This window comes from Teleopsis dalmanni, chromosome 1, assembly GCF_002237135.1.
Source record: "Teleopsis dalmanni isolate 2A chromosome 1, ASM223713v2, whole genome shotgun sequence".
Taxonomy (NCBI): domain Eukaryota; kingdom Metazoa; phylum Arthropoda; class Insecta; order Diptera; family Diopsidae; genus Teleopsis; species Teleopsis dalmanni.
Genome location: NC_051846.1, coordinates 209,902,583 through 209,974,671, shown reverse-complemented (window position 1 = coordinate 209,974,671; position 72,089 = coordinate 209,902,583). Strand labels below are relative to the sequence as shown.

The 72,089-nt window shown below is 30.6% G+C and overlaps 4 protein-coding genes across 8 annotated transcripts; all 4 read right to left on the bottom strand.

Annotated features, from left to right (window-relative positions):
- Positions 1 to 6,977: 6,977 nt before the first annotated feature.
- LOC119675299 lies at positions 6,978 to 8,255 on the bottom strand. Of its 2 annotated transcripts, XM_038086500.1 has the most exons (3): positions 8,137 to 8,255; positions 7,085 to 8,072; positions 6,978 to 7,017 (listed from the first exon to the last, which is right to left on the bottom strand). In XM_038086500.1, the coding sequence occupies exons 1-2, from the start codon at positions 8,198 to 8,200 to the stop codon at positions 7,102 to 7,104; spliced, it is 1,035 nt and encodes a 344-aa protein (XP_037942428.1). In that variant the 5' UTR covers positions 8,201 to 8,255; the 3' UTR covers positions 6,978 to 7,017; positions 7,085 to 7,101. The 2 variants fall into 2 exon arrangements, with proteins under 2 accessions (XP_037942428.1, XP_037942423.1); XM_038086495.1 differs by lacking the exon at positions 6,978 to 7,017 and having other exon boundaries at positions 7,024 to 8,072.
- A 25,020-nt stretch (positions 8,256 to 33,275) lies between these two features.
- Positions 33,276 to 38,108, bottom strand: LOC119671681. 2 transcript variants are annotated; one of them, XM_038082427.1, is made up of 4 exons: positions 38,009 to 38,108; positions 34,910 to 35,042; positions 34,540 to 34,713; positions 33,276 to 33,738 (listed from the first exon to the last, which is right to left on the bottom strand). In XM_038082427.1, exons 2-4 carry the CDS (start codon positions 35,000 to 35,002, stop codon positions 33,451 to 33,453), a joined length of 555 nt encoding a protein of 184 aa, XP_037938355.1. In that variant the 5' UTR covers positions 35,003 to 35,042; positions 38,009 to 38,108; the 3' UTR covers positions 33,276 to 33,450. The 2 variants fall into 2 exon arrangements, with proteins under 2 accessions (XP_037938355.1, XP_037938356.1); XM_038082428.1 differs by lacking the exon at positions 38,009 to 38,108 and having other exon boundaries at positions 34,910 to 35,114.
- A 1,496-nt stretch (positions 38,109 to 39,604) lies between these two features.
- LOC119675281 (elongation of very long chain fatty acids protein 7) lies at positions 39,605 to 46,167 on the bottom strand. 3 transcript variants are annotated; one of them, XM_038086481.1, is made up of 6 exons: positions 46,097 to 46,167; positions 41,282 to 41,361; positions 41,025 to 41,215; positions 40,802 to 40,945; positions 40,142 to 40,247; positions 39,605 to 40,070 (listed from the first exon to the last, which is right to left on the bottom strand). In XM_038086481.1, exons 2-6 carry the CDS (start codon positions 41,340 to 41,342, stop codon positions 39,694 to 39,696), a joined length of 879 nt encoding a protein of 292 aa, XP_037942409.1. In that variant the 5' UTR covers positions 41,343 to 41,361; positions 46,097 to 46,167; the 3' UTR covers positions 39,605 to 39,693. The 3 variants fall into 3 exon arrangements, with proteins under 3 accessions (XP_037942409.1, XP_037942415.1, XP_037942403.1); XM_038086487.1 differs by having other exon boundaries at positions 46,101 to 46,161; XM_038086475.1 differs by lacking the exon at positions 46,097 to 46,167 and having other exon boundaries at positions 41,282 to 41,414.
- Positions 46,168 to 55,061: 8,894 nt separating this feature from the next.
- On the bottom strand, positions 55,062 to 58,484 carry LOC119671680. The gene is made up of 4 exons (XM_038082426.1): positions 58,227 to 58,484; positions 55,697 to 57,340; positions 55,435 to 55,638; positions 55,062 to 55,373 (listed from the first exon to the last, which is right to left on the bottom strand). The coding sequence occupies exons 2-4, from the start codon at positions 57,300 to 57,302 to the stop codon at positions 55,090 to 55,092; spliced, it is 2,094 nt and encodes a 697-aa protein (XP_037938354.1). The 5' UTR covers positions 57,303 to 57,340; positions 58,227 to 58,484; the 3' UTR covers positions 55,062 to 55,089.
- Positions 58,485 to 72,089: the final 13,605 nt, after the last annotated feature.

Below are 72,089 nucleotides of genomic sequence, written 5' to 3'. Positions count from 1 at the left end.
AATGGCCAACTAAGAAGAAGAAGAAGAATTTCCTCTATTCTAAATTTTTTCCCACTCTAAACCAAATTCTACTTTTACTCGCCATCATTGGAAAGTATTCCCATTTTATTTTTTTACCGTGATTTGTGGTAGTTCAATTTTTGCCAGCAACTTGTCCTTACAGTTCATGCATATTTTATGTTAAACAATTTATATCTTATCAATACAATCTGTCCCCAAGTCATTTCATGTTTTATTTTAAACAATTTTGCTCGATTTTCTTTTATTTCAATTTTCTCATAGTAAAATATTTGTTCCTTCGGTGCGATTTTGCCTCTAAAAAATTTTGACACTTTGCGTGATTTATGTCATCCTTTGGTTATGGAGCCCCGTACAGAGCTATGCACCTACTGCATATATGCCAGCAAAATTAAAAGAACAAAATTAAAGAAATAAAAAATTAAATAAAATACAGGCAGAAGAAGCACAGAAAAAAATAAATAAAAGATAAAAATAACTTTAAAAAAACGCCAAGTAATGACGCTGAAGAATAAGCAATGAATTGCAAAATCAGCACAAAAGCCGCCTGCGGTACAATGAACGCATAATACAAAATTCAACACTTTTTTATGCAACAGCAGGAACAACAACAGCCAGTTACAGTTACAACAACAACAACAACAACAACAACAACAACAGCAGCAATAGCAGCAGCAGCAGCAACAATAACAAGAGCAGCAGCAGCAGAAGTAATGGTGAAAACGACAACTTTCGCTGACACGCAGCAAAGGAGCCACTTGTATGTGAACAATTGTCCTTAAAAAAATTAACAAAAAACAAGAAAAAGAAGAAAAAGAAGAAGAAGTAGAAGAAAAAGGGAACTTAAGAATAAATCAAAAAAATTAAAATACCACCGGAAGCGTGCAGAAGTTAAATGATGATTTTCTCCTTCGTCGTTTTTTGTCCCATCTTTTTGTGTTCTAAGGACTTTTTGAAAATGCATCCTGTTTGCGTCGAAATAAAAAGAGGATGTAAGAAAAGTTCGCTGTAATGAAAGAGTAACAGTGCATGCACTCGCCTGTTAGTAACATATTTTGTTAATGTATTTTCTTGCCAAAAGGCATGCAATGAGTCCTTTCTCTTATTTCACTGGCTTATGGCTGTTGGCTGCTTGGTGCTTACTGCTCGTTGACTTGATGACGCGTGAACTTAATTTTAGTGTACGTCATTCATCGTCCTTTTACCCAATATTTTTTCCACTTTCATTTTGGTGAATTGTAAAATTTGGAGACTTTTTTTTTTAACTTCAATTACTTTTTGCGCGCTGCTCTTATGCCGCTTGATAAGCTTGAAACGCAGCGAAAAGGATATAACTTATTTTCAACATTTTATATTTTTATATTTTTTGTATATGAGAATTTCTTAAACGTCTTCGGAACGGATATGCTTTTCTTTCATAAGTGTTATTGTTGCTGTTGTCATATCATAAATTCTGCAATAAACTTTTTGCACTTTTTTTGCTTTATTTTTTGTACCAGCCAGGCTTTAGTGACATATATGTTAAGGATCAGAATTTGTTGAATTAAGCAAATTGCAATTACGTGACATTGTTATTTGGTGCTATTAAAAGCCTAGCGGGAAGTTTCAAACCGCTTGTATATACAATATAACTCCACCCTAAACTTACGTATTTGGCTTTGAAAATATGTCAGAATTTCAACTAAACAGCAACAAAGGACATATCAAAATTGTTCTGGAATACTAAAGCATGAATAATGAAATGCCATAAATATTCCCTAATCGGTTCGTCAAAGCAATGTTAAGTGTCTTTAATCTATTAATAATTATTTGGGAAAAAAACGCTAAAACAAAACAATCTGCAAATACCTCTGCAAAGTCATCTGTTTTTAAGTAAATAACTTGTCATATAAAATATCTTATTTTTGACCAACAAATTTTTGTTTGATTATTTAGATTAAAATCGCTAATTGTATAACATAATCAAATATCCGCTTACAGTAAAAAGGTTACAGCTCTTATTCTTAGTAATCTATATGTAATATTTCCTCGATAATAAACTGCAGCGAATAAATTTCATATTGACGATATCTAACAGCTTCTGTAGTAAAGGAACTTTTCGCATATCTTTAACACTTGTAAAAATATTCAGAAGTCAATAGTACTCGATCCTGAGTACTTGTATTAACATCACTTAAGTCAGGAAAATCAATCGCACATACGACTAATGAATAATTTCGTTGATATGCCCTATGTTGTAAAAAAGTTGTAAAGTTGGTTTGACTTCAGATTAAGTGTGGCTTCATTCTACGAGTGGCAGGACGTAAATGTCAAAGTAAAAGCTAAAAATGAATCTTTTCATGCAACGTTTCTTCCTCTTGTAACGTCCACATTTTTCTATTCGCTTTGGCCTATCAGAATTGCAAAGTGTATTTGATGTCGAAGATGGATTATTGTTACTTACAATTCCGATTCTCAGCTCCTTTCGTTAGTTGCGCCTGACTGCCTGCAAGCGCATAAATCAAACGCGCAACTGACCACAGCGTAACTTGGAATGGCACATGGACCGCAGTCGTCGCAAGCACTGAGAAATTTTAGGAATTTTCAGTTGCTTTTTTAACTGAATTTTAAGCATTCATTTCATTTCGTGTGCCGTCCTCGAAATTCTATGCCACATTATGTTGTGGGCGCGTTTCGTCTTTTGTAATTGCATATCCTAGGCGAGCACGGGCTGACACATTACTGCATCATATGCCTCTGGCGCACTCAAGCAAATTTTCATTAATTATGGCTTTTGAAAGTTTCCGTTTGTAATTTGTTTGGTTTGTTTATGACTTTCAGTCTTCCAATGTGAGGAATTGTCATAGAGTTGGGCGTTAGTGATAAATGAGCCACAAATTGTTTAAAAATTGCTTAAATTATGGCATTGCAAATGTTGCAGTTTGAGTGCGGCAGCAACAATTTCGAACAATAGCACAATTTAACTCAATTAAATAATTGCATTCTCAACAAAAAGGCAAGGAATCGTAACAATAAAAAGTGAGTTGCAAAAAATTAATTGCCTACTTTAAGGCGCTCTGCAACTAATTGCACAAATTTAGTAAATTACCTACCGCTTGCTGTTTGTGAATAAGGAATCAAGATGTTACCTTCAACTTGACGGTCAAACCAGTTAAGAACAGAAAAACAAAGCACTTAAGTGCTCTCAGTAAACATTAAAGCCAAATTAAATTTTGACGGAGGGGGGAGGCAAGAATAAGAGAAACTGAAAGTTGAGAAAAGTAATTTATTAAAAAATAATTTTAGAGATCTTTTAAAATATATTGCACTCTAAATATATTTACGTTAATGTTAAAAGTGTTTAATATGAATTAGTAACATTAATGACATGTAATATTTTTGATCTTATTAAATGCCATATTTAATATCAAAATAATATACAAGTCTACTAACATAGCTATAAATAATAAACCCCCGTCCATTAATTATTAAAACTGTTTGGAATACTATCACATATTATTGGAGTTGATTACAGAAAATAAGAATATGAATAAAATCTGTACTATGAATAATGCATAGTATGTGTAAAGATTATATATCCATCTATCTGGGTACATATCATGATAAGTACATGATACATGTACCATGATAAGCATTACTTAAGTGCTGCGCACGATCAAGCTCGCGTCGATGGGTACTGTATTCTATACAAATGAACCATACTGACAGTAGTCAACAATTACTGCAAGCGACTGTGGTTTAATCGTGTACTGTAAAACAGAAATTGTAAAGTTGGTTGGTTGGTTGCTGTGGAAGACCATTGCATAACTTCCATGTTACTCAGTCAGCTACTTTTCGCCGTTTTGCTTCCACATTCCGAGCAAGAACCCTTAGTATAAAAGCGTTGAGACTAAATCCATCCCGTCGAAGTCAGATAATTTAATTTCACCGATGAACAGTCTGACATAATGTCAAAGAAATATCTTCTTCAAAACCTATTTCTTCTGGACGTCGGGTATTCACAGAAAAAATGTATTATGGTTTGTTTTTCCTGCGGGTTTCCACACAACTTCTGCAGTGAGGATTATAAGGAATACATAGTTTCTCAGCGTGAGTTCCTATATAACAATGACCAATAACCTGGAAGTTGCACTTGACTTAATTGTTTTCCATCTGTTATTGACAAGTTAACGAAAGTTGAGGTAAGTACTTTTTTTAAAGGCCTCTAGTATAATATATACCGGTACGGTCGGATACGCATCCAAAAAAACGCCGGAGCAGGTTAAACTGTTAGCTTTTTCGTTTCCTTGGATGTTCTTATACGCAGAAACCTAGACAAGGGAGCCATTGTATAGTAGTATAATTGTGCGTTAGGGTTTAATTTGTTTTTAATAGTGCTGTGCTTAATAATTTTGAATTTTATACTCAAATATAAAAGTCGATCATATTTTTTAGATAATATTGATTATTTCTTGATTACTCAGATACTATTGAAATACTAAAGAATAATAATTTTTCTACAACTATTAACATTGCTTTTGATGGTCTTCTTCGGCTTATCCTTTACTTCAGTGAGGCCACTAGCTGGATGGTGCGCTGTCCCAACGTCCCTAAAACATATATAACATTACTTTTGTTACTTATCAATAAAAAATCGATTATAACAAAAATATATTTAAATTTATTTAAAAAGAAATCACAAATAAATGTAACCAAATTCAAATTTAGGACATTTTCTGAGGCAATTAATTGTGTATGACCCTGGTTAGAAAGTTTGCATTTTCTCTCCGTTTATTCGTTTGTTTTTTATTATTCTGTTCCTTTGTAGCTTTGGGGGCAAATGTGCAGAATTGTACGAGTATATGCTAAATACAATATCACGCTGTTTAATGTTATATATCATGAGATGAAAAATTCATCAAAAGTTTGCTTGTTTCCTGTGGCGCGTCGCTGTTTTTGATTCATATCCGGTAACGCTTGCACGTTCGTCCTTCGCATTAATGACAATACGCTGCTTCCGGTGTGCCGTGCATATAACATTTTCTTACTTCACAAACGAAATTGCGCTTAAAAGGATGTAGCGCAGCTGGGCCTCTTATGTAGCGCCTGCAATTTCAACGTTTCGTGTAAATAAGTCTATTTGCGGTAGGTGTCGGTGTTTTGATGTTAGCTTGGTAACATTCCATAACTTGTGTTCCCTAATATCCTGTTGAATATACATTACCTGACAATAACTGACAAAATATATAACGTGTTAAATAATTTGAGTCGGTTTTTTCCTCTTCGGTCCTTTCAAAATTTTTAAAATAAACAAGTAAATACATTTTAAGTTGATGGCGTGAGTGTATTACCTTGTAACCACCGCTTAGTGGTGTTGATGTCTGCCGAGAATTTGTTGGGTTGCGTTACGGATGTCATTTTTTATTTTTACCTACGAGTCATTTATGAAGAATGCCTTCGACGTTAAGAAATATTTTTGTAATATAAACATTCATAAAACGAAACACATTTCATTTTAATGCTACATGTCAAAATTGTATTTAATATTAATGTCTACTTATGTACTTATGTGTATTTGGAAGCAGGGGTGCATTTGTTAAAAATGCATATAAATATTATTTTAATAAGGATTTTCAGTTCTAAAGAGAAATGTTTTCTCCAAACCCTACAGTATTAACCAACAATAACGTTAAAGATATATTACATATGATTTTTAATTCTTGCATAAATTACTTAGCCGCTTTTTGGAACTGAATCACACAAATGTAATTTAAATTGGAATTTTTTTAAAATTATTAATAATTAAAATTTAAACAAATGGAACAAATGCAATTAAAATACAAAGGTATGACTCGAATTAATTGAAATCTATTAGGTTTCAGCGATTATACAACAAAATCATGTCCTTTCATATATTATATTTATATTTTATATTTTGTACACCTTTTTCTTCATTATCTATAAGATAAATATATCGGATAATCGCCGATCCACGTCGAAATAAACTCATCATTACTTTTCCTTTGTGTGCAGTCGAGCAACTAATCAGCAACAAAAACTGTGCAATTTACGCTGAACAGTTCTTGTCACTTATTGACAGTTGTTTTCCTTATTATTATTTTTTTAATATTATATATATATAATATATATATATATATATATACATATTTCTTGAGCCTTATAAACATGAGCACAATGCTGTGCGCTGCTCCTTGAGATTTATTACGAGCAGAACGAAGACATGGAAAGTTTCATATTTATTTTATGTTTATGAAAGACATTTGTACTTTATGTGTGCAACCGTGTGGAAAATTGATTTGTTAACAGTCGAATCCAGAATCCAGAATCCAGAGTACCTATTATTTAGGCAATTGAGAGTTTCAGTTGTGCTCGTTTCAGCTGCTGTGGCAGCTAGCAGCAGGACGAATAAGCGCAAACACAACAAAGGCATAATCAACAATACTTAGAATTCCTACAATAACAATATCAACGGGAACAATTGAATTCTCTGCAAACGATTTCATAGCTCCATGGAATGTCATCATGGTTTGTAAGTCCAGGTGTATGGTGAGTTATTGTTTTGACACTTTCAATACATTAAAACATTTAAGGATATTTTTAAAAATTTATTTACCTACATTGATTTAATATTTTGTTCAAAGAAATTAAACTTTATTGGCTTATGTGCTTTCAATATATTTTTTGAGTAAACAAATTAATGAAATAAATTTACTTTTATTTATAAAAATAAAATTATATTTTAATTGAATACATGAATCTTTGACGATAGGTATTGTAACTACAAAAATATATTTTCCTTAACCTAATATAAACTCCTGTGAATAAATAAAAATGGAAATCTAGTTGCTTTTAAATACTATTTTATTGTGAATTTTGTGTATTTGATGTCCTTCTCATATATTATATGCATGTTTTATTAATTATTGTGTTAAAAAATATTTATTTTTGTAAAACCAAGAGCAAGATATTAGTTGTCAATAAAAATACTGTCAACAAAATCTTAAAAAAAGAAATAAGACCCTGTATAAAATTATGTAATTATTAAAATTAGTTTTGAAAGACTAACCATTGTGTTATGGTTTCCTATTTCTCTTCCACTTTCTGTTGTAGAGTACTCTTGTGTAAATGAATGCCATCGTTCTCAGTTGCTAAAGCCATGGATATGTATCTCTCTGCCAACATATTATGCAAGTCTCTTAATTTATTGTGTTCCTCTGCCGTTTCATTTTTATTCATGTATATTTCCGAAACTTGCTTAAAAATCGTGGATATTTCAGCACAACGTTCCTTGAATGTTGAACCGTTAGGCTGAACTTGGGATTCGGTTGAATCTTCGTTTGTACTAGAAAAACTCATTGCATTCTTTAATAGGTCCTGCACCCTTTCGTTATGTTTCGTTCTGTCATTCATTTCACCTAGTGTTTCAAATGAAGTTGACGGCTGTTCGTTTATTTTTCTGAAGTCTCCTGTTAATTGTTCATTTTTACTGTATTCACCAATAATAGCCCCACCTTTACTGTAATTTGCAGTTACGGTTGAATTTTTTCTCGAGTCAACATTTTGCAGCGCATCTATTCCAGATTCATCAGTGATATTATTTACACTGGCAAAATATTCATCCTTACCACAACCTAGAGTTGAGGACTTAATTTTTCTGATATCCAAATTCATGAAACTATTTTTAAGGGTTTCTACAATTGAAGGCTTAGTCTTTTTAGGATCAACCGCCGCTATTTTGTCAGTGAGCGGTTTTGTATCAGTACTTAAAAATTTTGCTTTATTCTTTCTAGAGCTCACTGCTGATGGTTCATCGGTAGCATAATGTACAGACATTGGTCTTTTTTTAATGGTTTCCACAATTGATATTTTTTGTCTGTTACCATCTGCACTCGTAGTGCCAGAATCATTTGTTAAAACTTCTTTTTTTCTGGTTTCCGAATTTGTTGGCTTATTTCTACAAGGGATTGATGTCAATGATCTCATTCTCTGGCATTCCCTAGCTAACACGACTTCTTCATCATAATCAGTAGTTAAGACTTCCTTTTTTCTGCTTTCTGCAATTGAGAGTTTAGGGTTAATATGTTTTTAAAAGATTCAATAGTCTAGTCGTTGACTTACTTTTAGCAGATTCTGCTGACGATCGTGCGCCTGTTTTATCTTGCTCCTGTTTTTCAGAGGACATTTTGTAATTTTTTACTTTAAAGCCAAAATTATGCTAAAAATTTATAATTTGATTTATAAATTGATTTTGAAATTAAAAAATATATCAAAAAAATTTTTGTTAAATGAATATTATTCGTAAGCTTACTTTTCTTTATTCTTGAGTAGAACATGTAAACTCAAAAACATTATTTAAAAGTATTATAAAATAAAAATAAATATAAAACAGATAAATATAATATAAATCAAAATGTCGTCGTTCAATATTCCAGGTAGAAACCATACATTTAAAAAATATTATATATTACCTTGTGTTCTTCGGCAAGACAGTTGACCAAGTATAATAACTGCTATTATTATTTTACCTAATCAATGAGCATCCTTTTTTATACTATACGTCACCATATAAATTCCTGAATTAAGCTATATTATTCGTATTAAATTTTTTTTTAACCATTTATTTTATTACAATCTGTCAGATATGAATGACAATAAGTAATATATATTAACATTAATCATAATAATAATAGTTATTACGATATAAAAAAAAGAAAGGCACGTATGGACTATGTCAAGTGATATATCCATACATAATTAAAATAGAAGTGTATGACCTACATATACATATTTAAAACGTCTCTCGATGTTTTTCTTTTTTAGCCTTGTAAAAGTGTTGGAGGGGGAAATCAGGTATGTAACCAGCGGGTTTGGATACATATATATGCGATGAGCGTATATTCTTTGTAGTTCGAGATATTTCTTCTGTAGTTGTTTATGCAGCTGTTCATCCGTTAAATATCAAGGTGCATTTGTGATCATTCGTAGAGTTTTAGATTGAAAACGGTGGATAATTGTCAAATTTGAGTCTGCTACAGTACCCCATAACTGGGCTCCATAACTCCATTGTATTATATAACAAATCAAAATTTTTATATTAGTATTAATAAAAAATTTTTTAAGCAAAAGACGCATCGGTCCACAGTTTTGATGACTGCAGCTGTACTATATAAGTATATTCGGAATATATGAACATGAGTAAAAATATATGGAAATATAAATATACTTTACAGTAATTATTATTCATCCATTATAACGTTATCGTGGTAAAATAGTTTAAAATAAAAAAATATTTACTATGTCTAATTTTATTGTAATATAAATTTTGTTAAAAAAAATATCTTGGTACTTACAGTCTCAAAAAAAAAGTATAATTTATGAATAATTAAATTCCAAGTCCACAGATGATCTTTAATTGGTAGTGCTTGAGGCACCTATATGGTCAGCCAAAAATTCAATTAATAAAAATAATATAAAAATAATTTTTGTTGTTATAGTTCACTACTTTTCGAAACCTATCTGTAAAATATTATAATAATAATACTTCAGGCGTACAAAAATTGGTAGATGATTTTTTAAAGTAAATTTTCATGAAATGATTTCATGAAATTAAAATAGGTATATCGATAAAATCCTTAAAAAATAAACGCAATATTTAAGTCCTCAAAGGAATGTGACAGCAAATTAATTTATGAAAATCTCTTCAGAGACCTGTCAATATTTTAGCAGAAATCAAATTTCAAATTTAATCTCTTATCCTTTAAATTTTTTATTCAATTCCTTTTTCGTTCTTGCCGTTTCGATTTTATTATTTTTATATTTTTATTAGTGTTTTCCACATTATTTAGAATTGTTTTTCCTCGAAAAACACGCAAATTCATAGAAGCGAACTGTATGACATGAATTTTCAATTGTGACTTAAAATTCGTTTCCTACGATATATTTTATGAAACTGACAACTTAACACCTTTTCTGCTCATACAAGGATTTCATAATAAATCATTGTGTAAATAAAGCTTGTCAGTATGCTTGTTATTGTCCTTGCAGCATAGCCACATAGGCTTAGCGCTAAGATGTAATATATTGTGGTGTGCCGTTGACATGTTTTCAATACACCATCAACACTTTTTGTTTTTTAATATTCTTCCCGATTTGCGTTGGCTTTGAAATATGATAAACTCGACATGTACTTTTAGTTAAAATACTGAGCATATTTACTTAAACTTTACACGTTAACGCTTTCATTACGTTAAGTACCAAAATGTGCAGATTGCGATGAGACTGAGACTGAGACTGAGGCTGAGGCGGAGGGGTTGCTGTACCAGGTGAAAATGTCAAAGTAGTATCCTTAAATCTTTCACCTTTATACGGTGATGTTGTCTTTTAGTAAACTTAGCGAAATGGCGCTTTTGGTTTTACTTTAGCTATGAAATTACTTTATTGAATATGCAAAGCCACTTCAATTAAAATCACTCATACGCCGTGTTGCGCTGATGTATGTGCAATAATTTTTCGAAATTACTTGAACGCGCTGACATTTTTAAAACTTTTGGCTGTCATCAATATTTCATTTGTAACTTTAAAAAGAAAACATTATGAATACGAACAAAACAATTGTTAGGGCGTAGTTGAGTTTAAAGGCAGGGGTCTGCATATATGGTTTTCTATTAAAATTTGTTTAAAAATTGCTTGATCAAAAAAAAAAATTAATTCTTTAAAAATATACAAAAGTTGTATTTACATGATGAATTTATATGGATACTAATAAAGATTTAGGTGAATAAAATAGTTAAAACACAACAGAACATCTGCTTTAAATGAAATCGAGTCCAGTTAGTGTCTGCTTACTACAGAAAGATAAATAAAAGTTTTTTCAATCGTAGAAAGTTTAAATTGTCGGTTGTCATTTTACAGAAAGTCAATTACTGTTATTTCTTTTATCTATATGATAAAAAAAATATGTTGTAACAAGACCGATCGTTTTAAATGTTAGGTGTAATATAGTTTTCTCTCGTTTTACATAACGTACAATATACTCGCTCGATATTGAGTGAGTACTATCTGTAGATGCGCACTATCTGCAGAAAAAATCTTGACCATTTGGGAGAGCACCTTCTCTTTGAGTACAATACAGAATCCTTCAGATCATTGCTTCCTAACTGCACTACATCTAACCAAACAAAAGTTTATTTTCTCTATAGTTGTGACAACAAACGAGTAAATGAACCCAGAGAAACTCAAGTGAAGCATACTATAAAATAGCTTAAGAAGCTCAGCTTTAAATGTAACTTTCTGAAGAAACTGGCGTTGTAATTGAAATGCAAGTTTCAACGGTTTTTGAACATTACTTTAGTGTCAATTTCTTATGTTACTTCTGAGTATATTTATGGAATATAATGTGTTTATAAGAAATGATTTAAAATTTGTTGATATTAAAGAAAACTTAATCTAAGCATATTCCTGAAAAAGATCGCTATATAAAGATTACGTGCTGATGTTTATTATAACAAAACCAGTAACCTAAAACATGAAAAGGAACCTCCTGCTGTTTGAAACCTTGGCACTTTATTAAATAAACAAATTTCTATAAATTTTCATAGTTTTTCTTGCATATGTGAGTAGCGCCCAATGCATGTTATCACTGTTCTCATCACAATATGGTCACATGTTAGTCACATGAGCAAAGCTATACATTTATAGTACACTTTGATTAATTATTTACAAGTACATTGTGAACAAACTCTTGATCCTGCAAAAATTATGTGTCCTCGTTTGTTTATATTTCGCCTTAAATTATAAACTTTTTGTTTCATTGCTTTTTAAACCATTCCCCTACGATAATAAAAAAGACGCGTCATCATTGTTGTCAATGGCATGTCATGGCTTGGTTTTTGCCAAAATTAAACTTCACAAAAAAACCACAGCCATGCAAAAGCATAGGAGAAATTCTGCATATATATAGAGACAAAAATATTTATGCATTAAAAGTCGTATATACCATATGCTGAGACTTGCAACGTTATGTACGTAGAAAAAATGTTCACAAAAATTGCCTGCACTGGAAGAGAAACCATAATTAATGCGTGTAAGTCACAAAAACAAAAAGTGGAAAGTCCTTCTTAGCAATATTTTGCTCCTCTGTTGGTTAGTCTCCTTAAAACTGTTTCAATAAAAAACAGACAAAACGGCAGGCAGAATTAATGACGACAGCTATTGATATCGGCGCAAAGGTTTCTGTAACCATTTTTATTTATGTAAAAAGCCGCACCTCAAAGTATGCAATAAAGCAATTAAAATCGAGCAGAGAAGTATCAGCGACTTAAAATTTTCTCTCCCAACAATTTCTCCGATATATATTTAAACATACCTGCTTAAAATATTGCCGGGTTAAATGTCTTCTTTTTCACATATTGGACGCACAGATATAAATATAATAAATAAAGAGAAACGATATGTAAAATTTGGAAGATTACATGGACTTTTATTAAACTTATTTCCACTGATGTCATTTATTACGGAATTTAAATAATACTCTTGCAACGACTGAGCATCATGTAGGGAGCGTTGGTAATACTGGTTTCAATAAAATGGCGGTGCCTTAGCTCAATATAGTGTGTGTACCAAGATTAGTATTACTTCGTGAAGACTCTATGCAAAATAGCTCAATAAAATGTGTTATTCATATTTGGATAATGCACATTCAGTGTACATTATAAATAAACACTAAAGTGCGGAGAAAACATAACTAATTAAAGAAAAGACTTTATCAAAACACTATATACTCTATTTGATATACTTATATTACTTACTGGTTTTTAAATAATCAATAATTATTATCTATATACCTGCAAATAACCTCACTAAAAGCTTTTATTTCACTCAGTATTGTAAGATATAAATATTATATATGTAATAAAATAATACATAAAATATGTATGTATGAAAAGGTATAATTTGCAAATATTTCTTTGACACAATGTTGAAGAAATCAGTTTTTTCACAAAGGAGACAAAAGTAGCTAAGATACTTCTGAATATATTTTAATTTTTTTAAAAATTCATATTTTTTCTTTATTTAAAAATAATATCATGCCAGTTACCTTAATTTCACTTAACCCAATTTCCTGAAAGCATGTTATCGACATATTCCTATGTGCTCCTTTCATTTGTACCGAACAAAATAGTCGTTGCTTGCGAGATTGTTTGAGTTCCGCTTAATTGTCGTTGCCATCGAATTAATTAAAATTCCCCATAAATGCTTGCAACAATTGTTTGTTGTATTGCTTAAATTGCTGATGTTGTTGTTCTTATTGCTACTGATATCAGAAGCAATGGCTGGCATATCGCCATTGCACTTTTGACATGTTTGCGTAATTAATAAAGGGAATTGTATTGTTCACACTTCGAGGCACAGGTGATATGTAAATAATACATTTGTATTCATGTGCAATAGTTTATATAGTATTCCTGAGTGTATATAAAATGTATATAGTGATATTAAAATAACATTTATGATTATATCACAATTGTGGGAATATATTTGCCACTTTTTAATTTTCTTTAAACATTGACAGAATATTAATTTGTCTTACTATAATATTTTACTGTGATACTGCTTAATAGGTCAATAGTTTCACTTTTTAGTACAAATTTTGATATAATAAAGTAAAATAATGCGGTGTGGACATATATAAATGTCCTGCGAATGGAAGGAATTACTTCGGCTAAGAAGTTACCCATTCGTGAAAACTGTGACGCTCGCATATTCGGTGTGAAAGAACTAGGTAACCAACGATATAAAGGGATTTGATACTAACCACTGGCGACCACAAGCCACTAATCTGGCTGGCTGGCGGATGTTATGGGATGTGATCAACGACTACTCACATCTGCAATGCCCAACTAAACAAGCCAGAGACATTGCCTTAAGTCTGAAATCGAAGGTGATAGCTATAAAAAGCATAAAAGAAACCTACATATGTATGATAAACATAATGTTGTAATAATAAATAATATTTAAAAGCATTCATTTATTAAGAATACACTCTTTCAGTCTCTTTTGAACTAAGTTTCTAACTAGATTTTTAGTATGAAAATATCTTGTGTCTTTTTAAAAACTTATATAAACTTATATGTAAATAATTTAATTTCTTTAGTCTGTGATGGCTTTATATTTTATACTTATGTAAATCTATATGTGTTATTGTGAGTTACAAAGTTGGTTAAAGTATTCATAGTTCGTTAAAATAATAGTTGACAACAAAATAAATATAAACTTTATTTGATTCATTTGAAAACCGAAACTACTCTTACAACAAAATATTTTCAATAAAATTAAATTAATTAGTCCTAAAATCAACATAAATTTTATACTTTTGACTATGCATCACGCCTTCCATACGTTCATCAACAACCCAACAAATTCTAGGAGCAAAGCAACCTAACCCGTAAGTGCTAATGTGAGCCCATTTAAGCTTCATGCTGTACAGTGGCAAGAAGCAGAATACGACTATTCAACAGATAAGCTACACACTACCACAGAGTCTCGCAGCTTGTGAAGTTGTCAACATCTTTCAGCAAAACTTTTAAGTGCTGTTAATGAATCCTAAAGGACATTTTCCAACTGACTTTATAATGTTAATTGTCGAGCATATTGTGTCATATATGCAAGCATGCAGTTGCAAGCTATGAGTACGCAAGGCTTGAGGGGTTGAGGCTTCAAATGACATATGTATATACACGTTGCTTTTGTTATTATTAATTAACAAAACTCACTATTACGGCTATATTATAAATATGTTATATTAATATTATTTATTTACTTATTTAACTTTAATGAATTTACTAATACTTTGAGAGTTTGCTAAAATTGTATATTGAAATTAAATTAGCTTGCGCAAATGATCATGCAACTGCTTTTTGTTATGAAAGGATTCACTCGGTTTCGACTTTGTGATTTTAACTTTAATTAAATTTCTATCATTCTCACAACACTTGAATATTATCGTGTCATATGCAGTATAGCAACAACACGAACGGTTACGTTTCAGTGATAAGCGAAACCGTAATGACAGTTTGGAATACTACCTCTGGGGCTACTTCTGTCCTCAATTTTCATTATAAAAAAAATAAAGATAAATAAAAACTTCAGATAACAAATGTAAAAATCACTCAACCTTTTCTCAAGTTGTTCGTATTGTTACTGCTCCTGGAGCAGTTGTTGTGCGCCTCCACATGATTCAAAAGTGAGCGTACAATATTGAATAAAAATATCGTACTTATGCCAAAGAAAGTTAAGCTTCAAATCAACGTTTTATAATATGAAAAAGATAAATAAAGAGAATATAAAATAACAAAGAAAAACCGAAACAAGAAGGAAACCAAGAAAAAATTGAAATTCCTTGAGCGAAAAACGACTTTTCGAAGTCACATACACTCAGGACTGCCGCAAAAGTAATATTTCTGATAAGCGCACACTCATTCACTGGAACACTTATATTGAATCATAAGAAAAGGATATCGGTGGGATGAAAATAGTACATTTTTCATATCACACATGCCCACTTATGACACAAAAGCAATCGGCGGTGATGTTTCCTTTGCCCAAAACGACAAAAATTTTACTAAATTAATCCTTCGGGTGCAATTCTTGTACGGCAAATAAATACATATGTTAAAAACAACAACACATATCAACAGTTGCTGAGTTTAAATATAACAAACAAAAATGAATTATTTTATCGACGAAAACATAATTTAATAAACTTTTCATAATTTCTGTATTATGAAATTGATATGTTGATAAGCTGAGATATGCGATACTTTGTCGCACGCATCATCCAGCAACAACTTCACTTGGGAAGCAAAAACTTAGAGAAACTATACCAAATGAAACAACATACTCCCATCAACTTTCCTGAGTGCGTCCGTAGTAGAGCCAGCATAAACATAATGTGAAGTCAAAGTAAACAATATATGTTATAAAGCATATTTATATTGTATATTACAATGAGCTAAAAATAACTAAATGCCTTGCTTTATTCCAAAAAGTTACTAATATACCAACATTTATTTATTTTCATGCAAATTGTTAATAAAAATATCTCTTCACGTTAATAAATAACAGGAAAATTGCTCAGCTATAAAACAATATTCAACGCAAATAGCACGTAACGAGGCAACACTTTTCCTTGCGGACTTCGAGGGTTTTCCCCAAATGGCAATACCGCTTCGAATTTGTAGTTGAGTAGGCTCTAATAATATAACACAGAATTGCCACTCGAAAATTTCACAACTTTGCCACTTTACCATAATTTTATCTTATTGATGGTCGGAAGGATGTGTCGCACTGCGAACCGTTCGTATATCAGATTGTATAGGCCCTAGGACCTCTGCGTTGGGTTGTATTTCCACAACTTTTCTTTATATTGCATATTGCCCCACATCATTCACATAATTTGAATATTTTTACACGTCATTTATGTTTTTTTCATTTTGCTTATATATTTCTACACTTCTACATTTCTTCTATTATTCTTCTAACGAATACATAACCCACATTTCGCAATAAATTTCATTTCCGTTTCGTTTTTGTACCAAAGAACACCTTTGAGAAATTGAATTTATTTTCAAAGCAATCGGGCATGCAAAATACTTAACAACAATAGCAACAATAACAACAACAACAATAACTACAATAACAACAAAAGTCAAGTACATGAAGAAAAAAAATTTACTTTCAATACAATTTGTTTTATTTTTCCTTTCCGCACTTTTATTTATTTTCACGTTTAACATACACATATTTTTCTTTTATTTTTCCTTATCAAATGCACCAACGTGGTGAGCTTTGTGTATTTGTTTGTGTAATTGCGGTACACAAACTTAAATTGTTACACATTCGCCTAAGTGCCTCATAAAAATCATAATCACCCAATTATTCTCTTAACGATGCGACGTTCATGCACTTGTGCGAGTGAGAGTGTAAGGGCGAATGCGAATGTGGGGGGTTGTGAGGAGTGAGAAGAGCGACTATATAAGCGTGTGTGTCTGGCTGAGTTTATGCTTGTGCCAGGTCATTTCACGTTTGTGTATTTTTAAATGTAAATAAAACTTGTCAACATATTAAAACATAAATAAAAATATGCATTAAAAAATATTAAAATGACTTTTTGAAAAATGCGCAGAGTCGGAAATGGTCTCAAAAGGCGAAGGAAAAAATGTTGAAGAATTATTTAATTTTCTTGCTAATATTTCTCGAAACCTTTTAATATATGCCCCGGTGTTTTATATAAAAATTATGTTATTACTTTTCATATACGAACGCATGATTCATTGTATAAAGTAGAAGATTTGAAGGTAGTGAATTATTTCTAAATTATTTATATGGAAATAAATAATTTTTGCTTATAATAAAATTCATGAAATGCAAATAATTTATGTACAAATAAAATATATTTTGTAAATTATAAAAACTCTTTAAAAAAGTTTAATATATATCCCAGAATAAAAATGCCATGTAATTCTTTAAAGAAACGGTCAATCTACTTTGTATGAAAAAGCTTTCATGCTATTTTAAATCAACGCCAAATACACCCAATCATGGTATTTTTAATGACTTTTTTTTTTATTGTTTAGTTACTGTTAGTGGAAAGCCGCCTCACAGGAAGTGGCACTCTAGATTTTCAAAGTCGAAAGCGCTTTCGTTATCCTTAGCAAAATTAGTAAGTCGCTAGAATAAGTCCATAACCGGTTTACATTACTGCCTATAATGCAATATTCTGTCAATACGGTAATTATGTTGGTCAATATGGTAAAAGGCGAGACTAAATAGTTATTCTGTTTTCTGGATTTTATACATAAGTAATATCTTATTTAACTGAGAATGAAGGATGTCCAGATCTATTGAAACTATTAGCATAACCGTTCTGTTCTTGTTCTGATATATTTCTGAAATACCTCATTTAACTGAAACTGAAGGGAAGGCAACATCTAAAGAAATTATTGTTGAAGGAAATTTGGTTAGATATGCGTGCTCTTCGAATCGTCGTCGGGTTGCCATATCGATATATTTTATAAGTATAACATCTTTAACTAAAAATTACGCTATTATTATATTATTATTACGCAATTATTATCAGTAATAATTGAAACGAAGTGTTTAGTGCTATCAATATTGCAATAGACTGGTACCACTATCAAAGGTTAAAAAGTGGATATAACAAGTACTCCTTCTAAGCGACAGGATGTTCGCTTGATTATCACTAAAAATATAAATAAATATATATAATTTTTTAATTACTTAATTTTACTAGTCAACTAGCTGATATAAATACTACCCTTAATAGATTACGCTTAAATATCTAGTAGGAACTCAGAACAGTAACACCAACTTGGATAAAAATATTATGGGAGTATCTCCCACACTAGTTTTTCAAATTATGAACTTCGGATATGTTTTATACCGAATATAAATAAATATAAAGAAAACATTTATATAAATAATCATCTTCTCCTAGTCAACTACACTCTCCCCTTCGCCGTATGTAATGTATTTTATACATAATTTTACAGATACGATTTTAATTTAGCTTTTTATGCCAGGATGCTTTGAATTTGCAATTAAAATGAATAGTAAGTTACGCCTTATTAAATGTGAAGTGGATGACACTTGGAAGAGCAATACATTTGTACATAAAAAGCATATGAACTGCAAAAGTGTGCGAATATTTCCATGTAATTTAAATATACGTGGAATTTCTACGAAGTTCGTTTCTTGTACGCTTTTTTCCATCTTTGTATCCTTTATGGTTTTTAAATGTTTAATTATGCCAGAAATGCAAATGAGCTCTTGGCTAAGCTCTTCGTTTTGCTGGCATTTGCACGCTAACTCAGCCCTCTCTGAGGCCATTTACTAATGCGTTGGCTTTTTGCAATTATTTTAATTAAAGTTTATCTAAAGTATGCATATCTTTTAAAGCGATAAATAAAGAATGCAATCGTTCTACGAAATTGTGCACAGTAAATACTACATATCCTGTAAATCCGACTATATCCAACTCTTTTTTTGCACTATTACCTTTAAAAACTGCGTTTTAAATGAAAAGCGACAACTGGAATTCTGCATAAAAAGTCCTGATGTGAATATTAAATTCCTGTGTTAACTGTTAATGAATGAGTTGCAGTTTAATATACTTATAATGCATATTAAAACTATTAATAAATAATAAATTTAAACGTGCATACATAGTTTCATACACAATATAACATATTTCGAAATAATCAAAGAGCTGCTCACTTGTTAAAACTTTGCTGAAATATTAATATTGTAATTATGTAAAATGCAACTAAATTTTAATCAAATTTGTACAATATCCGGCAGTCATGTTGCTGTTAATTAAATATTATGAAATATTAAAATGTAGAACGGATACCAAATGGAATGCATTAAATAAGCTTCAGCGCTACGCTGGCGAAATGAAAATATAATATTTTAGTACGAAAAACTCGTAGGCATTGCATGCTTCCAAGAATTCGTATAAAAATATTAAACTCTAATATTTTAAACAATTTTGTTAGAATATTTCAATATTTTGCCTTTTATGTTCATGTTTTGGATTTTTATTTCTAATATGCATGACGCTCAAATAAACCCAAAAACCAGTGCAGAATTCAGAATTGCATGTTGCAATCCATATTCTCGTGTATCTTGCATACAATCTGGCCGTGGTGGCCTCGCGAGTTGCACTTTGTTTTGGGGATTTGTGTAAAAATGCTCGAATTTTGGACAAGAGAAAGTGGCTACGCAAAATTTACAAGGTGCACGCCCACTTCTTTTTATGTTTTACAAGCAACACTAACAGGCCCACAATACACCATGGCAACAACAACAACAGTTGTATTTTAAATTTATTTGCAAGACCAAAAATAGTTGTAGGTTGCACATGGATTTTTTTCCTTTCAATTACGCGAAACTATATTTTGAGTTGGCTTGTTTAGTTTTGTTAGGAATTATTGAGGTATTGCAGTAGTAACACAAAAATTTAACTTTTCTCATATAAAAAAGATTAACCGTCCCTTTAAATTTGTCTTAGAGAGCAAACGAAGACACGACATTTTATAATTATTTTCATCCTGGTAAGCAGACTGATATTGCACAAAGATTCTTCAATAATAAAATTATAATCTGCTTCGAGTTGATGGTACATATCGTCCATATATGTTCAAGAAACCACTCATATGAACAAAAATTTTAGTAGCTGAGATAGGACTAGAAAAAGTCATACTAAAAGAAAGTATATGACGCATCAGACAAATAGATGAAGTAAAGATTAATTCACTGTATGTAAAGTTTCTTTCAGAACTGTAAGTGAGTTGTGAGTATTTTAATATTCCATAATAGTAGTGAATGCTAAAGAACACACCTCAATAGACACCTCAAGTTTGAATAAATATATTTGGAATTTTTTTTTTAAATTATGTTCGTGAACCAATGCAAAATCTTGTGAAACATAGATGATCCATGCAGAAGACAGATGACTTGTTTCGATATAGCTATAATGGTAAGATGGAAAGAATAATAAAAAGCCAAAATGTATTAATTACGTCAAACCTTTTCCAGTGAGATGTATTCGGCACCTAATAAAATATACATCGATATTCTGAATATCCTATTTCATAAGCCGCTTAGTCTATTTAATAAAAATGCCTTTCAATGGATCAGAGAAACTAGTTTGGTTGGAATGTCAATCGATAGTCTCTGAACAGAGACCACTTGTTGGGTTAAAGTATGATGGACAACAGAGAGACAATAAAGACATGCGACAAATAGAGAGCGATAAAGAAAAGTGATGGAAGAAACACTATTTCAATCGAGCCGAAGAAACAAAATATGTAAAAATGTAGTTTAGTAATTAAGAAAACAGTCCTTGGTTGCCTAATTATAAGCTCAATTTTAATATAATATTATTCTTTATGATTTAAAACACTATGTATTATTTTTTATATTTACAACCTCATATTATGTTACTGTAGCAAATCAGTTCAACAACGTCTGGATTATGGTATTATAAGATATCATACATTTAAATAGTCTTGTGATATAGACCTCAATATCTCATATTTCGGAACGACCGTCTATAGAAATCACATGCGGAAATGTTTTCATAGCGTTGCACATATTCGCTTAATATGATTTGTTTTTATTGCTGGTGCCTTGTTATCGTTTGCACAATATATCGCTCCTGAAATTTCCACAAATTGCGCCAAAAATATTGGATAATATTTTGTGTTTGATGGCGTTGTATTCCATTTACGAGTAGAGCAATAGAAACGTAAGTTTGTTCAAAAATTTTAGAAAAAACTAGAAATAGACTAAAAAAATATTGAAAAAAAAACATTGTGAAAATATCGGAAAAATTACCAGAAATATTTAACAATTTAAACGTACATAAATTATTTATATGTGAATGTAAATCAATCAGAAAATATTTTGAGGCAATAAAAACGCATAATTTATTACAGATTTGTTTATGTTAAGAAGAAATATTTAAATGTAAATAAAAATCAAATTAAAGTTCAAACTAAAATCTAATTTTAAAGATATAAAAATAAAAAAGATACTAACAGTAGTGACACTACCTCAAACCACTAGTACAGTATGGCGAAAGGATCTAAAATCATTCAAAAAACAGTAACTATTGTATATCATATAGTAAAAAAAAATAATTTAACTTTGCTTTCATTCAAAACACATTTAGCTATAACAATCCGTCTAAGTACTCAGATCTGATACAACAGTGCTCTTCAGTTGTTTGACAAATCAAACTTAGTGGACTACAAGTATACGGTTGCACAAAAAGTGGGCTGTTATAGAGATAATGAAGCTTTGCTAGAATACTGAAATAAAATGAAACCGCTGTTCTTAAGCTTTGCTGCGGTAAAATTAAGCTATAAAGAAGGACATATATCATCAAACTTATTCCAAACATATATATATTTTAAGGGAAGTAAGATATTTATAGTAGATACTGTCCAAGTTAAACTGTTGTATACTGGAGTGTACTGTAAGATAGTGTAGTGAAGATGCTACATATTTTGATTTGTGCATATGTACTCAGATGTAATAATATTCGCAACAGAATTTAGATAATGTAAATCAAACTTAAATCATAGAGTTTCTTATAAAATTGATACATAAAATAGTTCCAGATTCTAATGTTGTCATTGAGGCATTAGAATCTTAGGAGCATGTTAAGGTTATCTCAAACTTCCATATGTTGATAAGTACAATCTTATGTCAAGTTGAGCTTTGAACAGTATATTCTGTTTTAATAAGTTAAGTAAAGTGCAAAAACAATATGATCTTTTATTTTATATATATAATATTTTTTATTTATTATATATGATATATACATTAATAATTAATTATTTTTAAACTCTATAAACATGTTGTTCATTAACCGAAATTCTTCTACAACACTTAATAAAATTATACTAGATTTCCATTGAAATGTTCAAGTTTTTCACACAAACAAAGAATCCTGAATTTTATTTTTATTTGTTTAATAGATTAAAAAAATCGAGTTCAAAACTGCAAGAATATAAATGCAGAAGCTGAATCATTAAAAAGTTGGACCAGAAAGGCTAAAAACCTGAAGCGGTACGCGTTCATGTTTACAAAAGCGCATTAAGTATTTTGAGAATTTATGCAAAATGCAGTAAAGTGGCATTTGTGTGGGTAAGGACGACTCCTGATATGTGTACCGCCAGTACTGCAACTTCGCTCGCATACAAGAGCTTTTAGATTTCCGTATGTTCAGCGCATCTGCATTTGAATTTAAATTGAAATGTGCTTCCTTTCCGACGAGAACTTCTTAAGTTGAAGCATTTAAATACGTATTTAAGTTTTAGTATTAAATTTACATATTATACTTATTATCTTCGTATTAAATTATTAAGCTACTAAGAAGATTATTCCACAATTATATAAATGTTAGATATTACATTCAGAAATTAGATAATGTGAGAAAACAAATGAACAGAAAATAAGCTACTGAACACATTAATAATTTAAACTTAACTACAATATGAAGGTTAATTCAAAAAAGGTGGCAATAATTTGTGGACTTAATTCAAATCATTTTATGAAGTCATAAGCTATGAATAATTTACATTCATCTTGCAAGAAAACCTCACAATTTAAAGATTCAATTCAAATCAATTATTAAAGATATCAAACTCTCGCGGTATATAAATTATTTTATTATTTAATTCGCAGAAGAAGTGAGTAAAATAATATAATGTGCTTGATACTTGTGAAATTCGTTCATTTCTTACCGGAAACCTTACCGATATTTTGTATATAGCTCATAAGTACTATCTAAAGGAAATAATGATTAAGTACGAATCATAGTGGCTGGTATAGTAATAATAATTTTAGATGTGTAGACTAGGCAAAATTTTCAGTCAGGAATATTTTACGTTTCAACAATACAAATTATTAGTCATTTTAAACAAAGACCAAAAACTAAGTATAAATAAATAAAATGAAAGAACTACAAATTACAAACTTTTACAGAACTGAAAACAGTAATATAAATGTGAAAAAAAAGTTAAAGAATCTAATCCGTGATTGTTTTGCTATCATTGTCTACACAAGTTCCACATTCTCGACCACATTCAAATTTCGTAGGCACAGTTTACTTAGGCTCATATGTTTACTTATGGTAGGCCCTAAAATGTGGGCCAACTATTATTGTAAGGAATACGAAAGACAAACACACTATCTAACTGTAGAAATTCTTTTTTTTATAAAAATAGTTTTGATCGAGAACAGTAATGTTCCTGATATGGAAAATGCATCCAAGAATGTTATTCTTATCTCTGCAAATTTTTCAGTAGTTTCACTGCTTTTATTCTTTATAACCTTCCAAACCCAAACTGATGGTAATGTCTTTAAAAAAGTTAAACAACCCACTAAAACCTAATAAAATTTCAGTGACTGTTTAGTCTTCAATTCAAATAGCTTCTTCTTGATTATTGCAATCACATATAAGATTTCAATTTACATACCTATCAATCGCGTATATTTCAGCTCAAAAGATGATATCGGGTTCTGCGAAGGAACCCGATAAGCAAATCTCATTGTCAGTTCTAATACTTAGCCGTGTTTTAATAACTATGAACCTAATTATAAAGTATAAATATTGTATGATAAATATCCTTTTTAAGCAACTTGTACAAGTTCAAAACATATTTATAAAATTAGTAAATAATTGTTTTTTTCTATTTTAACAAGTTTTTAATATAAATTTTTTGTAATTTTTCATTATAAATTTATTTAATTAATTTTTTAATTTTACGTTTTTCTATTAAATTTCATGGTCTTTCAATATAGTGCAAATTTATTATAAATTCACTCTAACAATCTTTTTCCCAAACAAACAACTTTTCATACCACTTATACAAGGCTAAAGTCTTTCCCATCTGGCTATGTAAACCACATTTTTCACCTGATCCAAGGATGTTGTTTCATTACAGCGAACTTCTTCAACCAAATGTTTTCCAATTGAAAAAGAAGTCAATGTTCGGTATCTTGCGGTTTACTTGATCAGCAGAAGCGTTGAATTTCGAAAACTAATAATCTTCACTTCCCTGCTTCATTTCTCACTTCAGTTTCCCTCAGCTTCAGTCAGTTTACATCAGTTAACTTTCACATAAATGAATAATCAGTACTTTACTACTTTTCCTCTTTTGTGTAACTTTTAACAAACAAAATCAACAACATGATTTGCATCAAAGCAGCAACCTCAGCCAACGGAAGATGAATGTATCTGAGGCCACATGCCTTTAACTTCGCTCAGTGCGGATGAGTAGTCAATTAAAATGCAAAAACTTTTTTAATTGCAATGCCGCTTATTCAACGAGTTCAACATTTTTGTATCTACGCTCCCCAACATATCTCAGTACACACACAGATACGCAGATACATGCAGATGTATCTGCACTCATGTTACTCATGTTTGCTTTCGATATTTACACAAAAGGAAAGCAAAAAATATCGCTGATTGTAGAGTGCAAAAAACAAAAAAGGATAAAAAACATTAATAATATTACAAAAAATACAAAAAATACAAAAAAATAAGCATAAAGAAAATACAGAGAAAATAATTCTCTTTTTCCTATATTTACATTTCGAATATGTTGATAATGCGAAAGGATATAGCAAAGGATTTTCAAAACAATTTTTAACTTTTATGCTGGTATTTGTGCAAGGACTAATACGTAGCACAAATAAAGGATTTCATCACAAAGTTTATCTAATGATTTGTAGAAAATTAAGTAAATTCATAAAGAAACATAAAAAGCAGAAAAAGCAGCAAAAGCAGAAAATTACATGAATTCAGCAAATAAAAATAAAAATTGATTTTGCCAAATCCTGTGATTTGTGCATTTCATTGCAGATACGAGTATGGAATAATGCAGATTTTAATCAAAGTTTTTAAAAGGATTGCAGTACTTCTACGAGTTACTACGAGTAGATTTGAAAGTTTTCGTTTATTAAAATGCTAAATAAATTCTTTTGTAAATATTTATTTGAGATGTTATATATTCTATATTAAATAAAAAAAATATTAAAGTATTCATAAAATGAATTGCATTATTTTAAAGTTTTCTAATAAAATAATATTATAGAAAATATAACTAACAAAAAAGTTTCAGGGTTACAATCAAAATATAATCCGATCAATGATATGTTGGCTTAGGTTTGTTCCAACTGACTGAAAAACCTCATACAAACTTCAACTGTAAAAACTAAGTCAGCACCATAGTACATTAGGACGAATGACATCTTCAGGGACCTCAAGATTGATCCGATCAAAAAATACATAATGGATAGAGCACTGAAATTATTTACAAAAACTGAAAGGCTTACCAACACCGCGTTATTGAATCTCAGAAAGGTTACAGGCTCCTCAGAGCGGTATGCAGATCTGAGGTCAATTATTGCTTAGTGTGATGAAGTGATAAACAATAATCCAGTCAAGGCGTAGAGAGGGGTTATGAAGAAACTTCACAGTTAATAGAGAGTAAAAGTGCTCAAGTGCACTGACAACTAGCCTCAACATAATAATAATAATAATGGTGTTGAACCATCCAAACAGCTTCAACTTAGAAATTGATCATAACATGATAGAGCAAATGACACAATTTCTATATTGGAACGATCGCAGTAACGCAGCAGAAGTTAAAGAGAGATTTCAGGATACTTGGGAAGTTTTGTTTGGTAAATTATGTATATAAACATACAGAATCAAATCTGTAAGTAAAAATAAATCTAAAAACTAGTATTCATATTGATTCATAGTCACAAATGATATGGTTGACAGAAATTCTTGACTAAGATTAATAACTTGTATATATAGTCTTATTTATATATTCGTAAGTAAAAACACTTAAAGAAAGAAAAAGATCCACTACTTCAACCAACTAAGATACTAAATGTCATATTCTCTTAATATAAATCTAATTAATACTAATTTTCATCATTTTTGCCATTAGTGACATTAATTATGATTTAAAAAACATTAGTTAAAGTCAAATATCAAGGATATTTCTGCATTGCTAAACTTTAATTAGTAATTTCCTACTCAAGTACAAAAAAAAAGCAAAATTCTTCTCATTTCGGTTTTATTGAAATGAAATTTGAAAACATTTCGAAAATTTATTGAAGCCACAGTGAACCCTAACGCTATTGCTATTGCGGATTCAATTAACAAAGTCACCGGTTCTGCGAAATGCGAACGTTTTCCATATTTCGACAAATATTTTGTACTAAAATTTTCATTTTGCTAAAGGGGGTTAAGCATTCGCAGGTATAGAAGCTGTCAGCAATATGGCAAATCTATTTTGATTGATTTTCACATATCAAATTTCAGTTGTGCATTTACTGCTGTTCGAGTGAAATTTTGCTGTTTCCGGGAATAAAAAATTGAACCGATGGAACCCATGAGGAGTTGCGTGAATATAACTGCATTTTAAACTGAATTTATTGCAGACCTACGACAAGTAAAATTAAATTTTTCACTTATATTTTATTTGAGTTTCGATAAAATTTTAAAGCTTGAACAAAAAAATCATTTGCTTCCGACCTAAATTAATATTAAATTAATAAATACAATACTTTAACAAATACTACTGATTGAAAATTCAAAAGAAAGGTTATAATAATGATTAATTATTAAAACTAAAACATTAATTGATATTTTCTATAATTGGCAAATAATTATACCATAAAAAAAATTGCAAATCTCTTTCGAGGAGTTAGTATTAGTGGCATGAAACACATAAGTGACATTATAAACTCTTCATGTATGCATGGATGGGGATTAACCCAGTAAACTGGTGGTTTGCAAATTAAACTGAATAAAACACAACAGAAAATAATTTATATTAAAATACAATTAAACTTCCATAATTCGAACTTCTATAACTCCAATTTTCTATAGGATTTTAGAGAGCATTTTGGTGTTAGGGGCAGTTTCTTTTTCCAAACCAAATGTTTAATTTTTTTTCTTGTATTGCTTCTTTGTGGAAATGCCAGTCGTTGGAAGCGTGATTTAAAGTAAAAATTATAACTTCCAATGCTACTCTTAACGATTATATTGAGCTTGACAACGAAATTTGTACATAAAGCTCTCCTACAGATGACGATATTATTGAGCATTACAGCTCCGAATTAATGGATTCGATTCTAAGCGGTACGGAAAGTAATGATGAGTTTTTGATGGATGAAATTGTTCATTAGTCTTTCAATAATAAAGTAGAAGACTCATTCAAAATTCTGAATTTTTATTTACCAACGAATGATAATCTTATTGATGATGCTTGGAATAAATTGGAATCTTTTTTACTGAAAATGAGAAAAAAAATTAAAACTCAAACCCTAATTTCTGATTCTGATTCACTTCACTATAACTTCTTTGCTGTCTTTAATTTCAAAGAATTAAATTAATGTCTTAGAATTTAATTCTAGTTTCTTTTAAAAATAAAAAAAAAATAAAAAACTTCTCTAACTTTATATTATATACTTTATATGTATTATTTACTATTACATATAATTATTTTAATTTTGTATAATTAAAGTTCTGCTAATTAATTGCAAAATAATTTTAACCATCAACAAAAAAAAACATAATGACGTCAACCTCATAAAACACGTTTGACTGCAATGCACCAAATGTGCGAAAATTATTCAAAAAATCTGTTTTAATCCTACGAATAAATTGTCAACTTAGAGCGCTTAAAATTTAATCCTTTAATAATATTAATTTTTTTTAAATATTTAGTGCGGATAGATGTACATGTAGACCACTACAAATCTCTAATTTTTATAAATTTTTAATGTCTTTTTAGTGATTTGGAGATTTTTGAATAAAAAATTATAAGACTCTTATGCTAATATTTTTATTGCAAATATTATCTCTTAATTGGATTAGGTCATACTTTTCTAATATGGGAGGCATATATTAAATATTGTGTACCGTCAAGCTTTTCAAAGTAAAATTGACAATAATACTCAAACATACTCTGTAACATGGAATATCACTTAGATAATTTATTTTAACTATTAAAAATATATCAAAAATCGATGAAATAATAGAATCTCATCAATAACAATTATGAACCTTGAATAAAAATAATCAAGCTATATCTAAACACCTTTAAAAAAATAATAACATCATTATATAAGTATTATTGAGTCCTTACACAAAGTTAAATTGATAGTCTATTGAATACTGACACCGGTTCTCAGTGAAGTAAGGCATCGCAATATATAATTTATATTACAACTAATCCCATCCAAAATAGTTCCTAGTAAAGCGAATCATTTTGAAAATAGTACATCTTTTATGCTTCTACTGACCCCTACCGAACGGTAGACATAAATAATGACTATTATTATTATTATTAGGTTTTGGGCATCCTCCATGGCCTTAGTACTTCCCCAATATATTATTGCATCAAACCTAATTTCATCTTCTTTGTTCCATTCAGTCTCAGTGGAGCATAGATTCTCTTGATTTCGTTCATTTCAAAACTATCGATGTTGTTAAAGCATCGGTTTGTTGCCTTCAAATCCGATGTGCCTGCTTCAATGTGTGCAGAGGTATTTCTTGAATATTGATTACCCTTTAGAAAAGTTGTTCCGCTTTCGTTTCACTCCATGCTGTAGTAGTATCGTTGGTCCGACGCACGAGTTTACATAAGCGGTAGATGATGGATCTGTGAACCAACGATATTCAGGCGTGATACACAATTATATAATGATCCACTTGCTACAAGTCCGACGACCGCTTTCAGCCACAGCTAACATGGTGAAGAGATGCTGAAATAGAGACACCATTAGAAACTTGGCGTCATTGACCATACTGTTGTTTATTAGTCCGAACGCCTTGAATTTTCCGCCTTTGCTTGATGACGAAATTTACTCCTCTGGCGTATTTGGTCCGCGGGAGATATTAGGATTCCCTCCTACCACCCATATCTGGTGGTATGAGGGAATCCTATCCGCCATATGGGCTCTCTGGCGATGTTAGGCTTCCTTTGGAGACTTTAAGTACCCCTATTTATTAATTTGATATATGATACCCTCTTATTTATCTCTTTCATTATTCGTGAATAAAGTAATAATTCGACTTATAGTGCCCTATTGGAATGTCTGTAATGATTCTTGATGTATTTCCATTTAATTTCACACAATTCTTAAATTAAATTTAGTTGAAGTTTTTAATAACATTTTAATTGTTATTAGATATAAAATCCCACCAAAATCAATTCGAGTAAATAAAATGTGTCTCTAAGGAAAGCATAAATATTATTTATATGCTTCAGTAAATAGATGATATAGATCAGTTAAGTTAAAATTATCAGTAAAAACATATTGGTACTTTATAATTCAGCTATAAATATTTGATAGTAACTTTAATCGATATATTTTTTGCGATCCTTTTATTAATCCATATGCCTTAATATATCGTACCATTACATTCCACAAACTATTTGGATTTCTCGAAGCATTAATAGACTGTTCATGAAATTTCTTAGCTGTGATCTCGGTGGGCATCTTACCAGCAATCACCTTAAGTGCATCATTTGAAGAAGTTTATACCGCATGTGGACATATTAGTATGTCATCAAATTTACATATAAATTTCATTAAATTTATAAATTTTTGTCTAAAATAATTTTATAATATTTATAAAAAATATATTGCACTAATAAATCAACCAATCTCAATGTATTATAAAACCTTCTAAAAAATATTTAATTGTCATAGGCGTTAATAATTACTGTACTAAAAGCGAAAGTCCTTTAACTAATAAAATACTTCCAAAATTGAAAGTTCATACGAAATTCCGATTATTTATCCAGTATTGAGCAATAATAATGCAATCAACGAAGGTCATTTCAGCTGTAAATATTTGAAACGCAATTCCCTGTAGTATTTCTGATTTTTCTGGGATATTTAAAATATTCAAATACATAAAAATATAATGAGACTCCTATTTGTAAACAAGAGAATAAAACAGCTGAAAAATGGCAACAATAGTCGGATTTTATGCACTGCAATAAATGCAGGACAAAGCAACTGTTAAATTTTTTATACAATTTGAAAGCGATTCGGAACAACGAAATTTATTTAAATTCAAAACAAAAGCGCACAACAATGCATTCAGGTTGTCCCTGAGCAGGACATAAATAAGCTGCAGTTGTGCTGTAAACGCTGCTGTGCATTTTCTGTCAGCGAAATTCAATTGCACAAAGGACGAATAAACAAGCTGCAGCACACGGACGAATGCTTTGCTTGAAGTGCAGCAGCAACAATGGCAGCATGGCAGCAGCAAAAATTCTTAGGAAAATAGTCCTTTGTCCTTTTTTCCTTTTCTGTGAAGCGTCGAGCAGATAAAACAAAGTAGGGATTGTGAAACAAAATCATTTTGTAAGTAAAAAATAATAAAATGAAATGTCTTGGTGAGTGGTGGTGTCTAAGCTTATTCATTGTTTACGTCATATTCCGAGAATATTTACCTTTATGCGTTGTTAGCGTTATTTGCGTTATATGCGTTATGTGCGTTATATACGTTATACGTGTGCTTTTTGTTGGCTTGTGTGTACTGTTGACTTGTCAAGTAAAACAAAATTTAATATAAATTTGCAAAATAATTAATTCGCAGCGCCAATTAAAATCAACTGAACTCGCAGATAATTTTAATTTTAGTTGGCATGAAGTGCCCAGCGGGCATGGCTTTGTCGTATTTGTATATTGACACCGAGCCAATGCTTGAGGCTTAAGTGTATTTCCGTTGTTTAGCAGCTTAGCAGCTGTGGCTTCCGACATGCACACATACAAAAAATATATTTTTATTAATATTGCTCCCATTTGACATTCCTTTTCGCATTTCCTCCAAGATATTTTGATGATCTAGTCAACGTAGTAAATTGTTAAACTGCGTTTCCGTTTCCGTTGCCGTTGCCGTTGCCATTTGCAATATTTGTGCTGCCAACTGTACGAAATGCGATAAGAAAAATATCGCAGCTACATTAAAACAAATTGTAACCAACAAACCAAATAAAGTAAGAGCAGTTCAAGTGCACAAAGCTCAGAAATTTGAGGATTTCGTTGCACGACACTGAAAGCGTACAGGAACAGCTCGGCTGAGGGAAATCCAAATGTACAGGATCTCAATTAGATACTTAAGCAAATAAACTGTTAAATATTAGGGGAGATGCTCATTTATTTTCGGAATGATATGCCATTTGCAATGTCAACAGAATTTTGTATAACTCAGTATATTGCCTTTTCGCGTTTGTTGGAGTGGCAAATTTTTACTATGTGCTGAAATGCTCCTTGGAATTTTTATATACACTTTGCAGTGCAATTTCGAAATAATTAGCAGAGACTTAAATTATTTTTTCGCTAATTTGTAGTGTAAGCATTTGTTAGAAATATATCACCTTTCTTCTATTTAGCGAACAAAACCAAAGTGAATGAGCTAAGCTGCAACTTTTAAAGTCCTAAATATAATTTATAGAATTATTCTCCAAACATAAACACAGGTCAGAGTCCTACTTACTCACAGTTAAGATCTAATTGCTGATAGCTAGAATTTGTGCCAAATATAGTTAAAATATTTATAAGACCATTTATTGTACTTTACAGAATTAATTATTTTATTTTGAATTAAACTCCGAAGTTTCGTCAAGTAAGATTAGAAAGATTTTGGATAAATTATTTGAGAAAGATAATAGCATAAGTTAAGTTCCTTCATTTCATATTTTACTATATATCATAGTATCGGTATTCATATAACATTTTTGATCAATAGTCGTATAAATATTGACTATTGATAATAATCTTTCAAGTATCTTGATTCTACTTATAATAATTCTTCAGTATTTCTGATTCTCTTCTTCTTATTTGGCACTACAGTCCAGTGCGAACCTTGGCCTCCTACGCAACCTGTCTCCATCTGCTTCGTTTTTGTGCAATTGTTTTCCAATTCAGAACTCCGAGCTTTCTAACGTCTTCGTACAAGTTTTCCTTCCATCTCAGTTTCGGTCTGTCTCTATGCCTTGTTGTCATCGGATTAGCATTTCTTTCAGGTCCAACTTCTGATAATTGTTATTAATAAAAAGGGAAAATATTTACTAAATCGCCACTTTGCAGATCTATTATCTTCTTAATGAATAAAATTTTTTGAGGTATACTCACATGGTTCTGTGGGTACTGACATCCAGATAATATGAACAGACAAAATGCACGAATATTTCACATTTTCCATGCAAGTACCTATTAATCTCAAACTTCGAAGATTAGCTGTACATGATCCTTAATGAATTAAAGATTTCTTAGACTGAACAATTTGTATTTTGTTTTGTGATTTTTCGTAATTTTATAAATAATTCACGTTATAATAAGTGTATATATCGTAGAAAGGTTTGAATGCTTCACTCATGAGTGAACTAAATATATCTTAATCCAAATTGATGTCCGCGTTCATTTTTTATTGTAAAATATTTTATGCTATATCTTTCATATATCTTTCTTTCCATCTCCGAGAGGATGGAGGAGAAAAATATCGTTGCCTGAACCATTATTTATAGAAGTTTTATTTTATTTTTCTAATTTTTAATCTTACCTTAGTCAACATACGTGTATATCTTAGTTTTAATAGTAAAGTTATAAAAACTAACTAATTATCGTTTCTATTGCAATGTGAATTTATTTATCAAACCTTGGTTTGTAATTTTATGGAGCACTTAAGTTTAAAATTGTTATAAAATATGGGTTTGATTGTTTTTGGATACTTTTTACAGCTTGGGTTGGATTTTTTATTTTTTAGTAGCTTTTAGTTGTAGAGTGTAGAACAACTCATTGAGGAGTATCTGGTTGTTGAGACTTACGAGATTTAGATCCTCGAGAATACTCACGGATGTCAGAGCTCGCAGGGGACTGAGGATACATAGGAGAATCAGAATCACCAGATGGGCATTGGCAATAAGAACGGTAGCTGTCACGTTGGGTGACACCTGGATCTTGAAAACCAGATTTAGTTTTAGTTAAAATGCCAACCGATCCTGCATTTACACCAACATGACCACTAGTTACCTCAGCTCCAATAGACACTGTGAGCGCATCAATGATCTCGTGTAGTGACATCTGTATGATGAGTATAAAGAAAAGAATTAAGTATTTAATTGATTATTCGTTTCTCTTACTAAGCTGTACAAAAATATATTTCAATAATCAAATTTCAACGTTTCAACGAATTTTTATCAAAAAAATAATGTCTATGTGTATAATAAATAACAATCGAGAAAAAACTGAGGTGGAGTAATTAAATTGAGAGGGTATTAACGGACCTTGATGTTGTTATATCTTCTATGAAATTTATTTAAGAAGGGTAACTTCCTTAATCCTCAGCAAGTTGGTAATGTGGGTATCCATATTAACCTTGGTTTAACTGTGTTAGTTTTATCACGATATTGACATCGTTCAGCCAATTAAAAGCCTGAGGCTTCTTAAACCGATCCTGTCGCAAATATAGAAATCGATGATCCAGCAAAAAGTCTTTGAAGACGCAGTTGCAGTAAAAAGACAGACGAAAATTGTGGTTTGGTGAAGGGACGATGGAAAGACGTGCTGTATCGGACTTAAAGCTCAAAACGGATTGCTAAAACCAATTAAGTAAATAAACAGCCAATCATTTTTCACAAAAATAAAGACTTGAAATATCAGATGAAAATAAGAATTGTATGGAGCTTGAAAAAATGAATTTCGGACAATTAAAAATCAAAATTATTAAAGTAGTTTAATATTATATGTCATCTCCGACATTTAAATTTTTTTTATTCTTTCATATACTGAAATTGTTCAATCCCTCAGAAAAATCAATTAACGTAGTAGCACTAGCAAGCGTAGTATATTTTATATTGTCTATATATAAATAGTGGTACTTACGTTCTCAGACAAAACCAGTTGCTTGATTAAATCGACGCATTCTTGCTTTCTTGCATTAGCAATTTTGACTTTCTCTGGTATGACCTCAGTTTTCTCTTCATCACTACTGTACATCATTGTGGATTCATCACCCTCAGGAGGAGTAAGAGCCTGAACCACCTGGTCAACGGTCATCTAAAAAAAAAAAAAATTTGGAACAAATAAAATTTTAATGTTTTTATATAAATTTTTGAATTATTTGTGTCAAAAAAATTATTTGACTTTATATATTCGACGCATAAAAGGTGGTTGTTTTTTTTTTTTCTTAATTTAAGCAAATTAAATAAGGATTGGTTTCCCATTAATTAATTGACAATATTTTTTTACTTACACCTTCAGCCTTTGCAATGTCCTTCATTATTTGCATATTTGTTCCGGCTTTGGTTTTGAGAAGGGCATTGAGGACGCGCTCACAGTGTTCCATGTTTGTTTCCACTTTTACAACCACAGTGTTCCGAAAGAATCTAAACTTATATATAATTTTGTTAGCAAATATATTATTTTAGAAAATTTGAAACTGTTCGTAACAGTTTTTAAATGAAACTGATTTCAGAATATTTTTTTTTGTAATCATAAATTTTTGAATAGTATTGTATTAAACTCAATAATCAAAGTCTACTATATTAAATTCGTACATGATTGCTTTGAATTTTCAGTAATAGGTACATATAGAATTTAATTCATATCGACCTGACAGTCATAGTCTTAATTAAAAATTGAAAAAATAGAGCAAGAGAGAAGTTATGATGAAACTATAGTCATTTCTACTCCGAGTATCGTTGATCAAAACATAGTATTTAACTAACAAATGTCTGAATTTATGATTTAAGGAATGTGGGTATACACATAGTTAGTAAGTTGTGGTGGAGGGAGGAACGAACCCTCCTCAATTAGCTAAGAAAGCCGTTTTGAATCTACAAAACCTCGTAATAGTGTGTAGTAGAGAGAAGGTCAAGTTGGAACCACTCAGACGCATTTATAAAGACAAGAATCTGGCCAATGCTAATTCTAGAGATATCGCCGATTAGGTTAATCTTAAGTCTAGTTCTGGCCAAACCTGGACATAGACACATAGGGTGTTCCAGTGTCCTTTCTTCGAGAGCTGGTAAAGACGCATTGCAGGAGATACCACAGGGTAGGGTCAAGTCTAGCTCCATGCTGTCCTATGGCCCTGTAAAGATAGATATTAACTCATATACCCATGCAAAAATTGTCACCTGTTAAACTTAAGCACAACTAAAAAGTGTATAAATTGTAGTTAAAGTACGAAATAGACAATTTGGATTTGATTTTCTGCATAACATGCCTTCATGAACATGATCGGAAAGAGCAATAACTACTACGACCATTTGTCATGTGAATGTCTGTATACAATACTTCAACATTTATGTGTAAATATTTTTTCTTTTAAACAAAAAACACAAAGTGAAGTTTATCTTTAATTGAAAAATGTTTAAAGAAGCCATAAGCTGCAGAATTGTGAAGTTTTTAATGTCGAAAACATAAAATCCATAAATAATATATTATATATCTATAGTCAATGTCTTTTGCTTCATTTGTATCTGTACGTATACAGATTCGACTTTAATTCAAAAGTCCAAAGAAAAATTTGTATTTATCTCAAATTTAAAGCAAACTGCGAAAGTTTTGGTTGTTTATTCCTGTGAAATCTTTCATTTTCTTGAGTTTGCGAAGTGTACCATACAAATGATTAATGATGCCTAAATTTCATCTAATTGCCAGACATCAAAAAGCGAGCCTCATTCGAACACGTGCAGTCAAAAAATGGTACAGCGGAACACAGAAATCCAAACATGAGAATTTACAATGTAACTTAAGCCGTGTGGAAAGCCTAAGGAAACCAAAAATTAAAGACAAAGCGGAAGCTATTTTGAAAGTAAAAGCAAAGCGCACGCCAGAAAGTGAAAAAAGAGTAAATAATTGGTAAAAGGTGCGGACCAACAGCGCCTCAAATTATGGAACTTTTCTTTTTTGATTTTCTCCAGCAACTTTTCAATACCTTGTCATAATAACCATCATCAGTGAGTTAATGATTCCTCAACCAACTAAGGGAGCTGAAGATGAAGGACAAGAAGAAGACACAGGGATGGGAAAAAATAAAAACAAAGCTTAACTTGTTCGTTACACAGAATACAATAAAACAAACAAAAAGTAACTGCAAAACTGAAAGAAGTTCTCAAAGTAAACAAAACATTTATAGATATGCCTTTGTGACTGGACAAACGCTAAATCAGGTCCTTTGTTTCCACTAAATTCAATTTAAAGCACTGAAACTTTTTGTTTCTCTTTTAACTTTCTGGTTTATCTTTGTTTCTTTATTAATAACATCATAAATCAGTTGCGACCGCAACTCTGACTGTTGAGTTTAAATTTAACGCTTCCATTTGCTGTATCAGCTTCATTGACGTCATCAGAGCCAAATAAAAACTAATTTAACGAATTTAGTTTGACACGACACAAATCAAAAAACGACTTTACACTATAATATATGAAATAAAAATGTGTGTTGGTATACCCGAAACGGTTAATATATCTTGGTATCGGCACAACTTTACAAAAGAAAAGAAGAGAAGTATAAAATTTGAAGAGGTGTTCCAGAGTTAACATAAATTTTAAGATTATATATTTGTAGTATGATTACCCCTATTAGGAATCTATGACGCCAGATATATCTGATCTTGAACAGTATATCTACTATTCAAAAAGTTTTTGCAGAACCGGTTTTAAATAATCACTGATAATGTGACAAAAAGACTATTAATATCGCTTACCTTTAAATAGCTAATTATAGACGAAAGAGTCGTGCATCATTTAAAACGCGGTGCAGACTATCATTTTTGAATGTCATTCAAGTTGCGCTCTCTTTTGTTCAAATTTATTCTAGCAACCGAACTTAAACATGCTCACATGCAAGAGTTATCATTCAAGCAAATTTTTTAAAGAATAAGGGTGTTTACGCATGCTGTACTAAAATTTTGGTGAGCAGACCAACATGTTGGTTGCATGCCATTGAAAGGTGCAGGCTATCATTTTTGAGTGTTTTTGAGTAGTAACCAAACACAAGCGAAGAAAACAACTAATAATTTTTTTTTGTGAATGCGCTGTCTTTTGGAAACAAAAAAAAATAACCAATTCAGGTATGTCGCTTTTTAATAACTACGACGTCCTATCGGTGTTCATCACTAATAAACCAAGCTGTCTATACAAATAACCAATCAAACAGTTTGTAACAAGGATGTCGGTAAGAGTATTAAAGTGCTAATTTAACTCACAGATTCAGTATTTGATTATGACATCAATTGCAATAATTGTGGTATAAAGTGGATTGCAGTTCCAAGATTCTTTAAAAATTCCAGAAGCCAAACAAAACAATTCAAAAAATAAAGACATAGAGTGGCAAAGTACTTACCTATTACTTTTTATGATAAAACCGTTTGTAGAAATAATTTCAGACGTCTTCAGTAATACATAATTTTGGGCTTAATAAAAACTTTAAAAAACAATTTTTTTTTCAAAAAAAAATATATAATTGTAGTTTTAGAGAAAATAAAAATATATAAATAAATCTGCATGATAACTAGATTAAAATTATTCAAGTCTTTTAACATATTTATATATTACACTTTTAAGGTCAGCCCTGTTACAGGAATGATACCTATCTGGAATTAATGAGACTCTCTAGTCACACTTTTTATGATTATCTGGTTGTGGTTTAAGGCAGGAAGGAAATAATATACCATCTATTGTCAGGAACTTCTTAGTAACAGAAATTCTGATCTTTAAATGTTCAATATCTTGTGTTCTGACCAGATCAGTTGTTAACACACGCTTAACTAGAACTTCAGAAATCTACCACTTATCACTTTTCTATACTATTGAATGATGGCAATTCATTCAAATTATGTATTATCTTACAAATCTTAATACTTTTAATAATGTATTATTTTTAAAATGTGGACCTATAAATCTGCCAGCTATTTTACTATTGCATCGTATAATCTTTGGTCACTATAGTTTGTCACTTCCAAAAAGGTTATTATTCGTATTTGCTGTCAATTTTGTAAGGGGAAATTACACGAAAGAACTTATCTGAGAAGTATTTATCTCGTAGAAAAGTTTCTACTAACTGTTGAAAATATTGATATGCTTGTACTATTTCTATAAAGTATAGAAAAATCATAGCTTCGATATTCTTTTATTAGATGGAATAGAATAATAGAAAGGTATTACTTTTATGTACTAGAGAGTTATATATATTTCACATATTAAACTTATGAAGACTGTTGATTATGAAGAACGCAAATAATATTTAATAAAAGATGTTAGAAATGATTAGCAGCGCATTTTTAACATATTATTTATATTCTAAAATAATGTTTTATATATCTTAAATATATATGTATTAATATAAAATTCGGAATATTGAACAGACATGTCATTAAAATGACTTTCTGTCGAAGTTATTTAATAATTCATAGGTTTCGTTAAATTTTTGAACCTCAATAAACTTTAGTGTTTTTTAGATATTATACAACTAAAAAGTTTTCAATTTTTTTCCAAAAATTATTTCAGAATTTATGTATTTCAAGTTGAAATCCAACTATAATAAAATTCATTTAAAAAAGCAAATTTAAATAAGTGAACTTTGATTCAAATTCGTATGCACTTAGATTGTCGGTGCTTACGACTACTTTAGTATGCAATTACGGACTTAAGTTTAGAATTTATGTAAATTTACTTTCGATTAATGAGCACATAACAAATATTTGCATATACAGATACACACGGCCACAAACCCACAAGGGCCAGCGTGCAACAAAGCTAAATTGGAAACCAAGCCGACCCAAGCCAAGCCACACCAGCCCCAGCTGGTGCATTACATATGCAGTGAACACAAAGCACTACACGGTTCAATAGGTAAATCCATTTGGGGCCACTTAAGAGGCTTGATTTTATTATATACAAATAAAATGCAATTCATGTGAAAAAATTATATCGCAAATCGTACATAGCAAGGCAATTCAAGTGACATTTTATTAAGTAAATTTATGATTGTTGTACACTTAAGTAAAGTTAATTAAAATAAAGCTAACGCTACTGAGTTTTCAAAGATTCGCTGTTCGTACTGGCGCTGCTCTCTTCTTTCGCACAACTTTCTACTTTCGGCTTCGAACTCGAAAACTGTTTCTTCAAATAGGTCTTGAAATAGAATTCGAAGAAAAGCGCAAACATAAAGAGATTCTGCATGAAAGCAACCATGGACACTGGAAGTGGTATTTCACAAGACTTGCGTAATATAGCCTGCAAGTATAACACCATCAGAAAACCAAACTGCAATAATTGCAATTCTGTGATATGGCGCTTCCACCACAGAGCCTCTTTGATAGGTTGTAGCGACGTTGCCAGATAGTACGAGTACATAACTGTATGTATCACAAGATTGACCATACCCAACATTGTTGAAAGACTTCCTGTAAAGTTATATGTCCTTTAATTTTAGTGTTCCATTTATAATGATCTTTTGCACCATCGATCTACTCACCTGCCATAAACGTCATGTGAATGTGACAGCCAAAAACCATGCCCGCGTGGTGATAAACATGCAAGAATGTTATTTGCCTATTTTTTTTACGTAATACGAAAAAAATCTGAAAAGTAATAGAAAATAATTTATTATATATTCTTGTATATCAAAATAACGCAATGTTTTTAAAAACAGCGACATAATCTGATTGGTACATATAAAATAAAATTTTACTGTATTAAATACATTTTTTTTCGTATATGTAATTAGAAAAAAATTTTTCAAATTATTTGTTGAAAATGGTATTTACTCCTATATATTTTCAGTAGAAATAAGTCAATTTAATGGAAATTAAATTGACCTTTATCTCTGATTGTCCGTACGTATAAATAATTAAAGACTAATATCAATATGCTGACCAATGCAACAGAAAAAGTTCAAAATTTATAATTATTAATTATAGAATAATTTCAATATTTAATTATTATGAATTAAATTAATAGTCTCAATTTTGAATATTATATATTTTCATTCTTTGGAGACCTTATCTGACGCGTCCGAAAAATAAAAATAAACCAATAAAACTAAGATAGCTAGGTTCTTTACAGGAAAATCAATTTTTGATATTAATATTATATATATGTATCTATACAAATATATGTATAAAAATATAATTACCGTATCAAATAAATCCAAATACTTTGTTAAATAATAACAATAAGATGCATTAAGAAGTTTTAACATCCATGGCTTTGTATTGTCGTTGTCAATAGGTTGACAAAGTAAACTGTATTCCTTGTGCAACGCAGAACATCTTATACCCTAAGAAGAGTAAACATAAGCTTAATATCATCATTTAATATCACAATAAATTTATTATATACCATCAATAAACACTTACAATTATAAAGATTATTATATTCGCCACCACTTGAATAGCATTGTATATTCGCATGACATTTTTCAATTCATAAGGTTTTCGGTTCTCCATCCACTTAGGTCCATAGTGCAGCACAAATAATAGGTACACAGCTATAATTGCTAAAGGAGGAAAAGGTGACCCAACCAGAAGAAAATGTTGTACTCGTGGATCTAATTTGTTTTTAAGTTCAAAGTTATTTCTTTTTCATTACAGATATTCCCATAACATTAGCTCACCTCTGTGCTTCTCATACACTTCATTTAGCAAGAATGCTAAGTATTTCACTACACCAAACATTTTACTTGTTTATTAATTTCTTAAATATTTACAATAATTATTAAGATATTACTTAAAATTTATATTACAAAATTAAAAGCATTGATAAACTATTTTAATTACTTATTAAAATTCATATATTTAGTTTAAACTAAGTGAATTTAGTAGTGAGCCGTTCGAAGTCATTCTAAGAAATGAGCACAAAAATTTATTAAAAGGTTCGGAGACTGTATTTTTAAATTTTACTTTGGTTCAAAATTATATTACACTCACATTTTTTAATTCAACATATATAAACTAAATAGTCGATAACACAATATTCAGAAGTACTTGACCGACCTATGCAAATTAAGGGCATGCATACATTAAAGTTCAGAATTACGTTCAAAATTCATATGGAACAATGAATGTACAAGTGATTATCTTATCATAATTTACTTTGCTGTCTTATTGGATATTTTTCTCTTTCTCTCTCTCTCTCTTCACTTTCTATATTTCATTTTGTCGGTCTTTCTTCGTTAGTTTTGTAGTCTTAATGCGAAATAGAGTAGACATAAGAGGTATCGGAATTCCTTCTCTTTCAATATCCAAGACATTGCATAGCAAATGAATTCTTTTCAACGCAATAAAAAGGTTGGTTCGGTAACCTTTTTTAATTTAAAGCTTAAAATAAATAAGAAATTGCAAGAGAATATATTAAAAACTGCAATTCTTGGACTGCAAATATTCCAATTAAATGCATTTTGTTTAAAGCACACACATTCATTTGATATTATTTTTCAAGTTCACCGATCGCGTATATTGAAAATAGATATAGATAAGGAATATGACAATAGATTATCATATAGAATGATATTAACTGCTTGTATCATCTTTAAGCCATTAGTATTCGATATATGACCATGGTTAGAACTATTCATACAAAGATAATATATCTATTAAATCATAACTATGTGCAGTAAAGCGGTTCGTAGTACAATGAATATAATTTGCTACACATTCGTCTTATGATATATGATATATATCTTATAACATATGATTTCGACCTCATCGATGCTGTAGATATTTTAATATCTAGATGGCATAAAGTTTTCAAACAATTATTGTGCCTTTTTTACTTGGACTGACGGGCACTAAGCACTATCAGTGTAGTGATAGTATAATGAATAGTCTAAAGGTCTTGTTCATACTAACATACTGCTATATAATATTATTCTTATTGTATTTAGAGTTCAAAATGCACCACTCCTATCATCAAGTGAACGCGAATGATGTATTCACAAAAATATAGACTACATATGTTGCCATAAAACTACTAAAAACAATTCTATGAATTCTTTCAAACTATTAAAGGACACCTGGTTGGTTGGTTGATTGGAGTGGCGGCCTTGTATCACAAAAAGCCCACTTAAGCACAAATAATAGCCCATTGTGGAACCACAGGAGTTACGTTGATTTGTATAAAGATCGTAATCAGTATACATTCAACGTCGAAAGAAAAGTAACGACTCCCCTATTAGGTAAAGGAAAACCAACTTGACAGTTCTATGAACTTGGCTAGGTCCTAAAGGACACATAGATGATATAAAAATAATAACCAAGCCATGGCGATTGCAAATAAAGTTGTTCCCGAAAAAGGGATTGTATAATCTATGAGCAATTAACAATAATCTTAATCAAGCAAATGCAAATACTGATAGATAGATGTCAGCATTATTAAACGTAAGTATCTTATGCAAAAATATGGTGTTACTATTAACACAAAAGCCAAGATACGTTGTGAAATAGATTTAAATAATGAATTCTGTATAAAACCTTCTCATGTAGTGGTTTGCTTCGCAGAAGTTTACAAATTTTCTTATATCGCACAGTCGTGGTACTATTTATAATATAAGCAAGCGAAACTTAACCCTAAATCAGTATAAATATAAACGAAACCAACAAAAATAAATGGAAGCTGGAAATAACAATATAACCATGAACTGAAGGATTCTAGATACATCCTAAGATTTTGACAACACTAAAAACAAATAAGCTTAGTGGGGTAGAATACATATCCACAGTCGATGCTATCTTCAAAACTGCAACATATTTGTACTTTAGGATAGAAGCCAAAACAGATGTCTCACCTAAAAGTGAGATGAGTACCAGAATTTGACCACAGTATAGTAGATTTAAACATAAGATAATAAAGATACGCAAGATGGAGACTTAGACTTATGAAATAAAAAAATATTAATTTTAAACACTCGAACAATGTTACCAACCGATTGATGTTGATGATATCTAAATGGGGACTCTAGGAAAAAGTTTGTCTAGATTTTCTTTTTCATATTAATTTCTTATTTAAATGACAACAATAAAATTTTATTATTTTATTAATTAATTGAATTTTTGGCTGTTTCGAAGATTGGCAAATACTTATCATAAGTGGTCTTGGAATTATTTCTTATATTTAATTCTTTCTAAATAATTTTTTGAGACTGCAAGTACCTATTGCATCTATTGAAATCTATTTATTGTATCTATTGAAAATAATAGTTCATATTGAGTATTTAGTTTCTTTCGTCAAAACGGACGTTAAAATTCGATATCTTACTTATTATATCTTCAAAGGTGATACATCTGACATCAGTAACTTCTCTTGATACTAAAATATTTAGGGATGGCAAGTGGAGCATGTATTCGCAACAGCGAAAAGACAGAGTTTATTTGTTGCGATATTAAATAAAGCAGTTTAACCTACATTTCTTCGTAAAAAATAGTATAAAACCCAGAAGTTAAATAAAATAGTTAAACATAAATGAGAGCTTAAACTGCGTTTAATTACTTTGTGACATTTGCAATTAGGAAGTCAGGATGGAGCAGTGCATAAAAAGTGCTGCATTTCGCAAAATAACTACACAGTTTCGGAATAAATGCAATGGACAAATATTGGACAAAAACACAAAGTTTTTATTTAAACGAAAACTTTAAAAGCTAAAATGCCAACAATAATAATTAATGCAGCAAAAATTACAATTGCTATGAAAAATTAAACAAACCGAAATTACTTGCCAAAATAATTGGAAGAAGTAAAACTGTGCAAACTAATCAGAAATTTAAATGTTATTAAATATTTATATTGAAAAATTATAAAAAAAGGTTAACAATATATACGAAATCAACTTTACTTATAGTATAAAAAGTTTATTTTAATTGTGTGTCTTACTTAATGAAGCTAATAGGTTAAATTCAACGAGTAAACACTAAAACAACTTTTAATTTAATTTGTTTTATGAAATAGTATTATTTAAAAAATTTATGTTTCTGAAAACAGTTAAAAGGTATTTAAAATATAATATTTAAATATTTGAGATACAGTAGTTCGAGTGAAAATAAAATTAAGTAACAACTTCACTAATTTCGTTATTCTGAAATAAGGAAAATTGAAATTTACCAATTTTACACAATTTTACACAATTTACACAATTTACAAAATTTACAAAATTTACAAAATTTACTGAATTTACAGAATTTACGGTAAATACAAAATTTCCAATTTGTAATTTCCTCAACCTAAATTTCAAAATTAACAATTTAACGCCAGCAGAAAGCAATTTCCATAAGCGCCTTTAATTCGTTCGTTAAGCTTAAACGTTGCCTAAAACTAGGCAACACTTTTGCGCTTCCGCACTATGAGTATCTGCTCGATGTCTACCAGGCTTTGCTCATTGGCGAACACGAACAAATTCATATATTGTAAATTATTGATCAACTACTAATTAACTAAAAAGCAATTTTGATAGCAGCAACTAACTAAACTAACTCGTAATCAGCAACACTATGGCAATAAGGTGATTAGGCAAATAGGCTGGGCCGCCTTCGCTTGGGCCCACCAGGCATTAGAGCGAAGCCTTTGCCGGTATATTGGCAAGCAGTCATTTCCGTTTTGCATGCCTAATAGAGTTTTTAAAAAATGTGTGCTTATCTACACATATATACAACAATTTCCACTCTCACTCACATTCCATGCAAGGCAAACTTTGCTACTTTATTGCTCATCGACTGGAGAATTTTTCGTTATTATTTGGTTTAAGGCGCTTAAACACTTTTACGCATTTTTCCACTCAAATGTGTGTGTCGATAAGCAAACCTCATATACTTTATTCCAAACATATACAATACATAAGAAATTTTTGAATTTTTTAACAACACTGACATTATCAATATTACTAGTGTTCGATTTTCTGTTGATTGTGTACATGTGATGTTCATAAGATGTCTTAAGGCATTTCCACCTGCTGATGCCATCTTAGGGTAAATATTCGCGTTCGCTTAATATAAATTTGTGTGATTTTATCTGATTAGGCTTTTGATCTCCAATATCCTTTAGGTAAGTACACAATTTTTCAGTTCAAATAACATAAAGATTGCCTTTTTGCTTCCAATACACATACTCATTTCAACCTTTTCATATTTAAAAATAGAAACTGCGAGATGCTTAGAAAGACTTTCTTAAGGTTTATTATTATTAATATATTTATTTTAAAATTTTCAAAATTGTATAAATACAAAAAATAAATTAAACTGTATTAAAAAGTAACTTATATATTGAAAATACGGAGTAGATTTATTATATTCTATAATTTTTGAAACATTTAAAGTAATTGACTAACAAGAGTACATATTAGAGTTCAATAAAATTTAAGGAAAATTAGATTTTTATTCGGCAATGCAAGCAAATGCTGCACACATTTGTGTTACAGATCGACGTATATATGTAATTTACTTACTTACTTAGTTGGCCATTACAGACGTGAGTCTTCCTCTTCCTCGTCCTCGTCTTATAGGTAATTAAGATTTTTATAAAATATTTTTTTCAAATAAAACAAAAAAAAATAAAAACATTTTTAATTGTAATGTTTTACTTCAAATGAATAAATATTTAGTAAAATAGCATTTTAAAATCATTTAAAATATTCTAGGCAACAACACCTACTGCTGCATTTGAGAAATATGAATGTATAAATTGAAAATAGAATATTAAAGATATTTTACTTAGAAAATTTATTGAAATATTTTAGCATTACAAAAACTATTTATAAACAAATGTAGAAAAATAAATTAAAATATAATAAATTTAAAAAAAAAAAACTGGCAAAGAAATCTGTGAATGCTTTAATGAATAATTCCATCTAGTCAGTATATCACTGAAAACGTATATAAAAAAATATATTAGTTAGTGTAATATTGAATAAAAGTCACTTTATAATTAAATCTTATTGACATGTTGATTTAATTAAATAAAAACTATTTATTATTTAAAAACTCTTGCAAAAAGTTAAAAGCAACAACAGTAATTCATTTATTTTCAGTATGGAACTATCTCACAGATGCATAAAAATACTCTTCCTTTCACGCTAACTTAAGTATGAGCAATGAAAAAAAGTTTGATAGATTCAATGAAGCTCTGGAATAAAAGAAAGTAGCACCAACAAATGCATTTAATTTCAAAGAAACAGTAAATTTTATGCAAACTAATTAACTGTTTTCATTATTATCTTCATTATTATATTTAACAACAACCACACAGTCTGTATAGCCACAAAAGCGGTATGTTTACATAATTAAATAAATACAATTTACGTAAGTACTGACGAAAAACAAACTAAAATGCATATTAAAGAAATTTATTTCAATATTTGACTTTGCTTATATTTACTTTTGGAAAACCAATTTTCATACATGAAAAAATCCTGAAACTACAACCTGAGCCGTAACACTCAAATCTCAAATCATCTACCACAGAAGTGGCTCATACGCCCGGAAGCCACTCTCAATGCCACAAAATTTAATTTCAAATGAATTTTTCCACATTAAAAGCACATATCAGAAATGATGAAGTTTGTTAGATTCATTTACCTGCGCGCTTTTTAATATTTTAATGTAGTTCATTATAATTTTGTTATTTTTTCTTCATTTTCTGAATCTGAATTTAATATAATTTTGTAGCTCAGAGCCAAGCCGATGGCTCCATACGTCAATATTAGTAATACTTGTTTTGTTACTGCATTGTTGAATATACAAACGATAAGTTAATTAAATTGGATTTTCAATATTAATTCATATATAACGATATGTTGTACATATATAAGTGGTATAATTAAGTAATGCATTTCAAGGGCAATCAAAAGATATTTTTTTCCTTTTTAAATCATTTTTACTTCATTCCAATATATGCTGCTGTAGTAGTTTCACTGTTAAAATAGAATAGAACTCCCAATGGAGCAGAGAACTGCGACCATAGTTGATCTTTTGTGCTGTAACAGACCCTAACCGAACAGAAGACATTCCGCTTTCCGAATGACAGATAGAATGTCAGCCATTAGAAGGTCTAATGTCAGAATGGAGAATAGTTCTCGACCCAGTGACCTCCTCCTGGCATAGATCAAGACTGGGCAGTCACAAAGTATATGACTAGAAGTCTCATCTGCTTCTAAGCAGAGTCGACAATCTATATCTTCTGACAGATCCATTTTCTTAAGGTGATAACACACTCCATGGTATCCCGTTAAATATCCCACCAGCAATATGAACTTTGTTCTACTAAAGTAGGATACCTTACCATATGTATAGGGATGCACCAGCTCTTTAGCCTGACGGTTACCTGGAATGTCGTGTCACTAGCGACATTTATCAATCAGAGACTTAGTTCTAGATCAATTTAATCCACAATATGGCTCCAGTTCACAGAGTTGAATAGCAGATCCTGACCTCGCAAGACTGTTTGTAGACTCATTACCATTGATTCCTTGTGATCACGCACCCAGCAAAGTATGCCTTTGTTTTCGCTTGCCAGCTGCTGCAGCGTGTCATAGCAGTCTAGCAAAAGCTTTGAGGTTAAGTTTCTCTGCTATGAGATGTATCTGTTGTTAAAACTTCATAAAATAATTTGCTTAATTTTATTGTTTCTTGGGCTTCTGCAAGTTTTTGGCGAAATATAAATAATATGAAAATTTTCAAAATGAAAGTTAAAACTTTATCGCTAATCATAAATTAATAATGAGCTTTGTGATAGCATGAGAATAATTTTAACTTAAATGTAAGATGAAAAAAATTATAATTGACTACAGCTGCATTTTATTTCAAATTTAATTAAATCAGAAAACAAAAACCGCACACAAACACAAATGCAACTAAGTCCATACATAAAAATACGTATAGGCAAAAGGGAAAAAACAGTCCTACTCAGTCGCTGCAGTCCTGCAGCAGATTAAATTGCATTTTTACCGCAAAAGCATTGCTTAGCGGTTTGGTAACATGTGCAACTTACTCGCAACTGACTAGAAACTTACTTGCATTAGAATAGCTCTCAGCAAAGCTAGAACGGTACAAAAAGACTAGTCATGCCACTGCTACACCCCACAGCGAGTGATCAGCTTACTTATGCTAGCCAGCACAGTATCTCACCCAATCCGACATCCTTTCTCACAAATGTTGAAACTAAGTCGAAAAATGTCCTTGCATAAAATTACTTAAAATTAATGAAATTCTCAACATATCTTTACACTGCAACTAAGTCGGAACTCGGTACAAGCCTTACCATGTTGCATGCGGCACATAAATTTGTACATTCATATGCCGGCAAGGATGACACAGAAAAAGGAATATGAAGGAAGTAAAGAAAAAGTAGCACAATGAAATTGTTTTATAATTAAAAAAATTATGTCCGAATGAAAGTTGTAACTGAATTCCGTAACTGCCTACTTCTGAAGCAAATGTCTGCTCATTTCAGAATGTGGCTTGCAAAAGTTCTACATAAACCCAAAATAAGGATTTGTTTATTATTTTCCTTTAATTTACTTGTATCTTAGTTAACATAAAGAAAGCAACACTTAAGTATTAGGGCACAACTGTATATTAAATAATTTTAATACCAAAAGTGCTACAAAACCTTTCTAAAAGAAATCTTATAGACATGGGTCACTATTGTGTTATAAGAAAAGTAAGATACTACTTAAAATTAAAGGTTGTCTTTCAGAGTTTGAAGATTATTATTAAGTTTTGAGATTACCATCCGATAATTAAACCTCATCTATTTTTATAGCCGCGGACTATATATTTCTCTTTAACATTCGTCTCGAATAACTTTCGTGGTAGTTCTATATTCTTTTCCCCGATGCAACTGAATAAACAGAGTAACTATTAAACTTGTCGATAATAGACAATTTTTAGTAAAACATAATATATATGGTATTAAATAATAATAATACATAATATGGTACATAAGTATAAAATATTATGATAGTTAAAGAAATAAAAACAGAGTTATTGCATCTCAAGCGATAGATAATGACATTGTAAAATGCAAAACGTTCTTTCAGTGAAGAATATACTTTTTCAAAGGAATACCAAAATCAATTAGAAAGTCATTAGACAATTTTTCGTCATTAGTCAACTTACGGTCAAAGTTGGAAAAATTATAACAAGTCCTCTTAAAAGCCAACGTATTTTTACAGTTCGAAATTGCGCGGATATAAGAGATACTAATCATAGATCATAAAATGAGAACCAATATCACTACTATATCCGCCAAGCTATACGTCTGGGAACGAATAAGTCCATAACGACCTCTTACCAACTAAAACAAATCAAATAAAATCTAATTACCCTAAGTATATCGTATAATTTTTCTTTTACCTAAATCTAGATTAATAATAATAATCAAAAAAATTACGCTATGGTAAAAATTTTTGTGGAAACATCGCATCGCTAAATGAGGTGTCTAAAACAAACGCCTTTATTAGTGGAATATATACAGTATAGCATGAAAATTGATTGGGTCTTTATTTTCCGAACATAACAAACATTACTATTGGTAAGCAAAACACGAAGAAATGTCTCTGGACTAACTGCAGTAATTTTTTCTTTTGCCGTATTGGCAAACAGGTGGCCAGAATGCGCATAAATAACGGTATTAGAATGTAATAGACGCCACATGAAAGGAATGCTTTTTCATAACATCTATATAGAATCCACCATTTGGTAGTACAGATCAATCGTATTAGGGGAAACATCTCTTTATCAGTCTTAGACTGCGGCATATACAGATTATTAAGCTCTGTGGATGTTCAAGTCACATGAGCTGAGTCGAACTGGGTGAACGGTTAAAAAAACGAAGACATGGTATTGATGCAATTACTATAGCAACTCAAAGTACATCAACAAAAAAAGCTATTAACGTTTAGATGCAAATTAGTTTTAAATTGAAAAACATCGCTAAATGTAACCAACTACTGCAATATAATTACAGTATTTTTTTTACTTTTCAATGAACATTGAGAAACCTCCATAAAACAGCTGAAACAATATCCATTCCAATCATTTTCTTATACTCAAAATCTAATATTTATTTGGGTATATAAAAAATAAATTTATTCAGTTAAAGGTCATTCAAATATTTTCCTAATTTGCTAATCGAAGTGTGAATGTGAGCGGCATTAAATTAAGCAATTTTCCTTTTATATGTAAAATAACAAATTATGTTGAAAGCGGTATAAGCTTTTCTTTTCTCTGCTGTCTGGCTTCGTGTAACTCCGCCAATTCCCTTGCTATATTGCACCGCGCAACTAAACTGATTTAGTTTTAATTTTTCGGCATAAAACCCATATGAACGCAGCGGTCAACGGAGGCACTGCATTTGGCATACATTACACAAGGCACAAGCTCAATTACACAAACAGACAAGAACACAAAAATCTTCTACAAAATCTAGCAGTACCAAGCTGAAGACACACACTCACTTACACACTCCCTGTCCTCGCCTATGCTGTGCTTGTCATTTGTAGCACTTAAATTAGTTTCAGTTACAGACGTTGTGGCAGGCAGCTCTGCACACACATATGGAAAAGCCACAACTTCAGCTTGTGTGAGAGCATGCTGTTCTATGTAATATAGTGTAGTATTAGTGTTGGACATACATTAGACATTAGAATTATATTACACACATATTTGGTAGTCCTGACATGTTTGCTCGGCCCGAAAGTGCTACCAATTGGGATTATGGCAACATGCACAAACAAAAGAAAGGGGAAAACCAAGCGAACGCCAAATACCAGGCACGTCGACCAAGATGCGAGCAACTAACACAAATAATATATTAAAAAATTTCTGAAATGATTCTGTGGAGGGAGGAGGATGAACTATCCAAAAGAATTACAAATTTCAGTCATTGTGCAGATTTTCGTTTCTTTACACATTTCGTATTTGCAACCGGGTTAGGTTAAGCGGGCAAACATTTTGAATAATTAAAAGACAATCTTCTAATGTTGGCATGTCGGACCTAAATTCTACTTTAGATTAGCTCTAGAAATTAATATAAGCATCCCTAGCACGTGCACCGACAAAATGCAAATGAGCACTTTTTAATTTCAACCTTTGCTTGAAATTAATTTTTAAATATTTTATTATTTCAATTTGAATTAAAAAAATTGCAAATTAATTACTTTTACTGTGAAATTAAAGTGAGAAACTTTTAAAGAATTTAAACAATTTAAGTATTTCTAGTTAAAACTCTTGCAGTTAATTTAAGTTGCAACTGAGAAACCTGATTCTTAACTCAAATGATATGGTTGGTAATATTTAGGCTTCTAAAGTCAGATCAGATCTTCTCAAATACTTTCGATTTGGTATTTCAGGGTATTTCTTATTCTCGTTGGTAGTTCTTATTTACTCGCACTAGTAGTTTGGCACTTATGAACAGAGTTAAAGGGGTATCCTCCATCTCAGAGTGGCAGTTATTACATTCCTAATGCTCAAATATCTAGACAAGTATTACTTCATAATTATATAGCTAAAACGTACAAAAGCACAACTCTAAACTAAAAGATACTTTCTCAACTTATAAAGCACAACAAAAAAGCCACGCTGTTTTCTAATTGCTCTAGTTTAGAGTTCTGTGCAGCTTTTGAATCTTAGGGTTATGCTGAGACTTAGTTCGTTGGTGCTGGATCGTTGGCTCTGGAAACTCGAACACACTAACAAATTTCGGTACTCTAGTTAAAAGTAGATTATATTACGTAGCTATCAAGTCACCAGAATCAGATATAAAATTAAAAATTATAAAAATTTGTTGAATATATATGTAATCAAATAATATAGATACTTTTTTGTTCATTAAGTAGAATCGCATATTCTTTAATTTAAGTTTTAATAGATCTAACCTACTCATGACTTTGTGTGTGTTGTGGATTTCAACAATGTTTTATATCATCTTAGTATAAGGTTTTTGCTAAAAACACCTTTTATTTCCATAACAAATAATTTGATAAAATAATATTCAATGAAAGGATATTATGAAATAGTGACAAGCACAAATCATTTTTTTCTTACATGATTAAAACATCGACCTGGAAATAAGCAACATTTAAGCCGCCGTGAACATAAATCATTTTTTATTTTACTTTTAGGTCAACTCAAATATTGCAAAGTGTTTGCTTGTAAAGACCACAGGACTTGATTATTCCTTTTAGCTTTGCCGTTATTGTTATGAGATACATTTGGTTGTCGCCAATTTTTTGTATGCTACAAAATAAAAGTCTGTTTTTTAAATATACGACCAGTGAGGTTCCACACACTCCTTAGCTGCACTAAAAGAAGCATTTATCACTAAAATCGCGTGATTTATTTCCAAAGAGTTTTCGAATATATATTCCATTGTCAACGAAGTGCATTGCTATACAAAACTGCACTAGGACACGATTAAAACAATATTTTTTAGGAATATTTTTTTTATAAATTAAGAAAAGAAACACAAAATTAAATCTAATTAAGTGGCTTATATAAATGTAAGAGCAAACAGCATTTAATATTTGTAAAATACTTTATTTAAATTAATAAAACCCTTTCTTTACTTAAAAGAAATTCCATTCAATACGAGTATATCTTCAGAAATGCATGTCAAAATTATTTAATTACAAAGACCTATTTAATTGCTTAACAACTCCACTGCAAAATTGACCGGTAAGTAAAAATAGGTGAAACATATATGAAAATTATTGAAGAGCATAAAATCAAATTATACGATTGAAAGCACTCAATTTTTAAAAACAACCATTCAAGCAATACTAATTGAATTAAGACTTCCTCACTGGTGGCGTCTTGTACACTTGTAGATAAACGACTTGCAATAAGGGCAGTAGCAACTCTTCAATAAATATCCTTTAAAATTCATATTCGAATTGAAATTCATTGACCTTATTATGATAATTATTATGTTCTTTTAATTTGCATAATTTAAATTCAAGACCTTTTGTACACGTCCCCTTTAGCGGAGCAGACTGAATACAGCTTGTTGTAGTCTGACTTATTATTTCCTTTTAAATATTTTTCATCTCCTTATGCCACGATGATAGTAAACTTAAGAAGCACTGGAAAATTTTGTAAAATTCCCCCAACTTTCTGAGCAATAATTGACTTTCATCTTTGCATAATTTTGGCGCATTTCTCAGTTCTACTTACAAGAAGTAGCACGTTGAAATGGCAAACTTTTAACCCAACTCCCCGAACTAATAAAGGAAACTGAAAATATATTTTTAATCGGATTAAATGAGTTTCTATTTTTTTAAGGAAATTCGCACTCATTTCGCAATATTTTATATTTAATATCGTGCAATTGCCAGCGAATTCCCGCAATGATTTCAAACTACTCGTAAGTATTTGTTTAAATTAATCCATAATACATCGTAGTGCAGTGGAAATAAATGGTATTTACAATTTGCTTAATAAATCTATGTAGCTTTGATCAAAGCAAAAAGATTTGTATCAAACACTTTGAGAAGTCAGCAGTGTAACGTTTTCTTACGAGTCTTATATGTGAAAATAATTTTTACAACTTAATATAACTAACCCAATGGTTATGTAGTTTCCATGCAATATAGAGCCAAAGAATTTTCAGGAATATCCACTAACTTACCCAATTTACCATGGTGTGAAAAATAATCACCTACAGCAGTAGCGCGGTCTGGATGCAGGTCACATCGATGGAAGATTTGAATGACTAATTAGGACACTACCTCGAAGTAATACTAGCATAGACCCGGGGTAGGACAAGCTCTCTAGGAATGAGGGGGAGCGGTTAAATCCGCTCGAGTTCGGCACTCATTTTCCGTAGCGCCGGACTGTGGTCAATGCGTAGGCATTCGACTCCTCCTCAATGTAATGAAATTCAATCAAATTGCGGGGTAGCACAATATGCAACTAAATTTAATCTGTAAGAGAATTCTGGAACTTCTTCACATTGGTTTGGCGATGTTATAAATCATAAAAGCATATACCTTTTATCTCCAGCACAACGACAAATTGTTATATGATATCTATCACATCTCGACATTACCTGCTCTAACGTCTCGACTTATATTATTGATTTTCACCAATAAATTCAATAAACATGTAAATACTATATAATAACTAATATAAAACACAATGGTAAAGGTAAATTAGCAGAGAATAAGCTTTAAAATTTCTAGTGTGTACAATGGATGAATATATTAGGTGCACAATGTGTTAGTATTTCATGATTCACAAATCAGATCCCATACTTTGTGTACGTATTTACCGAACTACCCCATACATCGTCTTTCTTTTATTATAATCCTTCAAAAGCAAAATTTATGTACTTGCTTATTTTAAGTAATGATTCATAATTAAAACTAAAATAAAATATATAATATATATATATAAAGAGAATATTTTTATTGGTAACAATTCTATTTTAAATAATATATTTTTATGTGTCCTTCCTGGTTGGATCAATATGTAATGAATCATTTGAAGATAAAATAGCTTTGCTTTGTTTTTGCTCCTTAATGGCAAGATCCTTATTTATACCACGATTTTCTTTGTTTTCCACAGCAAAAAGATTGGGGACTATTGGGCTTGCATTTAACGTATCTGAAAATTTGTCTTTATCGATTGCAGTTTTTTTAGAACCAACCATGTCAACTGTTTGGGAATGTTTAGTTTGCACTTGCTTGACACTTGTTGCTGGATTGTCGAAAATTGTTAAATTATCTGTAATTATTAACAAATTAAACTTCAGTAAACATTATACATATCGTAAATTAATGCATACTATCTTTGACTTGTGAAGAACTTAAAGGTATAGTAATCCCACTCTTTTGCTTTGCTAACTCTTCAAAGAATACTGCGTTCTTAGTAATGCTTGTATTGTCTGCAACACTACCAATCTTAGGAATGGTGGTTTGGCCAATAGATTTGACATCGAACAACTCAGGATTTGTTTCAGCTCCTGGCACACATATGAATGGTGCTTCATCTATAAAATATGCACAAAATATGTATTCTTTGAAGTAATACAATAAATAAATTATTACCATCAATTATTTCAGTATCCTGGCGTAAGCCTGCTATAACTTTCATCTTAAACTCTTTTGATGTTGGTCTATCACCTAAATCATCGAAATAGCTCCAATTAGGTGGTTTAGATTCCTCGTAGCTCAAGTCATTAATTACACTACTTCCCTCATCATACATGCACAGGCGAGCCTTCTTAAAATCAGATTCAATTTTAGGATAACAATATTCGTAGTAACCAAATCTTATATTTTTTGAATGTTCCAGAGTTGTGTCTTGCACTACTTGCACATAAAAGTCACATCTTTTGCAGTTCTCAATCTTAAGACGTTTACATGCAAGAAACAATGTACATTTGTAACAATCTTTAACAAAAGCAGACTTTACGGTTGGGCCGCACAGAAACACAGTGTTCGTACAATCTCTAATATAAAGCGTTTGAGATATACCTTGTATTTCCACTAAACAATCTATAAGATTAGCTAATTCAATCATGGTCTTTTGAAGGTCATCCTCACGTAAAATAATATGCGTTTTTTCACGATGTACTTGAGTCCAATTTTTACGCTCAAAGTCTTTCTCGTTAGAAGTTAGATATACCTTTAGCTTATCAGTTAGCTTAATGTTACTTTTTGTGAGGACTCTTTTGCGTAACAGCAGATTTAAACTAAAATATTCATCCAACATTACTTTAAAGTTTTTAAATTTACTTTCAGAAATTATATCACGGGCTTTGAGTAGATAATTGTAAAATGATTTCGCACTGAAATCAAAGAAGCGGCATGAATTTATAAACTTGTCTTCATCAAAACGATCGCGTCCAGAAACTATTTCCTTCATTTCGTTAAAATCATCCATTACTATTGATAATCGATTATATAAACAACGTACATACAACATTTCAGCAGTGGTTTCTGTTATATCGATATCACTGGTTGAAGATGAACTGGAATCGTTGGAGACGATATTTTTGACTGTTGAAACTTCAACTTTTGAGTTTTTAACTTTGACGCCAAAATTAGTTTTCGGGATTGCGCCGTGTTCTACACCTGATCTTATACCTGGTTTAGCAGTAGCGGCTGGGGTGGTCAATTCAATTTCTTCTATCAGTAACGGCTTTACTTTCAAAACCTCATCGCTATTGACTACTTTTTGAGCTTCTGGATAAGTTGAGCCTTTCGCGTCAACATTGACCAACTGCTGCTCAGACTGATCTTCTAACTTCATGTTGTTAATTTCTAAGACAACTTTCTTTTCTACACGAGGATTAACAGCTACAGAAACCTTGACTTTTGAGTCATTAACTTTGACGCCAAGATTGGTTTTTGGAATTATGCCATGTTCTGCACCTGGTTTCATATCAGTGACTGGGGTGGTCAATTCAATTTCAGCACCTACTAACGGCTTTACTTCTGAAACCTTGTCACTATTGACTACTACTTGAGATATTCCTGGATCGTCTACGCCTTTAACATCAACAACATTGACCAACTGCTGCTCAGGCTGTTTCTTCAACTCCACATTATTAATTTCTGAGCTAATTTTCTTCTTGGAATGAAGATTAATAGCTACATTATCTAATGATTTAAAAAAATCATCCACAATTTCCTTCTCAAAATTGGACATAATGCAACAATTTTATTATTACTGTTGTCAGGAAAAGTCTACATAAAATCAATACAAATGCAATTACAAAAAGTTACCTTATTGTTAGGGCCATGTTCTGTAGTGTCTCGGGCACGGCATGAGTAAAATTGTTTATGATTTCAATGCTAATTATAAAATTGAGAGAGAGAGACAAGAGAAAGAGAGAGAGAGACAATATGTTGTTTAATAGAAAAAATGGCAGTTAGCAACAAAGCTTTAAGGAAAAGCGTATAATTTTGTAAGTACTGTTAACAGTTATACAGTCTCTATAAGTTTTTTCTTGTTAGATATATTTGTTGGTACATTGAAAGTGAGCATATCTACATTTCCTTTCAAGTTTAGGTACAACCAAAAAGTACCAAAATATTGTAAAAATATGAAATTGGCAATACTGATGTGATGTCTGCATAATATGCATTTTCGGCATAGCCCGAGAGAGCCATTTTTGCCGTGCCCGAGACACTATACATAACATGACCCTTAGCAAATTTTGATTAAGTTGTATATAATAATGTCAATTGAAAATAATAAAATATTCAATTTGCATGACATGCCAACGAAATTGTTATATTATAGCTGTCCATTTTAAAAAAAAAATATTAATTTGCAATAATTTCAAAGAAATATTTAATTAGTTATTTATTTTATATAGCGCACAAGATTACAATTGCCAAACTTTGTTGCAATATATAAAATAAAAATCCGATTGGTTTTTAAATTCCTTTCCGCAAATGTCTGCACTGACAAATTCCGTGAAATTACACATAATATCAATTGCAGTACAAAAATAAGTAAAAATTAATTAGAAACTATCTACCACAATATTAACCACTATTTACTTCCGAAATCTATCACTAGTTTTAGTATATTTTTTTAATAATCTGACATTTTCACTGCACTTACCAGAAATCCTGTATAATCCAACTAGCCGCTAAGCAGGTAATGCAATTGTTGCAGAAATACAGCGAGTTATGCACTTGGATTGACGCTCACATCCACTACAGCGAAATGTTGATATCTACTGAACATACCTTCCGAACTAAATCGCGTGATTACCAAAACTTTTACTTTCGTCCGCACACTAATTTCGCATTAATAAATTTTTAAATAAAAGCTGCAAATTTTGATTTTCTTAGCTTAACACAGCATTAGAGAGTTGTAAATGTTTGGAAATATTTAAAAACTTTACTACGAAGATTTAACATTTTATTGTTATCTATCTGTGCCTACTGATATGAGATAGTATTTTATAGAATAATACAGTACATTTACATTATCGGAATGGACTTAATAAAGACTACGGAGAATTAAAATAAATTTTTAATAACAATATATATAAATAACAAGAGCGCAGAAGTCAATTAAATTATAATTATCTTTATAAATCGATTTAATTTATTAAATTAAAAACAGAAGTGAATAAAAGGCCAAAACTTTATTATTTATTATTAATATGATGTAATTTAAATCTAAATGTCAAGAAAAAAAAACGATGTTTAAATTAAACACCAAATTGCGTTTCCTTTTTCGTTTTGCCTCGGTGTTCGGTAAACTCCTGTAATTTAAGTGTAAACACATAAAGTTCTTTTAAGCAAAAAATACACACTTGCGTCAGAAAAAGTTATACTATATTCACACACGCCATAATTTCGCAAAAATATTAATTTCATCTTCGTTTCAGCGAAATTAAGTTGTTTTTTTCCATAAAAAATTCAGTTTTAAGGTTAGAACGAAATTAAGGAAAAAGGTCTTAATTTCGTTGAGAGACATTTCAAATGCAACTATGTGTAAAATAAATTTTAAGCAAAAGATAAAGTTGAGATAACGAAAAAATGACATTTTTTTTAAATAAATATCAATGACAGTTGCATAATTTATAATTTAAATATATAGAGAAATATATGCAACTATTATTAATTTAAAATAGAGTGAATAATAATAATTCACTTACCTGAAATCCACTAAAGCCAATAAAACTGTTAAATGCCATCCTTTATAGTTATAATAATCAATTTCTAAAATTTCTAATATACAAATGGTGTTTGGAGCATATAATTTTTAACATTTGATTTGTAAACAAAAAACATATGATTTCTTTAATTTCGGGCAGTGTGAACACTTTTGAAATTAACTTCATTTCATTTTGACGAAATTAAGGAATTTTGGCTGTCTGAACTTAAAATGAAGCGCAGACTTTATTTTTTTTTATTTAACAACATAGCTTTATTAAATTGCTTTTATTTAAAGCCTAACAATAAGTTTTAGTATCTAAAAATAATAATATTACACATTATTTTACACGTACTATAATTAATTTTAAACTTATGTAGCGCAATGAAATGAATGAGCTGAGACTGTAGACGTATTTATTTTATACTCATTTTGATATTATATATATCAAGGTTAAACTTTTAATTTTTGAGTTTTTAAAATACTAAGTAATATGCAAATGGAGTTCTAAATATGATTAAAAATATGATGTTAAAGCAATTTCAAATGTTGAATACTATTAAAAAATTCCCCAACAAGCACTTAACAATGAATTTATTTAATTAAATTTGTGAATGTTAATTTTAGTGAACAATTTTCATTACACTTTCGGCTGTATACAAGGACAGGTTAAGGCAAACAATACACCAATGAGCTATCACTCTATAAACTAATATCCTATACCTATATGCACATACGAATTATTGGCAAAATTTATGCACTATTTATTGCATTAAGTATGCTTGAAAAGTTTTTAATTTAAAATCTAATCGTTTATGCAAAATGCCCTGCCTAATATGTAAAATTAATAAATATGTTGGAAACGTTAAACATCGGAATTGAGAAAATCAACTGCCGTTCTATGGAAATTTATTACTCCACCTACAATTTCGGATGTACGGATGTACACAACAGTCTATAAACTAATGCTAAACACACATGATCTTTATGCTTTAATTTAAGCGTAAACTTTACACAGCAATAAATTTGTAAAATTCAAGCACGTGTATGTACTCGGAAATTCATAAAAATTTCGTAAACATAGGCAATTTGGAGGAAACGCCATAAGCAAAATTTCATTCAATTATGCAAATCATTTTAAAATGTCATTTAGACCAAAAAGCATCCAGCACATGCAACACATGCAACATAGCTTGCACGTTGACAGTTGCTTTTTAACACAACATTTTGCCAACTATTGTTAGGGGCGAATTCTTCACCAGGCTTAGAGAACTCATGCCACAAACTGCAAGCGTGCAATGTTCAGCAATAGTTTATTATAATGAGTAATATGTGGCATCATAAAAACGCACAAAAATACTAATTTCCTTTAAATATGCAACACGCAACATGCCTCAATGATGCAGCTGCACATATCACTTGCGCAGAGTGCCCACCACTTATGGCACTTTGGCTGTTGCTGCTGCAGTTTAACCCAACGCCAGTTGAAATGCATCGTGCACATAAATTATGATGGTCGGTTTAGCTTCATATGCGTATGTTGCAATAATCAATTTCCGCTTTCATGATTTCGTTCAGTTCTTTCAATTGTTGCTACGTTTTTAATAAAGGAAATGAAGAAATTCAGCCACTGCCACTATTGCGGCTGATATTATAGCAATCCTGGAGCTGGACCATACCAAATCACCTTTATAGTGCAAACTTACGGATACTTCCATGCAGTATTTGTTTACCAAACTGCCAGTGGAAACCATATTGTGTATCATGATACGAAAATGTTCAAAGTAATTGATAACTGAAGTGGCATTATTGCAGATTATTCACTCCGAAAGGAATAATGGATAATATGACTCATTTTATTAGCAGTATTAAAAATGGAAATGAGCTTTTGTGGTTGAAGTTAAATGAGCAATGGTTTTTAGTTAATTATACATGTATATTCCTCATTAGTATATGGTGCTTAACACTAGAATATGAAACTACATTGAATCAAGAAGCAAATATTGCAAATGTCATTCTCAGTCTCATCTCTTGAATCTCTTGTATTTAATTTGAATTTATTTGAAATGGAAAATTGAACATGGAAAATTGTACGTCAACCACATTTAAAAATGGCAAAAATTATTTTCTTGAAATAAAGTTTAAAAAAGTTTGCTTCCGGCAAAATGTTTCCGTTTCCTGTTATGGTTTTTCTTGACACAATTTGTTGGTTGCTACACTTCGTTTGCATTGTTGGTGTTTTTTGTACGTACTATAGTTTTTATTCTCCATTCTTTTCTATACAGTTCCGAACAATGAGGCATTTCTTCCATTTGAGCAGTAAAATCGAACAGTTGTGGGCTTTTTTGCAAATCAACACAACAATAAAATGGATGGCACAAAAGATTGCTAATCTAATTATTGCTTTCATTATGCTGGCTACTGCACAATTCCAGAGAGGTTGAAGGTATGTATTCTTAATGCCACAACAAATTAAGCAAAACAATAAAATTTAATTATAGAAATACAATTCTTAATAGAGAAATGTAAACATTTTCTTAAGTTAAGTATAGTTTTAAACAAAATTTAGTTGTTTTGAATTACATCGAATATTTATCGATAATAATCTATTATTTGAAGGCATAACACCGAAAGCACGATTAAGTTGCAGTTAGCAAATGCAGTCAGTGAAAATGTCAAAAACATAGTTAAGCAAGAACATGTTAATAGCATTTTGGTATGGTTAAGTGTCGTCATAGTCGTTGGTTACTATATTCAATATAATTTAACTACAATCAGAATCACGAACTATTGTAGCCCTAGCACTAGCACTGTAACACTAGCTTAATCAATCATTGCATACAAAAGTTATTTGCCAGTTTTAAAGCTATTAATATGTATTAAAGTAAGTTTAATGCAAGTTGTCTATTCTACACCTCTTTTTAGACCTTTAACGTACATTTGATACCATTAACTGAAACAAAAGGGATGTATTAACATGGCTTTGATGGAGTAACCACCAATATCATTGTTCTAACTAAAATTTCTCTACTACAATTGTATTCCGTTTACCGTGATGAACCAAATCTTCACAATAAGCAAAGAAGTCCTATAAGACTGTGCGTTGTGTATAAAAGCTAGCCAACAGGCATACAGTGGGTTTGATTTGAGGTTCTATAGATTTTGAATATGTGGAGGTTATGTATTCAAGTACTCATAGTCTCAAGCATATAGATCATTTCTCCCAGAAATAAAATACCGTAAGAGTAAAGTGAGAAAACAATTTTCTAATATAAAACTGGCGTAAGTTCTAGCTTTAGTGCAAAGTAAAAGAAGAAATCTACCGATAAACGTTGAGTAGTTTAAATACCTCACATGTATCATTAGAAAGCAAAATGGAGAATTCGACACGCTTTCTACTAACTTAGTCATGTATATTGTGCACGCTGTATTTAGCAACCAACAAAAAAATAGCTAATCTTATACAAAATCCTTAGAAATGCTTTTATGAATGGTTGTATGGCATAGAAAGGAATCGAATATATATACAGGACACAGTGCAATTATTAAGCGTTCATTCAAAAGAAAAAAATATATATTTCAACCAAATACTACTAGCAATAACTACTCTTAAGAACAAAAGGAAAAGGAACATTAACTAATAGCTCCGAAACCGTAACTCCAACATCTACACCTACATGTAATCTTCTACACCTAGAGACTAATAAAGGACTTGACACTAATTGAAAAATGTAGTGTAAATTACAATACTTATTTAAATTTTTCATAAAATTTTCTGGTTTAAGTACTATGGCAAAATTTAAACTTTTTATTATTTAATAAGAATTTATTCCTATTTACCACAGATTTTACAATTGACTCGACCATAAAGCGATTATCGTACAAAACGATAAATTGACATGGTTCATTTGACTCCAAAAAAGGGGACAGATGAACGCTTAAACACAATCAAAAATTAAATGATCCATGCACATGAAATTTAATAGTTTCCTACCCACTCAATAGTTGAGCAAAAGTGCTTTACTACTAAAATAAAAAGAACAAAAGGATAAGCAAAGCAAAACAAAAAGTATAATAAAAGTTTTTCGAAAGGAAAGTGTTGCACAAACACAGACCATAAATAGTCATATATTCATATATATCTTACTAAAATACTACATATACATATTGTTATAAACAAATTATATACTTCAAATAGTGATAGATATCAAGGAAATGCATGTATGAGCTGAAGTAGTTAGTCATACTAAAATTATCAAAGGCTCTTTCATATTGAAAGCCCACCTTCTTTTCAAAACACAATTTCTTTTTTTTAATTCATACTTTTCACTTTAGTATATACATATTATATATATAGTATATATATAATTTTATTTCTATTTATTCCAGCACTAAATGTGAACTTTTTACTTTGTGCTGATGTCATTTTCCTTAAATCGCATCATACAAAAGCTCAAACTTTTGCTTTGCAGCTTAAAACACTTTACTTCCTCACGCATCTGAAACACTGTTTTGTTGAGTCCTTGTACTCCGAAGCAACTAAAACAAAAAGGATAAGAAACTTCAAAAGCAATACACTGCTTCTTCTTGAAGAGGTGCAAAGTGCAATTTTCGCACACTTCCGTCCGCCATGTTGCTTAATTTGATTGTTTGTACTTTGTCGCGTACACAAAACTTCATGACTCCTTTTGTGTTTATCTTTTTTCTTCCGTGTTTTATTTTCATTTCAAAATAAAAAATTCTTATTTTTATTATATTTTATTTCTCGTTTTTTGAGAATTTCTTTATAAACATTTTTCTTTTTGCCACTTTGATTACCTCTGCGTTTCAAGTTGAAGTTCTCGCTGAGTTTTTTCCCTCTATTTTTTCGTCCTTATACCTTACCGAATATATGGTGAAGTTGTGTACAATTTTTAAAATGGCGGAAATACGTAAAGTTTTCAACTTATTTGCTATCGAGTGTGAATTGAGTTACTTTCCTTTACAGTTTTACAAATTTTTTCTTAATTTCACAAAATGTATGTATAGATCAGCAAAACTCTTTCTTAATCAGAGACAGAGATGAAGAACTTTACTCTGCACAATAGTTTCAGACATCCTTAGAAAAAATGTAGAAAGTTTTACAAACTTTTTACTTAAAAACTATTATATGAATAAGTCAATTACATATTTTTAAGAAGATATTTATATTTTCTTAAATCGAAATATTCTATTTGATTTTTCACTTGATGAATAGAAAATATTATTTCAGCAAGCTATACGCTTGGAAAACTAATAGTTTTCCAGAAAAAAAAAATAACGCAAAGAAAATAATCCCAGGCGTTTATAGTGGAATCGATACCAAAAGAATCACAATTGCATCGATGCTTTATTGACGGTTTAGTCAACTTTAAGAAATCAATGTGCGAAATTTATTGCCTTATCCAGTATTTCACCTCACTATTTTATGAAAATTTTGTGTGTTTTCTATATACATATAATTTAAATTTTTATTATCACATTCATAAATACGTTTTATTTGGCTTTGTTGATTTTTTGTTGATACTTTTGGATGCGTTGTGGGAGCGATAAAAATCTCCTACAAAATTGTATTTATTCCACCACACAATTATATTGATTCCACCACACCTTTTTCCACATCAAAGAAGCATCACTGCAATGATGCTTTTAAGTATGATAAGGTATCAATCAATAAAGCATCGATGGTTTTCCTATGACATGCAATTCACAAAAAAACATTTACTTGATATCGCAGTGGCATCGATACTTTCGTCTGCTGAGTTAAAACTTCATATTTACCTCTACTTATCAGTAAAAGGATTTTCGTTGTCGTTAAATTGCAGCTTGGCCATATAAGTTTATATATATCGCAGCGCGGCGTGGTTTCACATATAATTTCTGTTAATTTTAAAATTAATATTAATTTTCAGGAACGTAATTATGTAAGGAATGTAATGGGCAAAAGCGTATGCTCCAATGGACTAGTGATGCGAATATTTAGCGTAGCCTTCTCAACTCTCAACATCATCTACCCGTGGCGCATCCTGTTTTTCACAAACGAGGCTCTGGCGACCGAGTACAGTATAACCAGAAAACATATAGTTGAGCAAAAACTCTCTAATTACTTTCTAATTACTAAACACCAATTCTATCTCTAGGTTTGCAAATAAAGAGATCTGGTCCTCCAGGTTGAAGGTTCATCGCAAGGCCAGCAACCTTGCTTCGGTAAATTTTACTGCTACGCAACCCTCAAGGTAGGCCAAGGTTCACAATGCACTGTACTATCAAATAAGAAGAATCGCAAACTTACTAACGAAGAAGATTAGATTAGAATGAAGATTTGATGTAGCTTTCCAATACCTTGATAAATGCCATTTTACCAAATGGTATATAAATACAATATAAACGGTAACTCAAAGAAAATATTGAAGAGCGTTCACTACTACTTTGAGCTCCAATTATTAAACGAAACAGTATTACTAAAAAATTTAAGGTCAAGTAACTCTAAGTGCTAAATAGCATTTAAGTATTTATATATTTACTGCACTTAATTACATTAATACTATCACATCCTAACTGGCAATTAAAATTGAATTGATCCAAGTCATTAATTAAATAGTATCAATATGTGATTCAGCTACAACGCAGTTCCACAGCATATCAGTTAACATAGTAGCGCAGACAAGTCTTAAGTATTCATAAGGATCTTTATGCTATAACTGGTTCAAAAGTTAATTATTGTTGCCCTTCATGTATTCAAAGCAAATTGTAACGAATAACTTCAAAATATTGCTACTTAAGCCATGAGAATACAATTCCTTCGACAGTAAGTCAAAGTACGCCTTTGCAGCAAATCAATCAACTGCTTTGGTCAACATCGCAATTGTCGCAGCATAAGTACCCAAAATGTTATGGTGAAGTGTCTTAGAGATAGCATACATTGTAGTATCTTATGTGTTGTATTGTAGTGTGTTGTGTTGTGTTGTATTGTGTTGTGCTATTGCCAACATTAATAAGCATTTTTATTCAAAAGGTGCTTTAAAGGCAAAATGTAATTGTCGCTAGAGAAATGCTTCAAACATACATAAGCCGCAATAGCATTGCCATCAGATTAACCAGACAAGGAAAACAATAACAAAAACAATGGAGCACACAACTGTGCTATGTTATTGATCAGCATCAGGCATAGAATTGTCATACCGTAAATTTTGTGACATTTGCATATCACATTTCAAATGCGATACATCACCACAAATATGTGACATGTATGTGGCATGTTTGTGCGCTTGTGGGTGCGTATGAGTTTATCAAAATGTTTCCAAGCAATTCCGGAACAATGTGCTTACAGTGTGACCTAATGAACCTTAAAGGACTTAGTAAGGATTTATTTTGTTAGCTGTTTTAATTAATGATAAATTTATATAAACGTTTTAATTATACTACTTAAACCTAAGGAAACGTCATTTGTGGTAGTTTTGTAAGAGTAATTGTGCTCTTTACACATACGGTGTGATAATGACATGCTAAGAATGCAAGTATATATGTACGTCATACGTGGTTTTAGATATCAAAATCTTTATGTGGTATATAAAATGAAAGCTCTGGTAAAAGGATGCTCTCATAAACGGATAGTTTTTATAACACTTTTGACAGTCGTCTCTAGGTTTTAATTTTTCTTCTGTAATATATTTTACGATTTTACTAATTGAACGGAATTCTTGGTCCCATAAGTGTCCTTTTAATAGATCTTACACTGGATTAAACCAACGTTATGAAACTTGCTGACTTCAAAATCAAAGTCGAAACTTAATATTCCCTCCTTATTCCATGTTATTTATTCGACCTATGTACACAAAGTGATATTATATATAATAGCAAGCGGCAAAAGTTAAATAATTTGGAATGTAAAAGAAATTGAATAGAATGAACACTCAGCGCGTTAAGAATTATTAATAGAATAGCTGATATAATGTCATTTAAAGAAAATTATCCAAAATTTTTAATATTTTAAAAGTTGGCGATCCGTCTGAAGTGAAATTCTGCTTTGATGATTTTGCAGAACCAATAGCACTGGTATTTTAATTAGCATAAGTAGTATATGGCATTAGAGTGATAATTTTCTGTAGCACAATCGTTACTACAATCATTATTTAAAGATAACACACAGGAAAAAATCGCTTTGTATTCCGACCATGTTAACTTTTTTAGATTATATACTAATGGAACTTAAATATATATTATATATTCTAAACTGAAGTTTTATTACACAGCATATATTTAGATCCATGGTTTTTTTTCTTTTTACATTAAATGATAATTTAAATGATCATCTCTGTAATAGATAGAAAATAAATACAATTCAATTTATATATATTTTATATCAATTTTTAAATTGAACCCAAATCACTTTGCTAATAATAATACTTAATCAATTCAATCCTAATTTTGTACATTTAATCCTTAATTAATACATCAAAGTAAATACACAAACAGTTTATTGTTCAGTAATTATCGTACGATGGTCATAAATTTGCCATCAATCTTAACAAAAATTCAATGAAAATTTATCTCATCATAATTACTACTACAAAATACAACCTACAAAATACAATATGAATTATAAAATTTATTTTAACTTCTATACTCGTACGTAGGATATCTTATCAAATATTTTAGCAAATTATTTGCTTACTACTCTTGCATACATGCAAACAAAAAACCAATTAAAATATTTTCATTTAATGAATTATATTTGTTATTTACCAGAAAGTATCTACAAAATTTATTTGACATCTTCTCTGAAAATGTCATCTGCATGTTTACATAACAATTTATAGTTCAAATACTTCAGGACAGCCACACACGCACACACACACACACGCACACATGCAGTGGAGTATCTGGAAATTGTTTAATTAAACACAAATTAGTGAAGATGTTCAAGTGCATCAAAAATATGATATGCACAAATGCAATTAAACCAATCAAAGAAGCTAACCTGTATCTTGTACTTGCAAAAATTGTTTACAAATCTTGTAAACAGTGTATTTACATTCATTATGGAATCAAAATAAATCAGTAATTAAGATAATGGAAAAAAGTTTTGCTTAAGTTCAATAAATTTGTTAATTAAAAAATTGTTTTCTAATGTTCTAAGCTGCAGATGAAGCTTAGATTTCAGATACGACGAGTACTTCAGAAATCTTTATGTGTATATGAATCTTTTAAACTGAAGCATGCAGCCTCTGCCACGAGTTTAAACCATTTTTCTTCCGAAAAAATATATAAAGTTAAAAAAATTACATTAAAAATAATATCTAGATGTCGTTATATTACTTAAATACGAGTTAAAGGTTATTAAAACGGAAGAACCACGGTTTCTCTCATATATTCCACGACCAAATAAGTGGTCGTAGATATTACTTGATATAAAGACACACAGATAATATTATGTAAAAATATACTCCCACTTTAAAAATAATAATAAGATATATCTAATAATATATATCTAATAAAATATATCTAATAAGATATATCTAATCATAATAAGTCATTTATGTAATTTAAATCGAACGGAAAGGTTATGTTGCTCATTTTGTTACTATAACTGAAAATACGCAGAGCATTATGAGTGTTCACGGTTTGTAAATGAAGCCACATTTTTCTGTGAGTAGTATTACCGATTAGTGGGGCTAGTCAGTTTATTCCAAACCACATCAACTATAAATGTAAAGTTCTAATTTTAATTGACAGCCGAGTAGATCTTTATGGTTTAGAATCAAAGCAGATAACAAAGAGCGAAAGTCGGTGAACTAATACGTCTCACTGACATTAACTGAGATACCAATCATAAGAAGATTGAATAGAATAAAACAGTAGACAGATTGGATCTCTCAGATGCTTCAATATATGCCTCACCGTGTGTATTAGTTTATGTTCCTACATAAACCGTAAATAAAGGAATCTACTTTCAATATCGTCAGCTATCTAATAATAAGTTAAGTTTACTTACAACATTTATAACAACCCACTTGATCTAGTCTTTGTATAAAAAAATCAGGTAACAAGAAGTTTATAATTGAGACTGTAACAATACCGATAGAATAATTCCAGTTCTTTCAGGTGTATAATATGTAAAAGCCTATGCAGAGAGACTAGTCGCTACTTCAATCAGTTAACAATAATGCATTTTCTCTCTGATGAGCAGCTTTCCCTCACAGAAGGAACATTTTTTCATAGAAATAAAAATTTTTTTTGGTTTATAATGACTACTTCTCAGTACAATCAAGGACTTTGATAAGTTACACATAGCTGAACCGGACGATTTTAATAGTTTTCAACTTTGGGTATTTCTCATTTATTATAGAACTTATTACACCATTAATAAATGTGGAGTCACACACAATCAACATAATGATATAGACCAAGATGGAGACGTTATTTAATAATTAATTAATTGATACATTCATATTTTTATATATTTGTTGTATATTTACTTTAAATTAGATGTTATACACTTAATTCGTACATCTGAATAAATCATCTAGCTTTTACAACTCACACTAACAATACAAATTAGTGTTATATTTCGTATGGGGTTTCGAAAATAAACCCGTGGATTTCAGTGTTTGATGATTACATACCTCTATTATAACACACGTTTTGTAAAAATAACACTTCATACACATTTATCTGTTTGATTCGCTTTCGGCTTTAAGCAAAAACGAAGTACAGCTTCTACATTTTTTCAACGGTACTGTATTCCGACGGACAAAAGTTGTCATGATGAAAAAAAGTTGGAATCAATGAATAACCTTCTATGTTTATATCAAGACAATTCACTAGCTAAGAAGAGAACACGAACAAGAATATGTTTTTTTAACTTTGAAGTCATGCCAATATATTCCTAGAGGCAGTTTGATATTTAGGCGAACTCTCGCCCTCTCAACCTGACCTAACATCCATTTCTTTGCTACCAAGCGAAGATATCTCAAAATGAACATAGTTGTTGAAGTTTTTTCGGATTTCCTATCCAAGTTAAATACTATATTATAGTTTGTAGTTGTGTGTGGTTCCAAACTTTATCATAAAGTCATATGAAATTCCAACTGTGAAATAAATTTTCGTAAAATTAGCATAACTAAATATATTATTTTTTTTTTAATTTAATTAAAAGTCTGAAAATCTGTAATTTTCTAACAGTTTCTACTATATCTCTATACAACTCTAATTAATCATTTACTTTAGTGTTTAGTTAAGTTTTTTGTTATAATGTTTCGAATTATGATTATTAATTATTTAAAGTATATGATGTGGTGCATCTTCCTTTAGAGCGGTTGGCAGTTGATCCAGATTTTCAATTGGAGTACATATAATGAAATGTTCAATACCTACAAAATGTTCCCTGCCATATGAAAAGCAAATATTTATACTAACGCGAACACAGTTCCCAGTCAAACATTGCAGCAAACGAACTCATTAAAAGCCAATAAATAATTTATAGCCAAAAACGTATTTGAAACATGGCCCTGTTTGCTTTTCTGTTTGACGTATTCGAACGCTGCCAAATATCGTAAATAACACAAACACCCCCCGCTATGTAAGGCAATATGTTTGCATTGCCAGTAGGAAAACAAAAAGGAAAAGGTCCTTAAAAAATTATGAATGCAAACATATAAATTTACGGTTACACAAGCAATCATCCGGTATGCACACACTCTTACTTCTGCCTGCAGAAGTGTAATAACAAAATTCTCTAATATCCCACATGACACAGAAATGAAATAAATTTTAAAATTTTTATTAAAATAAGAATCAATTCGATTCGCAAATTGTAAGCGCAAACATTGCAGGTGTAAGCAACCTACAACAACAAGCACGTACACAATTTCACAAATATCGCAGTGCCACTCCCAATTTCGCAATACAACACACAACATACAACACACAATACACATCACACATCACACAACAGCAGAGCAATTTTGCATTTCACACAAAAAATACAAATTTTTGTTCGGTGTGATTGCTTGAATGCCCGAACGCTCCAAACGCTGATATATGTGCATGCTGCATAAGGACATCACCGAAAAAGGATATGAAAAATGTGCACAATTTGAATTCATTGCCAATAACAAGAGCTGCGAATGCAACCGCAGCCTTCATTGCTGGTTGTTAGTCGAACAGAAATATTTACTTAAACAATCATAGTCAGTAGCTGGATTCTATATGCCAGTGGGAAAACCACCGGATTTTCATGGTTATGTGCACTTGCAATATGTGTCAAGTCCATTCGGTAAACAACGTTAAGCACTGCGGAGCAAATTTTGTTGCATGAACGCCTCCATTGCAAATAATTGCAAGCAACTCTATTGTTCTCCTTATATGAGTATATGAAGGAAAACAATGTTTATTCAGAATTTGTTTATTCACTGTAGTATTTGATATTTAGAGTAAATACTTTGGCTCATTATTGATCAATATCTATATATCTGTTTCTAAAAATAATGCTGTTAAGGACAGTAACCTACATTAAATTAAAAAAAAATTAATAAAAATTTATGTGTATAATTAACAGCATTGGTCTTTTTTTTATAATTGTAATATATTCATTTATAACGTTATAAGAAAAACAAAAAATATTTTTTGTTATCGCATTAAAAAATTGCGTAAAATTGCAATACCGACTGACAGCCGTGCAGCTATAATGGCACTCATATCATACCAAGTAACATCCAAACTAGTATGGAAGTGCATTGACAAGTTGAACATACTCAACTGGAACAATCAGGTGCACTTAATATTAATTTCGGGGCA

What these genes read in the sequence shown, in the direction of transcription:
- LOC119675299 (XM_038086500.1), bottom strand. Translation starts at nt 8,200, where the DNA reads ATGTCCTCTGAAAAACAGGAGCAAGATAAAACAGGCGCACGATCGTCA. An exon ending in GTCAGCAGAATCTGCTAAAA is followed by an intron (nt 8,073 to 8,136) that starts GTAAGTCAACGA and finishes TCTCAATTGCAG; the next exon opens with AAAGCAGAAAAAAGGAAGTC.
- LOC119671681 (XM_038082427.1), bottom strand. Translation starts at nt 35,002, where the DNA reads ATGGAACACTGTGAGCGCGTCCTCAATGCCCTTCTCAAAACCAAAGCC. An exon ending in ACATTGCAAAGGCTGAAGGT is followed by an intron (nt 34,714 to 34,909) that starts GTAAGTAAAAAA and finishes TTTTTTTTTTAG; the next exon opens with ATGACCGTTGACCAGGTGGT. An exon ending in AACTGGTTTTGTCTGAGAAC is followed by an intron (nt 33,739 to 34,539) that starts GTAAGTACCACT and finishes CTCATCATACAG; the next exon opens with ATGTCACTACACGAGATCAT.
- LOC119675281 (XM_038086481.1), bottom strand. Translation starts at nt 41,342, where the DNA reads ATGTTTGGTGTAGTGAAATACTTAGCATTCTTGCTAAATGAAGTGTAT. An exon ending in AGTGTATGAGAAGCACAGAG is followed by an intron (nt 41,216 to 41,281) that starts GTGAGCTAATGT and finishes AAAACAAATTAG; the next exon opens with ATCCACGAGTACAACATTTT. An exon ending in TCACATGACGTTTATGGCAG is followed by an intron (nt 40,071 to 40,141) that starts GTGAGTAGATCG and finishes ATAACTTTACAG; the next exon opens with GAAGTCTTTCAACAATGTTG.
- LOC119671680 (XM_038082426.1), bottom strand. Translation starts at nt 57,302, where the DNA reads ATGTCCAATTTTGAGAAGGAAATTGTGGATGATTTTTTTAAATCATTA. An exon ending in GGATACTGAAATAATTGATG is followed by an intron (nt 55,639 to 55,696) that starts GTAATAATTTAT and finishes CATATTTTATAG; the next exon opens with ATGAAGCACCATTCATATGT. An exon ending in TTCTTCACAAGTCAAAGATA is followed by an intron (nt 55,374 to 55,434) that starts GTATGCATTAAT and finishes TAATAATTACAG; the next exon opens with ATAATTTAACAATTTTCGAC.